At 37.1% G+C, this 72,089-nt stretch overlaps 1 protein-coding gene across 1 annotated transcript; it reads right to left on the reverse strand.

Moving 5' to 3' along the window:
- Window positions 1-9,690: 9,690 nt before the first annotated feature.
- Window positions 9,691-38,606, reverse strand: LOC129773223 (larval cuticle protein A3A-like). Its single transcript, XM_055776818.1, has 4 exons — window positions 38,483-38,606; window positions 11,336-11,419; window positions 10,866-10,982; window positions 9,691-10,327 (listed from the first exon to the last, which is right to left on the reverse strand). Exons 1-4 carry the CDS (start codon window positions 38,492-38,494, stop codon window positions 9,950-9,952), a joined length of 591 nt encoding a protein of 196 aa, XP_055632793.1. The 5' UTR covers window positions 38,495-38,606; the 3' UTR covers window positions 9,691-9,949.
- Between the last annotated feature and the right edge of the window lie 33,483 nt (window positions 38,607-72,089).

Below are 72,089 nucleotides of genomic sequence, written 5' to 3' on the forward strand. Positions count from 1 at the left end.
AATACTTTGAAAAATTCTACCCTTTTGAGAAAAGTAATGCGTGAGAATAATTTTACACGAAATTCTGCATGAAAAATTATATAGACATTATTATCCTAAGACTAACTGTTCTCGAGATAAAGGGTGTGTCACATCAAATTGCATCACGGAAAAAACGCTGTAGCAATTTAATTTTTAGGAATTATATCTTCAGCTTTCGCTTATAATCAGATAAGAGTGTATAGATCACGTTGGCCATGCTTCACTGTCAATTTTTCGTAAATTTGGAAAAATGTCGTCGAACGAAAAAGAGCGTCGTGAATTAATCCTGTGCACTCATTTCGAGAATCCGGAGTTGTCACATCGGGACATCGGTAAGATGCTGGGAATCGTCCAATCCACGGTCAGCAGAGTACTAAAACGATACTTCGAGAACCTAACCATCGACCGGAAGGTGAAGAACGGCAAAAATGGATGCTCCGTCAGTGAAAAAGATCACAAGCGCGTAGTTAAGCAGTTTAGACGTGATCCGAGAAGTTCGGTTCGGGATGTCGCCAATAAGCTGAATTTGTCAAGTTCATTCGTCCAGCGGACCAAGCAGCGAGAGGGCCTGCGTACATACAAGGTTCAGAAGGCTCCTAACCGCGACGAAAGGCAAAACATGGTGGGGAAGACGCGAGCCCGGAAGCTGTACACCGAAATGCTGACGAAGCCGCATTGCCTGGTAATGGACGACGAAACCTACGTCAAAGCGGACTTTCGTCAGCTGCCGGGCCTATTGTTCTTCTCCGCAGAGGACAAATTCAGCGTTCCGGAGGAGATTCGCAAGCAGAAACTATCCAAGTTTGCCAAAAAGTACATGGTGTGGCAAGCGATCTGCTCTTGCGGAAAGCGGAGCGCCCCCCTTCGTGATGACCGGCACGGTAAACGGGCAGGTTTACCTTAAGGAGTGCCTATAGAAGCGCTTACTACCACTATTGAAGCAGCACGAGGGCCCGACCATCTTCTGGCCGGATCTATTGAAAGAAAGAAATATTGGGCGATTATGAAGCAGGCCCTCCGGAAGAACCCAAAAGTTGTCAAATCGGAGGCGGACTTCAAGAGAAAATGGATTTCTGTTCAAAGAAAACTACAACCTCACGTTGTACAGAACCTTATGGACGGGGTAAAGAGTAAGGTGCGAGCATACGGGCTTGGGCTCGAAGTATGAATAAAAAGAAAATGTCAAAAGTTGTTTAATAGTTTTTATTTTACTGTCTAAAATTTTCAAAAGGATCGGTCTACTGGGCGAATTTCTACAGCGTTTTTTCAGTGATGCAATTTGATGTGACACACCCTTTAGAACAAAATCTATAGAAAATTATATTTGATGAAAAAATCATTTGTGTAATATAGTGAAAACTTAACCATTATGGAATCGTTTATTTTTTATAGGTTTGAGCTTTGAACGTCTATATATAGCCCGCAACCAGTCTTCCATGTTTCACAAAAAACACTGCGTCCGGAATAAACATGTCCACGCTGCTGTTCACAGTTTTGTGTTTGAGTACAAACATGATTTTTTCGTACCTATGTTAGAAAATGTGACATGTTTGTATTCGTGGTATGTTTGGACATACGATGTTTAATCCCAATGTTTCACATGATGTTCGAACATGGTGTACAGTTTCTCTTGCATTTTCACCCCAAGCACCGGCAGTGCGTAGAGTAGAAGAAGCGAATCGGACACCACACCACCACCACTCAACGCGTGGTGTGTTGGTATGTTGACATGGAAAAAATGCTTTCCTTTCAAGACAATGGGTGCTTCATCAAAAATATTGGGCAAATAAAATAAACCTCTTTTTCTGTTCTGAACAAAATAAACATCGATTGATATAAGAGTTTTTCACATTTGATATCATTATTTAGTGCACGCATAAATTTATATATTGAATTCATGTAACATTCGCTATTATTAGCTATTTGAACAAGTACTAAAATTGAATTATTCAGCAGTGACATGTTAGGCGTTACGCTAACCACTCGACCACGGGAGCAACAATTTTGGCTGGATCTTTGAATACAAATGGCCAATACTGCTTGTTCGCGACGATCGCGACTCGAGCTATAAAACGAGCGGAGAATAGGAGAAGAAAGGATGATGCAATCGCATGCACACATAGCATATGTAGTGCAGTGTAAGTGTAGCTTTTAGTTTTTTCCTTCATTCAGTTTGTGATAACATCGAGAAATTAATGGTGTGTTTCAGCCACTGAAATTTCTCTGCTGGTTCTATTGTGTGCCACTGAAGGTTGCATCTAAAACTAATTTTTGGGTATTTATTTTTTTGGTCAGAATTTGTACGACGTCGCCCGCTATGCAGTCGGCTCCCCAGACTTTAATTGCCAACATGCACGCAAAAAAAAAATAGAAAGCTTCTTTTCATTCAGAGAATGTTTTCTTTAAACGAAACTACGTATTATTTAATCAGACTTGCAAAATGTGCATGAACGATCTATAAACTTTTACTTAGTCGCGGCAATACATACACACACTCTTTACTGATACACGGGCCGAAGGTTGTGCAGTCCACTGATGATTCAACAAGAGCCAAAGGTTGTACCGCTCATGACAACTCTACACGAGCTGATGATTGCGCCGCCTAGTGATCATTCTTTCCTGGATTCCTCGAGTCGAAAAAGGCGCACCATGCTAGATATGGGGTGCAGACTAGGGGGTCGTTGCTGATTAACGGTTAGCTGCATCCCAATAGGAAGTATCCCATGTCGGGCACACGTACAGGGCACTGAAGACTGCAACATCCCAATTATGAGAACACTTGTAATACTAACCTCGAGCCAACCGCGAGTAATCGGTTACATATTACTAACATAGTTGTAAGCAAACATTGTCAAAATATTGAACTCTCGGCCCCGTTAGGCTGACGCCATATGAGCCTTAATAGAAATATATATTTTGGTGCATGAACTTATAGCCTCTTAGTTCGTGCAATTTTTGAAATGCGAACTAAATTTCAGGTTCGTTTCTGTGAAAAAGTATTCTACGAAGAAATGTTTTGGGATGAATAATTTCTTTCCGTGTATGAAAAGAAACGAAACGAAAGCAATGAATACTGCGACATCGGGTGATATGTTTGTACATGATGTTCTTGAATTATAAACATCGTGTTTGTTTTCACATGTCTATGTTTGTGTATCATTGTTCGTGTTGGGGATAGACACTCAACACTAGCGAGAATCATGTTCGAATTCAAACAAAAACATGGAATTTTCACATCGCGTGGACATGTGTAAGTGTTTTTCGGAAGACTGCCCGCAACTATGAAATTATGGGATCATACAAAATAGCTCTGTCGCTCGCAATTTACATGAGTTATTTTCAGAATATAGATTTCAATGAAGAAGTTCAATGATATTAGTAAAAATATATGAAGTGAGAGTGCTCACGGCAGCTCAATCCGTTTATTGATAAATACGGAATACTCAGGATGGGCGGAAAGTTTTGAAATCCTTGAAAATGGATCAGTTTTCATTTAATTTAGAATGTATCGGTGTTTATATTTGAAAAACAATATTTATTTTTTGTGTCCACGTGGACATAGTCTATACCCCCTCCCCCCTCTCCGTTGACAAGCGAGAACATTTTCATACCCCCTACCCCCCTAAAATTGTCTACGTGGTATGTGGACAGCCCCCAACCCAATATTTCGGTTTGTGAGTTGACAGAGAAGCGATATAAGGTATGTACGTAAAAGCGAATTCATTCGTAAGTGGTAAATTTAAATTATTGTAATAATTGCCCTTGGGGTGGGGGGTTTGGAATGGACAGTCACATCCATTATCACAACCAATGCAAGATAGAAAGTGAATGGAAGAATATTGAAGTCTTTTTATATTGCTTTCTCTTTTTGTTCTATTTCAGTTACTGGACGCACAAACACTGAGAGAGAGTGAAATTATTCCTCTCGCGAGCGTTAAACCTCTACGCTTCGTATATTATGAACCTGTCCATATTCCCCCCACTACATGTATATTATACCCGCACCGATTAAAATGTTCTACTTTTCGGCTTGTTTTATTTTCAGTATAAAACATGGAAAATCACATTTTTATAAAACATTTGGCCAGTTATTTCGAAAACCAGTATATTTAACTGTAACAAACTGCTTTTAAATTTTTGAAAACATGAGTTTCCAAAGATACAATTGAAGTTTTCCTAAACATGTCCGTCTTACCCCCATCTCCTCTATATGTTTGAAATCAGCATTAGGCATTAATGATGTCCACTCGTTGTGATGTGCTTGCTAGTTCGCTCGCAACTGTGGTTTCGAATCGCAGATGGTTTAATTATTCCAAATAAGTTGGAAAACAGGCCGAAACGAATGTACAGTCGATCGTAAAATTGAGTATACAACTCGTGCTGGTTTGTTATTGTTTTCGGGGTTAAAAAGTAAATAATTTAATGCGACTTATATTCATCGTAAAATCGATCCATTTTACTCTGATGTAGTGATAAGAAAAAAATTAAAAAGGTCACATTTCTACTTCATATTTAAAATACAAATAAAAAATCTCCAATTAAGACGTTGCAAAATTGAGTGTACAGTTCGAGTTTTTATTAAAACGAAAATTGAAATCAGTTCAGAAATGTTGATAGATAACAAAAATCAATCCCCTAGTATTTGGTATGGCCTTCCTCTGGCGTCCAGCACTTCCAGCAAGTACCAAGGCGAGATTTTTGGTCACTGTAGACGGAAGTACCTCCAAGTTCCGCACCGTTCCCTGGATTTTGATGGATGGATGGTTTTGATTACCCACCATGTATACTCAATAGTATTCAAGTTCGGTGATTTCGGAGGTGTTTTGAGTTGGGACATAATAGAGCAGGCATTCCAGTTTGCTTCGGGTTCATTATTCTGTTGAAAGTAGTAATCACGAGGGAGACCGAATTTCTGAACGGGAGACTGCAGGTTACGTTTTAGGAAGATCAATTAAGTCATCTTGTCCATCGCCGAATCGATAAACACCATGGTTCCAGTTCCAGAAGCCGCCAATGTACCATGCACCATCTGACTACCGCCGCCGTGTTTTACGGTTATAACCAAATGCTGAATCTGAAGCACCGATCCTGGTTTCCTTCACGTTATCTGTTTTCCATTCGATTCAAAGATATTGGTTTTCGACTCATCCGTATAAAAGACCTTGTTCCAGAACTCCTTAGGTCTGTTTACATATGCCTCAGCAAACTGTAGCCGTTTTTTCATATTCACCTTTGAGATGTAATAATTTCCACGGTCAACACGACCTCTCAGATTGTTCATGTATGCTGGGTCCATTTGCGTTCTCTACCGGGAGATTTTCCATGGTTCCTTCGTATTTCTACTTGTTTATGATTTTCTGTAGTGTACAGTGGGTTCTTCCGACAGCAGCTGCTATTTCCTGCAATGTCTTTCCATGACAATTCATTCTTGTTATCATTGTAGGTATAACAATATCTATTTCTTTCCTCTAACTTGCCATTTTGATAAAAAAAATCAATTATCAATACAAAAACAAAAACCAACACTGCCCAAGCAATGGTTAAGTGTTGACACCAATCACTGATGAGAAAAGTACGCTAATTCGCAAAGAAACTTACTTACGAGATTAATTTGTTCGGAGAAATTTAAGGTGTACACTCAATTTTGCGATGCCTAGAAAATGGAAATGCTTCCAGTTTTCATTAATTTAAACCCATTAGGGATTAGGGAATTGTAATGTATAGCATATCAAACAAATCTTAGAGCATTTCAGATTCGATTGGTGTGTAAATCATCAGAATTCGTTCGATATGAAAATAATTACTAACGTGATTTTTATTTCATAAAAACGTGACCTGACGTGACCTTCCTGAAATACATAGTTCTGCGTTAAAAAAATCCACCCAATTAACATTGTTGTTAATCACTGATGTCGCAAATGCTTCAGAATAACCTAATTCTAATCCTAACATAGTTCATATGGCTATGTCCACATATAGTATTCCTACACACATCTGACGGACAGTGAAAACAACCACCAAAACACCTCCAAGCTTTGTGCACAAAAAAGTTTCCGTTTTTATTTCTACTTTATTATCCTTCCATGATGATTACACAAACGAGGATATTCACAGCTCACGAGAGCCGGCGATGTTTTTTCCAAACAGTGTTCATTTTATGGTCCATACATATTTTAACAATATTTGCAGTAGTCAGCCGCCCACAGAACTTCTGCTCGTACCAGAGGACGGCAACGAACGAACGAGCGGGAGGAAGTGGGTACTCATATTCTCGAGTGGAATGAGTATCGCATGCTTCAAGCCGCACTCACATTCGCACCAACTCATTCCAATGCTCGAGTCGCTTTCGAAAGAGAACTTGATTAAATATGCATGCGAGCGAGACGCTCTTCATCTTGCGTGTGCAACGGTACAAATGCAATGGGACAAGATGAGATGCGATTTTTTGCTGCTGCGAGAAAAAAATCATGAGCTAGAAACTATTTGCCAAGACGTCGTTCTGTGATGTATGAGGTATGAAGTTTGTTTGATTTGGAAAAGTGTATCACTTTCGATGAACCGATTAAATAAGTTTTCTTCAAGCATTCAGCATTCAGCATTGTACGAGTAACGAGTAGAATTGCTAATTAGATATTCAAAATAAAGTCAACATAATAAAATTCTGTTACATTTGCGACCGCAAATCTTTCCTTATTTCTTGTGTATTACATTCTGTCAAACACATATTTGTAATTTGTAATTTTCACTCTTCCCGCTGAAAGTTTCCATGTTTTATATATTTTTTAAGTTGGTACTACTTGGTGGTGCCAAATTCACCAATCGATCAAGTGCTATAAAATTGTTTCTATCTATCACTATAATTATCACTGAACTTTCTATAAGCATACAATAAATCAGTTATAACGAATTATGGAACCACATCGCAAATGTTTTTTTATATCTTCCATGGAATCGCCTGTTCATGAGAGTCAAATGCGCAAATAATGAGCTATTTTAAAAGCTTAAAAATGGTTTGTATGTATGCGAGCAGACATCTCTTTTTGTTTTCTTTTCTCTTTTCATTTGGGATTGTGCAAAGATAAAAGCCCATACGACGTCAATGGGGATCGAACCAAGGCCGGCTGAAATGCAAAGTTACTTTACACGACGCTATTATAAAGCGTGATAATATTGCACCTCATCATAAAATGAAGTTGGAAGGTGTTTTCTAAGCCGACAAAGAAGAACATGAACGAGAATATATCTTTCTCTGTCTGGGCCGTGTATTTGGCAAACTATACGAAAAGCTTTCATATGCTTTCATTTCAATGCGTCTCCTGTTTCGCTCCCTCATATTGGCTCTAGCATATATATTATACAAATGATATACATGTATTGGGGAGTAGAACATTTTATGTTATCTTTCAGTTCATTTAATGTAATAAATCGGGATGCCAGAACATGTGCTAAAAATTAACTTTGGGTGTACTGTCAGTGATCTTAATGTCAATTTTGAGCTCGATTTGTCATTTAGTTTGTTTACAGTGTCACTGAGAACGAGTTAACCTTTTGATGTGGGAGTACGTCTTTCGAGAACATAATGGGAGTACAAAATGAAAAACGAAAGTCGATCGCATCGTGAACAATGTCCAATTTCAAACGCTTATTGGTCAGTTATTTCATGATGGATTGATAAGATTTTTGCGTCAATCGATTTCGGCACTCCATAACAATTTTTTAATTGAATAAAATAATATATGTCATGAAACTAACTATCGAACAATTGAAAAATTTCAACCCCTATCCTAACGGAAATACCCACTTCTGGTTGGTCGAAATTGACGACACATGCGGCAGGTCCCTAACAGAGACATCAATACCAAGCAGCCTGGGGGGAATCGGCATTGCAAATACATGAAAGAAGGGGGGCTTTCGCTCCCACCGAAATGTGTTCCCTAACAGAGACATCAAAACCAAGCTGCCAGGGGGAAATTGACATTGCAAATACATGAAAGTAGGGCGAACTTTTGTTCCCACCGAAAAGTGTTCCCTAACAGAGACATCAAAACCAAGCTGCCCGAGTGAACTCAGCATTGTAAATATATGCAAGTCGGGGCCTTTTTTTATTGCAAGTAAGGTGAGTGATACGATTAATTCTAGCAAATCAAATTTAAATTTGGAACGGTAACTTTGGTTACTTCGTGAAATTTCATATCAATAACCGATCGTGATTGTGAAAAGTTCAGCAAAAGTATAAGTGTAAAATTGTATATGGTAGCAGTTGTGTTGTTAGTCCAATTCAAATTCGTATTGAAGTGTTTACACTCAGAAAGAAAAAAATATATAGAGGAAGGTACCTTTTCCATTTCAAATATGTTTTCTTTATATTAAAGTAACAAGTTTTTACTGATGAGAAAAATTGATAATTATGTTATGTTATATTACATTGGTGAGTTTTTTTTTCTTTATTTCATTATACATAACACAGAAGGGACCTCGTCTAGGATTACAGAGAACGGTTTTCATCATATCTCGTTCCACTTCGGCATATTTTATCTGATACGCACCATCCAACGATTGTTACCATCCTTCTATCATCATCACTCGGTAAACACTGGTGGAGTGAACAAACAATACCGAACAACTAAACCTAACGGCCCTTTTCAGGGCCACCAAATCATTATCAAAGAATTTATCGATGTAATTTTTTCAACACTTCCAAAATCGACAGTCTAACGGAATCCTACATCAACTATGCGGTCGTGTCGGGACACAACCCTCCTGTCACTTTTTATTTAGTCAATAACTCAACTGTAAATACGATCCAATTTAAGTTTGCTATAGAATACGATAGATGAGGTTCTGGCCTATCTTCTACAATGTCAAATACAGCTGGGAATGTATTTGCAGCTAAGCTATGACCAAAAGAGAGAGTCGATGAAGAGAAATCGACCAAATCACTTACACCCCTTTCATTCTAAGCTCCTCAAATCATTTAAATAGGAATTAGAGTAGTACTGAATCTCTTAATCCCAATTTTTTTTTTAAATTTCAATATTTTTTTAGTACCTAAATTTTTGATGAATTTTTTTTTGATAATTTTTCTTGATACACCATAGTGAGATGCACATTCAGTATTTTTTTCAAATTTTTATCTCGAAGCTTTTGAGGATGGCGTGAAATAAACGAAAAAGTACGTTTTTCACTATAGATCCTATGTTAAACCACATAGGGGTTCAATAAAATCGCCAAAATTTCTTATTTAATATCCTATACAATATTTGTCATACAGCCGGTGATTTGGTTTGAGGGCACTTTTTACTCTCTTACCCGGTCAGGCCCTTTGTATGGTTACGCTTGTAGGCAAAAAAAAACTACAAAATTGCGTTTTCCCAACACTAATGGTGCTGGTGATTACGTCTCCTATGCAAACATGGGCAGTAGCGTATTGCCCTCGAAGAAATCTATGTAGAGGAATGAACACAAAAAACGATTACTTTCAGTAAAAATCCCGGGACTTTTCAGCCCATGCACTATAGCTACTATTTGGTAAGAAAACCGACCCACATGTGGTTTTCTTTAGTTAAGTTATTGGACAATATTCAGGTGCGCACCTTTGCCCCTCGCTACTCTAAGTTTTTTGAAGCACCTTCGTTTTCGGATATCGATGCAATAACAAAAATCCTTGGGTTATGTTTAACTCTAGGTTACTAATTGTACAAGAGGGAAATACTTTATTCAATAATCTCATCTCACGTTGCAACCAGTGTGTATGTGTTTGCCCGTGTGTACGTATTAACAAAACAGAACAAATTTGAGTCATTGCTTGAAACCTACGACCGTACAGTTCGTTCATAATCGCTCATAGTTCAAATCATCGCTGTCTAGTCCGAGATATATGTGGGTGTAAGTCTTGAGTAAATTTCTGACTCGGGATGCGCTGCGCCGCTTAGTGATGATACAGGGTGGCATGGGAGAGCAGTGGTTCGTGATGCACCAAGGCGGTGGCCGGGGCATGATAAGCGATAGTAGGCGCATGGTGCACGGCGACGGCCGGTGCATGGTGCACAGCGAAAGCAGGAGCATGGGCTATGGACAGGGCTGGGGCATGATGTACCGCGACTGCTGGAGCATGAGCAACCAGGGCTGGAGCATGGTGGACAGCATAGGCAGGGGCAGCATGGGCGAGTGTCAGAGCAGGAGCAGCGGCAACGGTCTTCACGATGGCAGCATCCGAAGATTTGCTCACGACGGCGTTGAATCCATTTACGGGGTCAGCTGTGTAGTCAACGGTGCGGCGGGAACCATCAGGTTCGACGAGGGAGTACTGCAAGTAATTAGAAATTTGAGAGCATATTTTACATTGGCATGATCAGTGAAATAATTTTTTTTAATTCCAGGAAAAAAAAAGAATTTTAGCCCACATGTAGAGAACGGTTTCTTCACTTGAACATATTCCAACCTCATTTTAAAGTTGATCGAGTTATTAATTTGAATGTATACATTTTCGTACAATTTGACGCTGCGTAAGAAAATGATAACTTGCACACTTGCATTTTGCCTTAGAGGAAAATTGGGCGAAAATGTACTTTTTCAGTCTCGAACTTTCTCTTTCCTAATTCCGCAAGCAGCTGCGCTGCATAGTTTGGTACATGAAAAATAACTCAACAATTTAATTCCCAACAAACTTAGGCAGTCAGCATTTTTGCATAGTTTCAGTTACGAAAGTTTATTTTTGGTGTAGCACATCAGCTTCGCAGTAAACTTGTTTGTGTGTTTATTTCGACTTATAGCAAAGTTTGGTTAACCGCTTATTCAAGCAGACGAGCAAAGTTCATTCCCGAGCCCAGCTAAAGTTTACGTACCTGTCCCTGAACGACGTCTCCATCACGGGTTTCGTGCTGCTGTTTGTTGTCACCGGTGAGCGAGTCTTTCACATCATACGAGAAGCTGTATTGCGGGTGGGCGTCGTATTCTTCAGTCTGAAACAAAAAAAAATGAGTTTCTTGTAAAATCGCTGCTGAACGAATTTCGTGCGAAAGGCAAGAATTGCTAATTATCCGATGGTCTATTTGAATTATGCTCGAAAATATCCTCTGCGAGGCGGATGATACCCGACGTTATTGAATAATTTAGCTCATCATGCAATTGTTGAATTTCTCCCAGGACCAGTGGGATGAATACGAAGGATTTCAGCACAAAAGGACCAAATTGCGGCGAAGACGCAGATGGAAATTAATTAAACTCCGTTTGCTTTCTCAGCTGAAAGACCCATTACCAAGCACTGCTTCCACCTTATTTCCACGGGGGAGGGGGGAGCGAATGTTCAACCTACCTTCAATACGGCAGCGGCTGGAGCGACAACACCGATTGCGACGGCGTTGACACCAACGGCGACGGCGGCGAGCAGGACGAAGACCTGTGTTGATTGACGTAGGTATTTTCCGATGCCACAATGGCAGCAGGTTGAACGCCAGAGGTGTGTGGAACGAGGCGCAATTCCATCATCGGCGCAATTTGTGTTGTGAAAGATCCGGATTTTTCCATGTGGTGCGAGAACCGAGAAGCGAGAAGAAATGGATTAGATTTAAGTGTTGAGAATTTTGTTTGGAAGGGCACCGCCTGCGGAGGAACACCGGTGGTATTTCATTTCGTAAATCACACTTTTTTTGGCGCATTGTGTACAATCGAGTTCTGTTTCGAAACATTGTTCCACCGGACGGTGTGCAGCTGGTTGTGGATGGAAGCTTGATGTTGGTTTATGATTATCGCCCGAGCGCAAGGAAGTGTTTGCGAATGGAATTAAGCTGGGAGCCGGGAGGTGTTTTTCAGAGTTGGATTCGTGCAGATGCAATCTGGTTAGTACATGTACTCTGGTAGCGATTTGCAGATTAACATTACTTGTGCTTTTCCAAGTTTACTGCATCATATAGCAGAATTTATTCTCTGACAGTACAAAATTAGAAAAAAAATATGCATGTACTTCTTTCTCTCACGATGTACTCTTCAAATTCTAACCAATGACAGTTCAAATTTATTTATTTGCCATTTCTATGCTTGGTATCCCTTCCCAAAGACCCATCTACAGGGAAACTTCGATATAACGTACCCTCGTTACAACGTACCCTCGATATAACATACATTTTACCTCGATATAACATACATTTTACCTCGATATAACGTACACATTTTCCATAGTACATAAGTCCAAAGGAATAATTTTTTGAATATTGTTTTTTTTTTGTGTGTACGACCGCAGAATCCAACGATATCGGGAGATGATCTTTCCAAAAAACTATTATTTTCAAGAAACAATACGTGCAGCGAATGTGAATTTTTAGTGTTCGACAGCCAAATGGAAGCCGGCCTGCGAAATTGGAACCCCGTCGTAGTACCGTTCTGCCTCAAATTCCGAACGCTTCATTGTTGAATGTAAATTTACTAGACGTTAATGTTATGAATGATTGAATAATGAAAGTTTTGACATTCTTTGTGGTATAGGCTTCATTTTAACATTTTAACAGTTATCGATACATCCTATAATTCATAACACTAAGCATTTGCGAAAAAAGTGGCTGTCAAAATCAGTGATAAGATGTTCGCGATAGAAAAATCCGTAATACACAAGCATCGTCAATTTTTCAGTTTTTTTTTGTTTCAACTATAGACCCAGTTCGATTTTGGCAACACGCCAGAATATTTTGTGTTGCCAAAAACGAACGGTTTTTTTCATATTGTTTTTTTTTAACTTTTTGGTGGTTAAAAATATTTAGGGATCAATACAAAATTAGATTACGCGAATATTTTAGATTTTGCTCTCCTCGGGTACACTATGGTATACACTGAAGAGTCTACTACTCCAAGATTAAAGATGGCAAAATAGAGAATAACATTTATGCCATGCGCAAATGCTACGGGTACTCACAAATTGCCGATGTTTATAATTGGAAAAACTAAGAGCCCATAGGGCTTTTAAAAGCGTTTAAATTCCTGTTGAATATGCCGCTTCGAAAAATGCATGAACGACATATCACGAGTCTTTCGTACCAAATAATCGGAAATTTTCCAGTAGACTGGGAATCGAACCAAAGGCCGTTCTCCTTCTTGACTATTGTACAGTCCATCATTTCCAGCATGAGCTGATTTCAGATGACGGCTTGATAGAGGTAAAGTTTCTACCGCAAAATTTGACCCCTTTACTGCAGCCCATGGACCAACAGGTCATTCAAATTACCAAAACAATCCGAGACAAATTATATCTTGAAAACGCCAATGAGTCTTACTTTAAGTAACGGATTAAGAAATCAACCTTAAAGACTATTCCTTTTTGGCTGCATGAGGCATGGGTGAATGTCTCCGAAACAGTAATTGAACGATCTTAGAAAAATATAAGCTGGATAGTTGGAACTGCTGCACGAAGACGACATTCATTTGCGTATTTTGTTCGATTCCCAGATGGACATCGACACAGTTGAAACAACGGAAAACCCCGAGGAAGAATTTTGCGTAGATGAATACCGTTCTGAATCATATTTCGGACACTTTGTTCTAATATCTTGAAATGCTTAATGTACTGATGATATAACTATCAAATTAATATCACAATTGCTTCTTTAGAGTAATCCTTTGGTTTCACTATCATTTCACATGAGAACTACATTTAAATTATAACATAATCGGTAGATATCTTACAACACTACTCATTATCGTTTGTGTTCGACGTTTCCTTAGCGTGAGCACGTAGAATTTACCCGTTCATAAATATTTAAATTTCTCCCGTGTTTCATCATTTCTCATCATTGTTAACAGTTCACTGTGATTTCTTGGTAAGTGTTTCGCAGTTGACTATAAAAAATAATCAAGTGTAATGTAATTTTCGTTCAAAAAATTACAAAATAAAGTGTGCGAAATTTGAATTCAATCTGTCCGAAATTTGATTTAGTGTCCGAAGTTTGAGTTTTATTCGTTTCATTTGAAAAGCATTTTATTCGATGATTTTTTTCATGTTTTCAATCAAATAGATACTTAATAGAAAGCTTAAAAGTATATTGAACTAATTTATTAGAAATATCAACCAAATAATATCTGTGCATAAAGTTGAGATCTGTTTTCTGCATCATATGCCTTAAACGTTCGAAATATGATTCAGAACGGTACTCAGACGCGAAAATTATCGCTCTGGTACTGAATAAAGACAACAAAGGCTGCTTAGAGGAAGAAGGAGATGACGGAAGAAGGAGACGAAGATTCGATTTCGGTGAACATCGTACTTCTCATAGCTTGCTGCAGGGAAGCATACATGGATTAACAATTTCAGGTATGAGACGTTTTGTATTTGTTGAGATGTGTACCTCGATAAATGTGGGGTGGCAGGAATTCGACTATGAGTACACCATCGATGAAGCGAAAACTTTCCTCGACAGAACAGAACAAAACTCGTTATTCTATATAGCTGGTTACATCATCAAAATAAGTCAACGGGAAAGAGCATGTCAGCAGGAACGGTATATGAAAACAGTACGGAAGCAAGTAGAGGGTGAATCATTTGCTTGAAGCGTGAGAGAGACAGGCTGATCACGAACGAGCCTGGGCACAGGCGTATTGTGTTTTGTTTACAAACAAAACACAGTAGACTTCCAAGATGGCTGCAGAGTGGTTTTAGCATATTGGCCCACCTTAGGATTACTTCTAGGCGCCTTGGTCATTATTAGTCCTAGGCAGGGATGCCAGGTGATTTTTTTAGATGTCTTCACATGGTACGGAAAAATGTCTTCGAATGTCTTCACAATCATATTGGAGGAAACTAAAATTCATAATTTAATTTTGAATAATGTGGTTTGCATCGACCTTCACCTTAAGAAAGTAACATTCCAATGATACCAAGGGGGAAAACAATGGATTGCCAAGGGGTTTGGAGCACATGCAGATGAGGCCAGAAATGTCGTATGCATCTATTATGTTCACCAATTGACTACTTTTTGAATTTCAAGTTGTTAGAGGTACAATAAGAGAATTACCTTCCGGGTGTATTCGGAACGCAACAGGAGCAGGTCCGCATTTGGCCTATGACGACCTAGACACTAGATATGACCACCAATGGGCTAGTTTTTAAATACCGAATAATTAAAGGGATCAATACAAAATTAGATTACGTCACATGACGGTGTCACATGATGGGCATAGTACGATTCAAAAGTACTACTTTGATCATGCGCATTATGTTACCGGAACATGTTCCGGCCACATTCCGGAACCAGTTGACCGTTTCCAACCATTTATATTGGCAACATAATCATATTATCTTTCTTTTGTTGAGCTTAAATTGGTTGAACCTAAATTGCCTTATTGGTTAAACCTAAATTGAGCTTAAATTGGTTTTTGGCACATCTGCCAAAATCGAACCGTGCCAAAATCGAACGGGGTTTGTATTTTGTTTACTGTTTTCATGTTGAGCGCTAAAAATGTGAGAGTCCACTATAAATGGATGAACAAATGATCTTTCATGCAAAAATCTTCATTAACATTAGTATTTTAATGGTGTTCGAAATTTGAGACACTGACAAACATAGTGTTTAGAATTTGAGATAAATGTAATTGAACATATTTTCAATTTTATTAATTTTATTTTATTATAGTCAAGGGAAAAACGGCTCTATTATATCCATAAAGCAAATTAATTTCCTGAGACAGTACCGTATTGAGTAATGAGACTCTGTTTAATGGCCAATAAAGCCTCGGTATTCGGAATTTGAGACAAAACGGAATGTTCAAAAGTACAGAATCGCATATTACGCAAAATACACCAACAAAAACAAACTTGCGCTGGAGAGCTAGAGCTATACAAGGAATTTTGACCAAATTTTGAAACATATAAAAGTTGTTGTTGGAAAAACTCTTTCCCTGTAAAAGTGTCCATTTTCCGATGTATGGACAACATGTTGGACAATTGTAAGGGCTATTCAAATCTATTTATTTCAGAATATAAAAAAAATTTTTTTTGAGAAAAATTAATTGGAATAAAAAAAAAATTTCAGTGAAATTTTTTTTTCAATATTTTATTTTTATTTTTAATGAAAACTAAAATAATATCCTACATTTCATTCTCTAAATAACATTTTGTAGGTATTATCGTTTTTGAGCAATTTTTTTCAATTTTGAGTTTTTTTTCCATCTTTTTTGAGAAAAATCCTAACTCAAAACCTATAAGACCTACGAAATGATGATTAGAGAATGAAATGTAGAAAATTATTTTAGTTTCCATTAAAAAATATCAACCTTTTGTTTTATATATAATTCCAAAGGGCACTTTTGACTGAAGGTTTGTGAAAGTTTTAAAAATATGTTATTTTTTGTATTCGAGAAAACTAAATCTGGAATCATGAGATTTCAGGAATAAAACATAAACAACAACTTTTAGTAGGATTAAGATATTGACAAGATCTGCACTGCAAAATGTTTATCTTGATAAGATCTAAAAGATTTCCGAAGAGAGTTTCGATGAAGAATTTGAAATATAAAAATTAAAAGAAATCCATTTTGGGCGGAACGAATTTTCCCGGGTCAGCTTGTTATACATAAAAAACTGTCTTCGTAAGACTAAGTACTTTATAGGATCCAAGTCCAGAAAATCAACAGGGTCTTCGTGTACTATCGAAACATCCAAGAATGTGCGAAGAAGCCGGTCCTTTTCAGGCCCTAGCAGAACATTGAAATTTTGAGCTTTTTTTTTAGTAAAAATGTCTAAATTGTATAGGAAATATAGAAAAACATATCGGTGTTAGTCACTTCTCCGATTTTCGCCCCCAGAGTGCAAATTTTTATAAATGTATAGTTTTTAACACTGTTTTTTTTTAAATTTTACTCGAGATTACTAGAAAAGAACCTTTTTTTTATCCCATTTATTTATTAGGCTCATTAGCATTTAGCTGTAACAGAGCCGGGTTTAATCGTGTACACGTACATATGTTTAAGTTTCTATAAATTGTGAATTACACAGTAGTTAGTAGTAGCCATTTAGGCGTTAAGTTTTCTGTTCCATTACATTATGGTAAATTACACAGTAGTAGCTATTTAGGCGTAAGGGTATTCTTTCTGTTCTTCCATTGTTCAGCAGACCGGAACAGCGGAGACAGTTGATATTGATCATTGTTGAGTTATTTATAGAACAGCAGCCCGATGTTTCTTGCAGAGCAGAGCAGTTGTATGGATGAATCGATCTTATTTCGACCGTGGATCGATTTCCATCGCTGATGATGGTTGCGTGGACGTAGTTATTCTATAACAACACAAAGATGGTCAATTGAGGGCCCTGAGTTTGAACTCACGATCGATCGCTTGGTAAGCGAACGCGTAACCAAGTGGCTACGAAGACCCCCAGAAGAAAAGAACCTTGGAATGAATTAAAATTGAAGTAAAAGTATCTGTCATAAACATCTACATATAATGTGATAAAAAATCGGTTCCATAAAATTGAAATCCTTTACATGGATCGGATGAAAAAATTCTCGTCGGTCGTTTCTGTTAAACTGTGACTAATGCACTAGACCGCTTGCAGAATACTCACACTTTTAAAGATTGTATTACTGAATTTCTGATGCATTTTGGTATACATTTAGCCTCAGATCAACAAAATTTCCATGGCTACATGAAGAGCTGTAAGACATTTATCTAGGGATTCTTCCCAATATCTGCGGGGAATCTATCGTAGGATAAATGTCCAATGTACATGTTACTGAATTTGAAAATTAGTTGTAGGGAGTAGAAGCAATAATTATAAGAACGGTAGGAATAGGAATGGTGGATAAATTTCAAAAATATCTGTCACAGATTGTTTGTAGGTTTGATCGAGCAGATGAGAAATAAATTAGTTTTTCATAATCTGACCCTCAAGGCCGCTACAATGTTGAATCCCAGAGACTTCCCCAATCTAACAGGCATCAATGTAGAATTTTGATCCGATTTGAATATCATAAGAAATATTTAGAGAATGACTCTAGAAAATTTGAAGTGTAGGCAACAGAAACCGCCTTTCGCTATGAGGCACTATACAATTGCTATCATATGCCAACAAGAATATACAACTTATTGATTCATATGCGATAGGAATCCTAAGTGAAGGTCGGTAAGCCTTCGCAAAATATTTAGTTGGAGAAGAGATTTTCAGTCTAAGAATGACTCGACGCTTATAGGTATTGTTTCAGAAGAAGCGCAAGGAAGCATGAACAAGGAAATTCGGAGAGCTCGTGAATGTAATGTTTAAAAATGTCAAAAATAGATTTTGTTCGAAGTGTAATATACTTAGCAAATTGAATACATCAATAAAACATAACATAAGAATATTGACATTAAAACTTGTTCTTTTTTCAAGAAAACGTTGATCTTACGATAAATGTGTATGTGAATCACTTTGTAATTGTCAGACTCTGTGTTCTCCAGCATCCGAGTTTTGGCTGCTGATAAATGTTTCTTTTTTTTTTCAAATTTCAAAAGTATTATCAATGTTTCATTCTCGTGAAATATGAACATTTACCCTCTGCTTCTCTTTGTGTATAATTTAAACCGAATTTAATGTGTCGACCTTGCTTCGATATTTTGTTAATGAAATTGTCTTGTCTCTGGAGTTGAAATAATGAGATCCAGAAAATGCGATTGGATCTGGTTTCCGATTCATTCTGCTCTTCGCCAGAAGGGACAATGTTCTGCATGAGTTATTTCAATCTTCGGCCTTCCATTGGTGCACTCCGGGGTACCAGAACAGATACCGTTTTACGAACTGGCCCCGATTTATGTGTTTCCGACCAGGTTCGTGTGCGAGAGCTCAAATTTACTGCTATCGCACCGTTTTCTCAGCTGGAATTTCCTATCAATACAACCGTGTTGGGTGTGATCAACGGGAGGATGCCCCGTTGTGGGAGGTGGGGGCGCATGACGGCACAAGTCAGCTGTGATTGGAAATTTCCGCCCAAATTCAATTTTCAGAGAAGTATTCGGAGCTCCTGTTCGGAGACTTTTTTTTCGCTTGCTTCTAAACCTTGTGAATCGTTTCTTGTTACCAGTATCAAATCGTTTGGATCATTTTGTTCGCCTGTTCGAAAATAGCGTTGCACTCTACATGCTTGTGTCATACATTTCCGAACGGATGAAAATGCTGGCACAGGCAAATATCGTGTGTTACAAGTTTGCGGATCAAATTTAAGGACGATATTGAATTTTGCCTAAACGCAGCCAAGAGAAGAAAATTTCCGCAATGTTGTAGTATTTTGAAACATGACTGAAAATTGATGATGTTCTGATCAATACGAAATTCACAACTATAGCAATTTGAGTTAAAATCATCACTTTTTCTTTGTCTCGTCGAATGAAAAAGGACGATGGTCGAACGTTTGTTTAGGAGAATATGGAAACATATTCGAGAATCCCTTCAAACGGCGTCAAAAAAAAAATACTGGCGCAATTTCGGTCGGGATGAGAAAGATTTCCGGTATCAACTAGCTAATGCTGACCGGAAGTAATAGGCCTTCCAAGATGCTGAATAATCTGTTGTATCGAAACAACAACAAGAAAAAAAGTGTTTTCACTTAATGCTCTCCTCCTTCTGGCACGTGTTCAAAATATGTTTCCTGCTGCCTTCCGTCGAGTTACGGACGGACACTTAACGAGAGCAATTTGCATAACGTCCGCTTTCATAGTCACTTTTGTCTCGTAATCATCATGCTTGGGAGCTATCCAGATGGTGTTAGGAGGTACGTGTTCCATTGGCCACAAACGTCAGTTTTAGCGCTTCAAATTCGGCCAGATTTGGAAGATAATTGTTTCAGTGTGAATTTAAATAGAAGTTTGTCGAATTCATTGATCAATAATTTCTGTCAAGGTTTTGTCAAAAACAAAGCGAATTCCCCAAGTTATGTTTTTTTACTGAAAGTACTGAAGATAACAAAACAATTATCCAGCCATCAATATTAATTTTGAGCACGTTTTTTTGAAGTGCAAATTATTTATGTTAAAAAATCGAGGGGTTGTATCCGAGACGCGACCGCTTAGGACGTAGAACTACGCAATCTTTTTTTTTATTTGTTGGTTTATCATTTTGGATATTATTTGCGAATACGTTACGTTACGTTACGAATACGTTAGTAAAAAGTTCCGGGGCCCTGAAAAGGTTTAATGGCTTGCGTAGTTTTGCAGAATCATTTCGAGAAGCAACGATTATTTCTTGCCTTTGCGAGAACAATACACTAATTGATCATATGTCGAAATTTGTTTCTTTATGTCAACCCACACATTGCACTGAGTATTTAACGAGAGGCATCTTCCGTGCATCGCCATTCAACAAGCATCAAACACGCGTCTAACAGATGCACACAGATGCAGCGATAAAAATGAAACATCGCGAGAATGACCGTTTATGAAAAATCGTTTCTTGACTCTCGGTCAAAACCGTCAACAATGCTAGGAGCTTGTTGCATCAAAACAGAGCCGATGCACACGAAATATTCGCTAGCGTTCACAACTCGAGGGGAAACATAAAACACAAAACGAGCAGAATAAGCGACATTTGTTGTTTTCTTGCACAAAAAGATTCTGAGAGTTTTCCTCAGAGGAGATGCAATACTTATACGCTAGCGACAGTTTACTTACTATGCAAGGGTGGAGTTTACTTCGCAAATATTCTCTTTTCGCTATCCCCCTTCGTTGTTTCTATTCTAGCGGCTGCATAAGTTGCCCGTTATTGACAGCTCTGTTCGGGAAAACACACAAATGTACAGAACAAATGTATGGGGAAATGGGAATGCTTCCAATTTTCATCAATTTAAACCATATACAGACTATGGGATTGTAATGTATAGCATATCAAAACATCTTAGAAAATTTCCGATTCGATTGGTATGCAAATCGTTGAAATCCACTCGCAGCACAAATAGTTATTAACATTAACTTTATTTCAAAAAAACGTGACCTGTTTTATGATTTGGCATCCTTAATGTAAGACGTAGTTCTATGTCAAAAAGTTGAAGGGTTGTGACCGAGACTTGACCGCATAGTTTACGTGAGATTAAGTTACGATATTTGTTTCATATTAAATGTCAACCTCTTTGAACCAGATATGTCTCAATCGCATACGACCACGTGCTAGAGAAACGCCTTCGGTCTACAATAAAATATGGAAAATTATATGCTCTCATTCCAACTCTATTTAAACACATAAACTATTGTTTTTTTTTGTAATTATAGATCGCAATAGAGTGTCCAAATCGGTTCGTGCAAAAAATTGTTAAACCGTCAGAAAACAACTGAGCCTTCAATGTTGGACAATTTGAGTGTTTTTTTAGCAAAATTGTCTTGGATTTGGCCCTAAAAATCGTTTCAGCTGTTTACTTAAGGTTGTGGTGATTTTTCATTTGATAGGCTACAACGTTACAAAACATTTAATTGAGAATCACATAAAAAAATGAACTTCAGAGATATGTTTCCAAAGTATTGTATACGTAGTAAAAAGTTATGAACTCTTTTCATGGCTGTGAATGATACGAAATTGATTTGGATTGTGTGTTGGAATTATATATAGTTATAGTTTGCTCCCATCTTTAAAAAAAACAACATCAAACTCAATTGTCCCACCATATTTTTTTTTGTAAATCCATATCAAATAAATCGGTTCAAGTACAAGAATTCTATGTCACGCTTTCAATAGGGCTAATATTTTTAATTTCTGGTTTGGGAAAACGAACTAATTCTTAAACAAATAAAAAAAGTATAACAAAAGACGTGTACACCTTGTTAGCGAATGCCTAATAACAACGAGATTTATATCCTGCAAAGTATTGCAGCTCACTCCTTTCTTCATAAAATGATGTTTTTATGCATATTCTAAATAAAAACACAAAACACTTATTGTTTGTTCCCAGTATTTCAAAAAAAAAAAACAACATCAAGTTCAATTGTCCCATGTTGGATTTTCTAGGCATAACAGTTCCACCATGAATTTTTAAGTCTGTAACCAAGATTGATTGGTTCAAATGAGAGGATCTTTTCACATTTCATTAAACAATACTTCTCTGCTTATAAAAAAAACCCAGTGTATTGCTAAACAGAAATGCTCAAAGCTTCTGGTAAACAAATATATATGCTAGAAAACTTTGAATGAGTTTTTCTCAGTTGCTGAACATGGGACAACTATGCGTAGAACGGCAGTATATTCATGAAAAAAAGATTTTTTTTGACTCAGGCGGTTCTTGAGCTGGTGGCTAACCTACTTTTTAGGGTCGGAGTGCTTTTGTATGCATCTCTGTATGGATCTTTGTATGGATTTCTGTATGGCGTTTTTAGTCCAACAAAAAACATCCATTAAAAGAGACAGAAACCGCCTTTATCTAACAGTTTCGACCATAGACCGACAATATTTCAGCTTCCAAATAACCGAGAATAACAGAGAAACCCAGCAAAATAGATATTGTTCTCTAGAGAGGCCGAAAATTTCTGTAGGGAGGAGCCAAGGGTGTTTGGTGGAAGCGGAGCTCAGCACTCGTAGATGGTTTACTGAATTACTGAAATGACTATTAGTACTAGATGACTACTGGAGATGACAAATGATGTTCGGACAAGGTAAATTTCAAGGATGACCCAGGATAAGGTTGCGAAAAGTAAACAAACACTGCATTTTGATAATTGTATCAATTGGTCGGATCATAATTCCATCTAGGTCGACGTTTAGAAGAGATGGTCGATTAAGAGAGGATACAATGGGAAGGTGTTCGTTAATTCAGGGACCATCTAGAACCTTCCTAAACAACTCACCATGGAAAATTAACAGTAGTAGAAGAAAATCAGGTTTCACACATAAAAAATGTGTGGAAAATCGACGAAAAACAGGATTCTATCACCATATCACCAAGTCAGCAAAAATACCGTTCGCAAGATTCGTTGATTATCAAGATCATCGTTCTTTTCATGCCAGTAAGTAATCAAACTATGGTCTAGTATAGGCAAGAGAACCAAACGACATGAACAATAACTCTGAGACTAAGAGACACCAATTTTTTTTTTATCCCAACAGTTTATTTTTATTAGGCTCTATCTGGCTCATTTGGCAATACAGCGATAACAGAGCCGAATTCATTCGTGTACATTTTTTATCTTAGGATAACTTTTGTTGTATATTACACTGTTATCATTTTTGAGGCTTATGAGTTTCGCTATCTATCGATAAACATTTGTTTCTTCTTCTTCTTTTTGGCTTTAAGAGGGTTTAAACTTTTCAGTTCATTCGCCTCTAAACATTTGTTTTTTATCTTTATCAGTAGCCGTTTAGGCGCAAGAGAATTCCTATTCTATCGATGCACAACACATGTCGCCTTTTTTCGGCGGTAGAATATTGCTATTGTTCGAATGTTCACAGTTGGGCTGTTCACAGCGGGACTGTTGATATGAGGCTTCCTTAAGGCTGATTTAGACGATGCCAGTCAGCGCTCTAGTTGAAGTATCCAGTGAACAGAGAACAGACACTCTGTTCAAGTTACTTGTACCAGTATCGAACAAGTAATTGGCCTCTAACTTGAACAGAGTGTCTGTTCTCTATTCACTGGATACTTCAACTAGAGCGCTGACTGGCATCGTCTAAATCAGCCTTTAGTTGCGTTATTAATAGTGCCAATTACCGATGCAGCAGACCGAAAATGTGAGCGGTAAGGGACTGGGATTACCGACACATGATGATTGTTGCGTGGACATAGTAGCTAGAATAACACACTAAGATGGTCAGTTGAGGGGCCCTGAGTTATGAGCTCATGATCGTTCGCTTAGTAGCGGACACGCAACCAATTAGGCTACGAAACGATAATGGACGGAAAAAAGGTTTTTTGTTATCCTTATTATTGATTGTTGTTGTTTTTCATAGTTCACATGGTTTCGGGACCAACCGCGCTATATTTTTTTATATTTTTTTCTTCAATGCTGAGATTTTCTTCCATAACATATCCAAAAATCAGAGATGTGCTTTTCCCATTTTTGAGTCATGATGAGTCAGACACCTGAATCACAACCGCGTGATGCTTATAGACATCTATTAGGTGTACCGGTAAGTTTCTTCGGTTTTACAACAGATGGCTTAACCTGATTATTATTCCAATGAATCAAATTTCCAGACATTCGTTAGAAAGCTACTGTCATTGCGCGTCTATTTCAGTATATGCCAAAAAGTTGAAGCGAAGCGTTTTTCATTACTTCAATATGAAGAAAAAATCTGCGGAAAGTCATCGCATTTTAGTGGAAGGTAATGATGACCATGCTTCAACTGAGCGAACGTGTTAGATGTGGTTTGCACGGTTCAATAGAGGTAATTTTGACTTGGAAGACGAAGAACGTTCCGGACCGCCAAAAAAGTTTGGAGATGAAGAATTGGAGACTCCGTCACAAACACAACAAGAATTTGCAGATACAGTTGGAGAAGCTCAGCAAACCATATCCGATCGTTTAAAAGCAATGGGAATGATTCGAAAGATAGGACTCAACCTCAAAAACCATAGAAATACGACATTTTGAATGGTGTGCAGTTCAATATTTTTACTAGGAAATTCATGTTATTCATTAGTCGTAAAACGAGCAGAAACGAATTCAACTTTTTTTAATATTTATTTAAAAAATATTATTTTAAAAATTCATGAGAAAACATTTTTCTGATTTTTGTTATATGATATGTAAGGAAAGGCCGGCTCATTGTTCTGGAAAATAAAACATTTGAATGTTTTTTTTTTTTTCATGGAAAGTAGACGAAGAAATACGTGCCTGCATGTCTGAAGCACTGGTGTTATCACCCCGAGCAGACACAGGGGGATAGATCAGTGCCACTGTAGGGGTAAAAGATAAAACTTTTTTGCCCTCGTGCCGTGACCGGCCGTCGATATCAAAATTGGAGTGTTCATCGAAGGCCGGGGGCGCGAGGGTGGTGGCTTTGGGACGCAACAAGCCATAAAGGTCCTCTCTAATGAACTTCTCCGGCTACACGGAAACAATCAACAATCTCCGAGAGTGTTGTCCGGACGAAGAAGAGATTATGAAAGTTTTTTCGACCATTAAGGGGTGGCTTAGAAGAAGGACCGTTCCGATGGCGAGCGAGCTCATTAGCAAGCGATAGGCCAAGAGCGAGAAATCAACACCTTTTTATCAGCTCTATTCTATCGCACTTTGAATGGGAGGCGGGATAAGGGAAGGAAGGCAGTTGATTTTAATGAGTTATAAGATTATCTTGTCGATACCGTCCCCGGCTTGTGTTAACAGAAAATCGATGGTAGTTGGCGATAAGCTTATTTCTCACAGTTCACAGGACTATCCATTTAGAGATTCAATTGCATGGCATAATTGTAAGCGCACAAATACTAGAACCTTACGGGGTGAATTCATTGCGTGCAAAGTAAAACGTATCAATGTCGATAATTTGATTTGATTTGATTATAGTCTCCACTGCAATCATCCAGTTATGGATAAATTATTCGTTTATTGTTCGCAAACAAAGACTATCATCATACGACATCGAGCATCCAAATGTTATACAACCCCACTGATTTAAAGATTAAGTGCCCCACTCCCTCCTCAAATGTGTGTTCAGTGTGTTCAGAAATCAACACACCTTCTGCTCGGTTGTCTAGAGCAGCTGAAATACACATGTCATCACCAGTGACATTCATAGAAGCATATTTGTGCATATTTGTAAAGCAGCGAGTGAACATATGCCAGGTTTCTTTCAACCGGACCCCCTCCCTCGTAATTTTCTTACTCCCAAAAATCAATTCTATGTCGCATCCAATTCAAGCTGAAACACGGATTGAATCCTACCGAATCCACTTATGGGCCACGCACCTGGATGGGCGGAAGAGGATGGTGCGCACCCACGAGAGCAAATTCAGAATCGTCGGGTGTCAATGTGCCTGGAGCAAATGGAAATTGATTAGGGATTTATCTTCATTATGAATGCCAGATTTGGGGAGAGATTCGGGTTGGCATATATATCCGATGATAGCGTGAAAAGAGAGAGACTTGATGGGGCAAAATTCATACAAGGAGTCCCGGATGATGCAATAATCAAGTCTGGTTTCATTTATATGATTATTGTGCTGACGTGCGTCTTCAATTTGATCCGTGAAGTTGAAACGGATATTCATATCTTTCATTCACATTCCACAGCGCAGTCGATTGAAGTCAACAGACGATGAAACTTTCCCATTATTGACTTTCCAAGTCCAATCGTAGATCCATTTTTTGCATTTTTTGCAAAGTGAAAAACCCACCCGGTCAGGACGGATCATGCCAGCGTCGATGTCACGTTCCGCTTGTTGATTCTCCAGCTGTTTCGCAATATAGTTGACCTGAGAAAAAGCTCAAACTACGTGTCCTGCTGGATGGGGCCTGCTGTCGAGCTTGTCTGTTTTTCAACTCCACCTCCGAAGCTATAAAACTGTTGCGCGCAAAAATGTAAACAAAAAGTTTCTTCCTTTTTGCATTGAGCCGAAGCACACTCGGTGGGTCCGCACTAGGCTAGGCTGGAAATAGAAGGGGGAGACGGAATTCTGCGGAGCTAATTCCAGATCTATTTTCAACCTCGTAAACATCGGACATCTCTGGCTGAAGAAATGCTATGCAACAGTGACATCGGTAACCAGTGTGAGTGAACAAACGGAAATCTTGGGAGTTTTTCGCGTAAAAAATAAGATTACTTCGAATCCACTTGCACCCCACTTTGTTCGCTTTCGCAGCATGCAGAAACACCCCACTGAGACACATGTTCCGATACTATAGAGGTGAGCAATTTGTTGTCGATTTTCAGCTGCCACTGCAAATTACTACGACACGGTGTCACGTAATGCTCGGAAGCGAGGACATGAATCTCTTCGCGTCGAAGCAATTTTCCACCGCTCTGATTGTTGATCTGCTGGTACTTATTCTTCGTGCTCTGGGGTATTACGCGATTGTATCGACCCTGGTGTTCTGCTGTCTTCAGGCAGTATTACATCCAACATTTGTTCGTTTGAATTATTGCTGCAGATTTATTTGTCAAACCATACGAATTTTGGTTTGACAAGAACGCTGTGGCGGAGACAATCGTGGAAATCATTCATTTCACTGCGATTGGATATATTTAGCTTTTCTAAGACCGGAAATTGAACGTTCGGCGGGAAACGCCGCGTGGGCGGCCTTGTTGCTAGGCGGCATCGGGGATGATTGATCCAAATACACAGCCCCCCTTACTGTACCAGAGATATTTACGAACTGTTCGTTCCAGGTGCGTTGGATTGGCGGAGTAAAATAATCGTTATTGATTGGAATTGCAATCGACAAAAATTACTTTTGCGGAGTTTAGGGATGCATGAAATAATGAAACGACAGCAATTAATTCCTCGTGAGTGTTAGGGGATAGCAAGATCTTTGTCCATATCTTTGTCAGAGCAAATTGGACCGAGAAAATATAATATAGATAATGCAGAAGTTTACTCTCTTTTCATCGTGTTTTTCAGAAATCATGTTGAGAAACAAATTCCACGTTTGCTCAAGTGTTTCGTTATTGAGTTATCTACTTATCATCTCGCGTTGATATTTTTGTACTGTGTTGATTTTTCATTCTATATTTGCAGCTCCTACACATTTGTATGCAGTTGAGAAGATTCGTCTAGTCGCATGGTTATTTTTGAACGGATTCGAACAAACGCTCCTGACTGGGTCTCAATAATCAGATGTGTCCACTTTTTCAATGAACGAAAAAGTTCATTTAGATTTCTGTGTGACACGTTGATTACAAGAATCGAAAACCATTTCAACCATTTTAAATCAAGATTATTTTTTAAGCTTTCGACGGTCGCAAAGCTTAATTAGAATGAGAGTTTTTCGATAATTGTTCTTTGTAATGGGTGTTTTATAGAGGTATAGAACACTTCTGCGAGCTGTCAAAGCTGACATTCGTTTTGTATGTAATTCGATTTACTATTTTCTAGGATAGATGAACAAACTCTGAAAACGTACGTTCCGATTCATTCATTACGAGAGTACGCATAGCATTTTGTATTTCTGGTACAATTTGTGATTAAGTTCTCCTCTAATTTACTCCAAACTTTGATCGACCGGCTAAAAAAAGACTAAACGTATCAATGTGGAACGTTCACAGGGGTTTAGGGGATACACTAGGCTTTGAATTAATACTTCAAACATGTGAACTTGTTACGAGAGATTTTCTAAAACACTACAAAAAACCTATTTTGGTACTTTTCTGATATCGATGCAAAATCAAAATTATTATTTTTTTAAGTTTGTACATGAACTCTGTACAAACCTGAAAAAAAAAATTTAGATTTTCAGTTTTCAGTTTTCAAAACTTTCGATTTGCGGAGCGATCATTATTTATTGAATTATTCATCATCAAATACGAAGGGGTAATTTTTCATTCAAACTGAAATAATCTGTAATGAATGGTTCTAAAGGAACAATATAGGGATCAAATTAAAGCTGGTTGATGCGGTTGATTCGATTTGCTATTGATTTAACTGGAAAAAAATGTGTTAGTCAATGAAATCTATGAAGGAAAAGAATGTTTTTTTTTTCCTTCACGATATTTTTATCCATTACTAGCTGACCCGGCAAACGTTGTTTTGCCATATAAATTATTCCTAGTGAATATTCTGGGTGTTAAATAAAACATAACTAATGTGTGTGTAAGTGTGTTCGAATGTTTTAACGATCTATTAGATTTTTAACGGTAAAAAAGAACGAATGAGCGATTTGAACAAAAGTGTGTATGATGTTTCTCGATTCAATGTATTTCATTAACTGACATGTTTGATCTTCTAAAAGTTAAATGTAATATATTAAGTAATATATATTTTGCCGTAAAGAAGCAAAGGACGGGTGGGTAAAGTCGTGAATAACCGGAGAGTCATGGGACTACACCTTCTGATTTTCTTCTGATTATTCCTCTTCCCGGTTTGTTTTATTGAGGCTTTGACTAAAAATTTTCATTCACACGAAAATATTTTGATGCGAATGATGATGAACATCATTTATAATATTCTCAAAGAAGCAGCAAAAGTATCCATTGGCACAGTCCCATATTCTATTTCAGAGGCGAATAAACTGCAAAGTTTAAAGCTTTTCTAAACTATTTATATTATTCTTTTCAATAAACGCATCTTTTATTGTACAGAATGCAAACTATCGAATTGAATGTAATGAAAGAATGCTGCTTGTTGAATTGGGAAGTATGCGCGAGTAAAATCGACCTCATTTATTCGCTACATTGTTTACTTGTTTTATTATTTTCACTATATATGTCTCGGGGATATTTTCATTCAAGTTGTGTATTTAGAACCAAAATCCATCCATTAATTGAAGAAATATTAACATGTAAAATCTATTTTTTTTGCCATTCGAAACTTAGGAGTGGGCCTTTTTCTAACCTATCAATAAGTTAGACGTAGTCCTACGTCAAAATGAAAAAAAAGAAATTTATATTCATTTCGTTCAATTGCTGTTTCGTTGGTGGAAAAACGGGTGAAACGAATATGGTACAACTCATTGATTTTCAATGTCAATGACTTCGTTGTTGATATTTGTGAATAATTGTCCGCCATTATAAGTATTTATTTATTGATATATTCGACGCCTACGCTTGAGATCGTGTACATTTCCCATCTGCCATGCAAGGCGATAAATGTTTCAAAATACCGCATGGACCATGAACCATGCTTATGGTAGCAGGATTGAACAATCATTAATATTCCGAAATCCGATTGAAATTTTTTTTTCTGTCGAGTGTATTCAAATGGATCAAAATTAACATTATACCATAAAATCATGAATTTCATCAAAAATAAGTGTAACAACACACCACAAGTCTTACCCACACAATCGGTTGGGTGAAAGCTGATAGAATACAGCCGAAAGATTACACATATAAACGCATGGGAATGTATGTTCATCACCAACTGAATGTTTATGAATGAAGATGATTTACCCATCACATCGTGTTTGTATAACCTGACGGTACTGACAAATTAGTGACATGTCTCTTCAATTTACGGATAACTAGGCAACACGTACGAAGACTACTGTAATGCTTTTGGCTTTCTAATTCGGACACTTTTACATTATATCCAGTACTAGAATTTTCCGATCTTTCTTCAAAGTTTTCCGTAAATTTTCAGATTTTTCTCTTCCCAATACTGATGTACGAGCAGAGACGAATTCAACAAAATTAGGACAGCTCAAATCGGACGATTTCTTTCTTGGGTTTTGCGCTCACCAACACATTTGGCCTTCCATTTCCATGCAGAAGATATAGGAATGTGATATTGCGCCTGAAAAATCATTACGACTTTCGAACAAATATCAATTTCGTTAGCGCAAACATTGAACGGAGTAACAGCCCTTGTCATGATATGATTGTAAAACATACGGAAATGCTATTTTTTCCTCGTTTTTATTGCTGAATATCGTTGAAATTGAAATGTATTTTTGTTTAACAGTCATTCCATGCCAAACCGATAAAGTGGTTGTCAGGTTTTCATCAAAAGTAGTAATTTTGTTCTTTATCGCAAAACATAAGACTCGTATTTTTTTTTTCATTAGGGTGCCCATTTCCACTTTAAAATGGTCCGAAAAATATTTTTTTTCCTCTTTTTCCCACAAATTACTTTTTCCAAAAACTCATAACTTCTGAACCACTGAACCGATTTAGATGATCGACATATCAAATTGAAGCCAATTATTTAAAAATATTGAACTTGCAAAGAAAATGGATTTTATTTTTGTTATTGATTGTAGTCGTCTTTTATTATTTTCATGGCTTTGGCGCTATATTTTTTAATAGTTTTTCTTGAAAGCTGTGATTTTTTTACATAACATATTTCGATATCAGAGATGCTATTTTTTTCGTTTTTGAGTTATGATTTTTCAAATTTGACCGGTGGTAGCGAAACATATTTTTCCCCCTTTATCCAAAAATGACTTTTTGCAAAAAATCATAACAAAATCGTACGCTTATAATAGTTGGAAAAAGTGCAGAAAGAATTTCATCATTGATTGGAGTTTTTTTCCATGCACCTTTTAAAACAACAAAATATTATACAGTGATAGACATTCGTTTAGCCGCACTTGAAAAAAAACTTAAAATACTTACAAAAAACTAGGAATGTTCTTTTTATCGGGATACTTATTTGCTGTAGTGATAGTATATTAAAGTCACTATAATTGAAAGGACGTGCGTCATAATCACACACGCACATACACAAGGCGGCATCGGTGGATATAAACATTCAAACGTCGTTTATTCCCGAGACATACGTTTAGCCGCAGGGCAAAAAAGCGAGTTTTCGCATAATCACCAAGCCTTTAACTGTGTTTTTTGAAAAAATGCTTGGGAATGTTCAATTTAGAAGATAAATATTAGATGTACAGCGTAAGAAGTTGGTCAGATTAGTGATTTACGTAGAATTTAAAGGAATGGCGAAAGGTATTCTATTGACGGCGGAAGAGGGGCGGAAAATAATAAATATATTCAGTGAACAAAATCGCTCTAATCGCTCGATCGTAACAAAAATTGGTCTATCTGAGAAAGTGGTACGGAATTTATTTAAATAGTGCCAGAAATATGGGATATAACGACCAACAAATGGGAACACCAAAGGTACTTTACGTCTTAAAGGTTGAATAAGACACGAAGCAACCAGGAAACGATGTCCTGCTCATACATTAAGGCAGAATCGGTTGTTCCAGTAACGAAGAGGCATATTGCGCGCATCTTGAATGAGTCACCAAACATCATGTGGAAGAAACCTCAAGGGAAGCCGAAACTGACCGCCACCCATAAGCAGAACCATCTCATTTTCGCCCGGCAATACATGGAATGGAAACTAGAATGGAGAAATGTTGTATTTTCCGGCGAAAAAATTTCAATTTGGATGGTCCGGACTGTTACAGTTGCTATTGGTACAATTTAAGTCAACGGCATGTCGTGAGATCGAAGCGAAACTTTGAGGGCGGAAGTTTGACAGTGTGGGCAGCCGTTTCCTTTCACAGCATGCTTCTCATTTGTCTCATTTTCACCCGAATGAACTCCGAAAAGTATCTTCAATTACTGGAGGACGTTTTGATTGGCCATATTGAGAATAATGCTACCGAGGATGTCGTTTTTTCAGCAGGATTATGCATAGATCCACGTTTCCGAGCAATCGAAAGCATGGTTTGCCGAGAAGGACATTCCGCTTCTTGAATGACCTGCTGGCAGTCGATTGCAATCCCATAGAGAACCTATGGAGAATTTTGGCCGAGATGGTCTATGCAAACGGATGACAATTTGACAACATTTCCAGTCTCAAGGCAGTAATTCAGGAATGTTGGGTTATAATCAATATGGCAACACTTTAAAAGCTGTCCGACTCGATGCCAAATCGAGTTTTCAAAGTGATCCGAAATGGAGGTGGGCCTACTAAATATTAGCTACCGATTGGACTCGAAATTTGCCGCACAAATTTTCTTTTATTGAAATTTTAGGATGCGGCGAAACGAATGTCCACCCTGATTTCACATGTTTGAATTACTTAGAAAACAAAAAGTGAATTTATACTTTTTTTTTTAGAATGAATTCGATGAAAATAAACAATAATCGTCTTCTATTAGCAAAACTGTACAGAGAAATGACTTATTTTTAAAAATATTAAGGAAAAATAGGGTGCGGCTAAACGAATGAAAAATCGAATGATTCCAAAATGTCAAGCTTTATCTTATTGGAAATAACACGAGCAGTCTGTGCTCCCCAAACAGAGTCGTCTAAGATGTCGCACAATTCCATTGTGGTTCTGCTGTCGGGATGCATGCTCAGCACAGTATTTGTACTATCACCAAGGATACCAGGGGGTACGAAAATATTTGCAACTTATACTCCGCTCTTGCACAAAAATTACACACGGCGAGGTTATAAAGGCACCAGCCAGCGTAACTTTTGAAAGCGTTAAGGTTAAAAAATTATTAATTCAGGTTAGTAATTCTACAAGTTGTAATCAGTGTTGTACAGATTTATCTGGAAATGTACAGATTTTTAAAAACAGATTCCACACGGTGAATATTACAGATTTTGGTCCTGAAGTGCAAAGAGGTACAGATTTTTTGAGTGTTGAACTTATAGCAAATGATAATGATATAGAGTTTCGATTTCAATTATTCGACATATAAGGCTACTGCAATATTGAAACGCAGGAAATCTAACAAGCGTCAATGTATTACTGGAAGCATTCCTTGGTATCTACGATAGGCATTTGCAAAAGATGGGAAGATGGGATGCGGGAGACCTAGCTGGAATACATACAAATGCATTCCCCGTCGCGAAACGTAGCGGTTTTTCAAAAATCAAAAAAATTGTCAAAATGGCGGCTATTTTTTTTTTCAATTTTTATAGCAAAAAAATAGCAAATTATTCAAATACTCATATAAAATTAAAAAAACGCTACGCTACGTGTCGCAATTTTTAGGAGATTTTTGAGATGCTGTAACTTCGTGAAAATTGAACGCATGAAGAATGCACATATTTTCAAAACTTAAACCTTAAAGTTTTAGAAAATTCCCAAACAAATTTTGATCTTGGTGTGTATAGAAAAAGTGTACAAAAATATCGGGAAAAAATAATAAATCTATTTCTATCTGTTTTTTTTTTAAATTTCGTGTACCAGAACAACTCTATGCCAACTAATTCAATAGCAAACAAAACTAACCTTTTCACTCAGCTTTCTATTGATCCCTACAACTTTGTTGTTGGATGATTCAATACAGGGATTTTTTTTTGTTTACATGAAAAAATGCCCTTTCGTCATTGATAATGAAAAATGCAATAAATAATGACGCGCTACAAAACGAAAAACTAGACGCGATTCTCTCCGTTTTTAAATTTTTGTTTTATATAAGGAGGTAGCCTGAAATAACAATTTTCATTATCAAATGACAAATTATATTTACAAGGGCACGATAAAGTAAAAAAAAGAATAGAACTTTATATATAATACGTCCTTATAAAAAATTATTTTTGATTTACATTGGTCATCTGACCATGAAAATGTGCGTTTAGGTACCTGCCACCATATTTACAAGGTGTTAACAAAATCAAATAATTATGGATTTTACATCAATGAGTTCTCGAAGTTACAGTCTTTCGAAAATCGATTAAAAATCCTTACTCTTACAATTTTTACTGTCGAGTGTAGTTGAAGTTATTTTTATGCTACACCCATAATTGAGTACCTTTGTTCACAGCAAATCATTATTTGAAAACTACTTGTCTGTTCGGAATGTGACCTACGATAAAGTTGTTTGTAAATTCATTGAACTATACATCAAAAATAAAAAAGGTGGTTCTGTACTGAATTTACTCAAATCCCATGTTCCAAAAATATTTTTCTCTTTATTTTAAGTTATTCTATTGCATAAAATATATTCAATATATAAATATGTTTCCACAATGGTTTCATTTCTCTGCTGGAATATTCAGTGGCCAATTCTGAAGCCAGAACTTATAAATGTTTATTCGGTAGAAATATTTAAGGTTGTTTTTCGATTCATGTTGTTAAAAAACATTGATTTCAAAACAAAACAAGGTTCCTAAATTTAGTCACAATATTTTTTTTTCTAATTGATGCGCCACAATTCATTTAATTAGATCAGTTACATAAAGTTAAAAAAAGAGATAATGTTAAAAGAATTAAATTGATTTTTATTTACAATTTTGTCTATGGCTTAGTTTTGATTAGACAAGTAGTTTTCAAGCTACCGTTCTGAATCATATTTCGGACGCTGAAGACATATGACGCAGAAAACAAATCGAAACTTTATGCACAGGTATTATTTGGTTGATATTTTTAAAAAAGTAGTTCAATATGCTTTTAAGCTTTCCGCTTTGGTACCTATTTGATTGAAAACATAAAAAAATCATCGAATAAAATGCTTTTCAAATCAAGCGAATAAGATTTGAACTTCGAACACTCTTTATAAAAAAAATCAAATTTCGGACAGATTGAATTCAATTTTCGGACACTTTATTTTGTAATTTTTCGAACGAAAATTACATTACACTTCATTATATTTTATAGTCAACTGCGAAACACTTACAGGTATTACTCTAAAGAAGCAATTATGATAATAATTTTATAGTTATATCATCAGTGCATTAAGCATTTCGAGATATTAGAACAAAGTGTCCGAAATATGATTCAGAACGGTATATAATTGTTTTGTTTTGTTTTTTTAAACAGGTCCCAGATTGGATAGGTCATAATAAGAAACTGATTATAATTGGTTCTATGAAAATGAAAATGCCATTATTGTAGATAATTTCACATGCATTAATTAAAAAAAAAACGAAGAGAATAGGAACAGAAGTGACTGTTTTTGTCCATTCTGTGTAGAATCTCCTTTCTATGAAACATATCCACCATTTGTTTTGATTGTACTTATATTACCGTTCTGAATCATATTTCGGACAGCATCATATTTCGGACACTTTGTAATAATATCTTGAAATGCTTAATGCCCTGATGATATAACTGTGAAATTAATATCACAATTGATTCTTTAGATTATCCCCTTGGTTTCACCAACATTTTATATTAGATTTACTTCTAAATTATAACATAGTAGGCAAAAATCTAACAACAATACTCATTATTGTTTGTTTTTGACGTTCGCTTACCGTGAGCAGGTAGAATATAACCGTTTATTAATAGTTAACTTTCTCTCATGTTTCATCCCTGATCATCATCGTTATCAGTTAACTGTTATTACTTGGTAAGTGTTTCACAGTTGGTTATAAAACATAATGAAGTATATTGTAATTTTTCTTCAAAAAATTATAAAATCAAATGTCCGAAATTTGATTCGAATTTTGTGTGTTACAATGTGTGTTTTCAGGTTTATTATAAATGCGAAGCGTAAGTACAACAAGGACAAAGTTGAAGACGCTTTGGATGACATTAGAGCAGGATCGTCTATCCGTACTGCTGCGACTCAAAATCCAAAATCCTCAGGAAATCCTCAGAATCAGTGTTGGCCAACATACAAAGCGGATGGATGAGAGCGCATTTGAGATATATAAATATATACAAGTAATATTGTAACTAATATCAATAAACATAATAGTGATAGAATATATTTTTTGAGGGACGAACGAAACAGATGAAAATCAAAACAGCTTCTACTGCGGTTAAGAGGGGACCGGGGTCAGGAAGGTTGAAAAAATCGAATTTGCTTTTTTTGCATTTTTGAGAAGCTTATGCCCTCGGAAATTTTGTCCTAAAACGATTTTTTGGTATTCGATTTCGTTGGAATGTTGGAATGACTCATTTTGAGGGATTTAACCATTTTGTTTTTTTTTATATTTTTCAAAAACCCATATGTAACGCTTTAGGTGTTGTCCTGAAGTTTCAAAATATTCTTAGGAATTAGTTCTGCGACACGCCATTGCTTCAGAACCGATAACACCATCAAGATACCGATTATTCGTTCACTCAAAAAATGAAAAAAAATCTTCAAATATACCTTAAACAATAACTAAAACACCCGAACACTTCATTTTTCTCATGTTTGATCATTTTATTGCATTAGTAATTGTACTGAAATACAAGTTGAGCTTAAACCACAAGAAACTGTTATGCAAACAGAGTGTCCGAAATTTGAATTCACTCTGTCCGAAATATGATTTTTTTTTCATAAATAGTGTCCGAAATTTGATTCCTATTCGCTTCAATTGAAAAACATTTTTATTCAATAATTGTTGATGTTTTTAATCAAATAGGCATCAAAGTAGAAAGCTTAAAAGCTTTTTAAACTAATTTAGTGAAAATATCAACCAAATAGTACTTGTGCATAAAGTTTAGATCTGTTTTCTGCATCAAATGCCTCAAGCGTCCGAAATATGATTCAGAACGGTATTAGAAAATTTAAAAATCAGAATTTTTCATTGATTTTTCAGTTAATTTATTATTGCAGACCCGAGTCGCGAGATTCTCATAATTGCGTGAGAATTCTCAATGCTCAGGAAAAAATCTCGCAGGTTCCAATGTGACGCAAAATGAATGAAAAATTTCGATTTGTACATTTTCTATTGAAAATAAACACAATCTATTTTTAGTATCTTTCAGTATATCTGATCGGGGGAATTTTTCGTAAAATAATATTTTCCTCGTCGTGCACTGTGGTCACGCGCATTCTAGAGCTTGCCACTCAGAATGCAATCAAGGAGTGTTATTTGGCATAGAAATCTCAAATAACTAACTAATGAAAATGACGCAAGTATTACTACGTTGAAGTTCCCCTAGGAACGTTGATGCTATTAAAGAAGAATTTTATAAAAAAAAGAAATTCTACACAGAATCGACAAAAAACTATCACCTCTGTCCCGATAAAGTTCCAAAACCAAAACTATATATTGGCATACGGATGTGCCAACTAAGCGAATTATACTACCTGGTCAAGTTGTTACTGGACCAAAACTCTGTTATTTCAGAGTTATGAAGCATTTGATCACCCGAATTCACCAATTTCTACCCGTATATTACAATAAAGAAAATTGGCTCTCATAGTCACAAGTCACTGATCGTGGAAAATCCATTGTGTTCTTAACCATCTACCATGTTCAATTAATTTCGCACTCCTTTCTAAATAATTTAGCAAGATTAAAAGATAAAATTCAAATCGTTATAAATTCGATATCAAAAGTGTACTGAAGTTGGAGGTAACTCCTTTAAATAATGAAGTCAACAATAATTGATATGGCTTGTTTAAATGCAGTAGGAGTACCAGTCCCGAAATTTAATTGTCTCACTGCGTATTGAGGGCAATTAAGTTGTACTCTCACAAAGGTGTACATCAACTGGAATTTTAAATCGTGTGTGTATTGTTTTTGAACTGGTATTCTGTCGGTGACACTTTAAAAGGAGTCATATGTATTTTGCGTAGACTTACATCGCAAATTAAATTTGGTAACAATCGTAAATATAATAAAAACTGCACGTGAATCCATCAAATATTCAAAATAATCAAACCTTCAAAATAATTTGCAATTTATAATAGAAGAATTGTTCATTTCCAAAATGTCAGCTTCTAGTAATTCGGGCCAATATTTGTTTTTCGGAAAATCAACACTTTGTTCGCGCGAATTTACAGACGACAGTAAAATCTTCCAACCCCAAAACTTATTCAATATTGAGATAATTTCAATCAAATTCAAGCTAAACTTCGCCTGCGAGCTGAACAATTTAACCTTGGGAACTATTCTGAATAATTGAGTTCGTCTCGAAGTATCGCGTTGATCCTTTTGCTTGCACAAGTAGTTTGCTTCCTGCAGGAACTATTCTCACTTGCACTGCGAACTTTCTCGGCGGTTATTCTACGAATTATCACTGCACTGCTGTTAACCGTCCGGTGGCTGCGATCCGAGCTGCTTGAGAATATTCCTTTGGTACTTTACCTTGGACAACATTTTGTAGAATTTGTTCTCAAAAGCACTGTACAGAAAAAAAACACTAGACTGGATTATGTTGAAACATCGAGAGTCTACTAAACTTTGATATCATTCCGATGCAGTAGACGCACTTTATATAGCTCAGAATGCGTTGCCGTGTGTTGGATGCGTGTGCAAGAAGTAAAAAAAAAGAGTGAAACAGTGAAAAATACTACCAAAGAGAATTTAACCCCCCATCGGAGCATAACAAACAAAACCACATATAGAATCGATCTCGGCGACGAACTTCGCAGCGAACGGAGGTTTTAATTCTCCCACCTTTGTTGCCTTCTTGTCACTCATCTCACCTGGCTCACGTGGTGCGAGTTCGAGTAACACCGACCTCTTGTCGACCTCCACCGAATCCACCCACTTAGTCTCTCCCCACGTGCGAGAAGCAATGACGCACACGTTGCACACCCCTTTTACGGTTGCCGGAACGTTTCAGCTTCACGTGATCAAATCTCCAGCAGCACACTATTTACACGCATTAGTAGTGTCACATAGTAGATCATACCGCGCCGAGAAAAACGGTTTGGGCTGTCGGCCGCGATGAGAGCTGTATGCTGGTTTTGGCTTCGTTTTACCACATACGATTATGCTCTCTTTCTCTGCTCTGGACCGTGTTGCGTTTCGCGTTCAGCATTGCTGGCGCTGAAGAGAATTTAATTTTACTTTTTCAATTTGTCATAGTCTGGAAGTGCGAGCAGACTGTGCAGTCGCGTAGCTCGCGACTAACGGATCTGGATTATCGTCGTGGTTGGTATGCATTGATGGGATTACCTTCGAATTGCTAGAAATTTAATCGTGTCTAGAGATTCACAGATGCATCGGAGTAGGATGAATTGAAAAGTTTCAAACATAAATGAAAATGTAATCTAGTTGATATGAATTTTCAGTACGACGATAGAATGAATATGTCCCTTGGAAAGTTCCAACACTTTGTCGGCACTTCTGATCGACCGCATTTATCATCGTCACCGTCGGTGGCGCTAATTCTCTCCACCATGCACTCTGATGGTTCGGTGCAGATGCAGTGTTTGCCCATAAATGTTCGCATAGTGTAGGATTCATACCCGTCCGAAGGAAAATAAGCGGTAGGTGCAACGAATCACAGTTGTTGGTATGAATGAATTTGTCGCACCGAGTCACCACACAGAGCAATCAAAAGCGTGAGTGCTTCGTCTTCCCAGGCAAGAGGTTTTCGATGTGATGTAATCAACATTAAACTGTCTATTCGAGTGTCTCATACGGCAATCATTCCGTAGCCAGACACTAGGAATCCAGTTGGTGCTCGTGCCTGGTTAATCTCTTTATCAACGGTTTTCAAAAGGATGTCTCTTAGCTCTTAGCTCAACGTCAGCATACAAACACTCAAGCTGAGGTAGGTGTCGTTTAGAGTACAGTACACGTCCCTCTTTGAACTTTACCTCGAAGAAGACGAAGGCGACGTGTTTTGCCCACTGTCGTGATAAGCTTCAAAGTAGTTCTTCAACTCAATGTACCCGTAGTGCATGAATTTGATTCACTCAGAATTATGTTCAAAAGTCTTAGAGGTTGGATTTTATAGACAAAATAGTCAAATCTCTATCGATTCCTCGAGGAATTAATTAAGGCTAACATTTTACAGTCTGTTTTCTTGAATTGCTGCTTTAGTGCTACACTGCGTTTTACAACTATAGAACCACACATTTTTTCTGAGTTCCCAGAGATATGTAAGAAGTCGGTTGAATTGGACTATATAGTGTAGTATATAATAACTATATTTATTTATAAGACTGGCCATTTGAACTTTTTGTCGGGTACAGGCACGAATTATTCAAAAAACTAAAATTCCAGTGTTTCATAACTATAGAACCAGATGGAAAAACTCTCACTCCTTTACGAAATTAACGTCAATTTCACATGAATTACAATAAGTTTCTAAATTCGTAGGTCATCTTTAGTTCTCAATCAGTTCAAATAACACAATCGATGTGGTTTCGCTGCGCCATGTTGTAGTGTGTATCTCGTTCTACGCAGAGGATACTGCTCGTTTAAGTTCTTCAAATCTCTCATACTGCTTGTAAGCTATCTCTACTATTCATATGATCACTCCTCATAAGTTCTTAACAGGGTTTTGATTTGGTAAACAAGCTGACCAGTCCAGAATTTGAAGCATCTATTCATTAAACCATGTCATAACCTTCCGGATTTTATGAATTGATGCAAAATTACCCAGTTATCACATTGTTTTTGATGCATAAACAGCAGTAAATGAATTCGAAGTACTTCATTGCACTTCTAACTGTTCATCCGTGTTGTTGGTAAGCTATCTACACCAGGCCTCTCTGAGAAAATCCATGTCAAAACCATGAAAATCTCATCTCCATAGCTGTCGGTCCAAAAACTAATGTGGAAGCTGATCCCATGGGTTTCACTATTTCAGGAGAAATTCTCTGATAAAAAAGAAATAAAACTTGAATAGAATTTCTTCATACTGGAGGTACTTACGGAATGTGTCATGTAGTTTTTCAACTTGTAACTTTGCAAGCGGCAGTTTTATGTTTTGAGGAATATATTATCAAAAAGGAATGGTTCAGATAGCTTTTCATCAACACGAATGCACAGTCAGAAGTGCTATGAAGTACTTCAGAATCATCTACTACTGTTTTTGCATCAAAAACACCGTAATAATGGGGTAATTTGGCATCAATTCATAAAATCCGGAAGGTCATGGCATGATTTAATGAATAGGGGCTTCAGATTCTGGACTGGTCAGCTTGTTTTTCAGATCAAAACCCTATCAAGAGCTCATGAGGAGTGATCGTACGAATAGTAGATGTAGCTTACAAGCAGTATGAGAGATCTGAAAGACCTCAACGAGCAGTATCCTCTGCGTAAAACAAAATACACTCTACAACAGGGGTTCTCAAACTGTTCTGGGCAAGAGACCTCTTTTCCAGAATTGTATCATAACTTAGACCCCCATAGCGAAATTTCTTTGAAAATCCTATCTTTAGTTTTTTTTACTGAAAAATCATTAATTTGAAAACATTGCAGTTGGTTAAATGAATAAACTTGACATTATTTTCTCACAGAGGCGATCTGGCATAGTGGTAACATCCGCACCTCTCACGTAAAAGGTCACGGGTTCAATTCACACTCCCGACATTCTTCCAAAAATTGAAAGTAATGTGACAAACCAGCCAAAAGTGTGTTATAGTGACAATACAGGAAAAAAAAATTTTTTCTCATCATATCCAACAAAATACATAGAGATAAAATTTAGTAAATATCAAATGTAATAAATAATTATAAATACAAATTACTCATAAACTACAAACACATTCAAATCGCAAACCAATGTATCCACAGCTACCAAAACATCAAAATACGGTTCAATATTAGTTAGTTAAAGCCTTAAATCTCCGCGTTCGTCGATTTTCAGATGGTTCCTTCGGTTTCGAGTTGTTTGTAACCATAATGAAACCTTTTTCGACAAAGTATGATGATGGAAAAACGAGAACATATTTTTCAGCAGGATACTATTTTTCAGTGTTTCGTTATAACTAGAACCTGACAACGTTGGTTGAACTCCTGCCTCATCTGTGCTAATGATAATTTACTTTTCTTGCATTATCACCTTGGCTCATTCCACGGATGTGATATAGTACTGATTTATTATCCACTGAGGAATTTGGAAATTTTGAAGATCTAAAAAAAATTCAGTAAAATCCTTGTGTAATGCGTCCAAGTGAGTGACATATGATAATATAATCATTATATATATTAATATAGTGACATATGATAATATATATAATGGTCTTGAAGCTTCTGTGATAGTTTTGACAAATGCGGAAACTGTAAAAAATATATAAAAAATATTCTCTTCTGCTTAAATTTTGTTTTGAAAATTCTGTCAGAAGGGCCGATATTATTGATATTGTTTCAATCAAGTTGAAATCGTCACCCTGCAGCTGAAAGTAAAGACTGATACGATCTAGGGCTCAATTTTTTTTGCTACTAAATGCTGACTATGTAACACGCAGTGAATGGCCAGTACTATACGCAGTTGTAACTTTGAGTGAGCTGTGAAACCACGATGACGACCAATTGATGGTGTACCATCAGATTCAATGTTCTTCCACTTAATAGCTTTTTCGGTAAAAAAAACAATCGATTCTCCTCTGGTATCATATATGTAGCAAAAATTATTTCTTCGCACATATTTTCATCTTTAATATATCTAACATACCCTAACAACAGAGCTTTATTGCTGGGTAATGTAGACTTGTCCAGCTGGAGAAAAAATCTGTCTATAATAAATTGAATTATATTTTTCCCTCTTCGCGACCCATCTCAAGTTCACTGAAATAAATAAAAAAAAAATATTGCGCCATGCACATAGATGATTAAGCATTTTGTAAATTCTTATTCAATCACTTTATTCTAGTTCACTTCATTTAGGTATGTAAATACCTTGTAATCTCATTATCATTCAAGCTCCAACGTATTTCAGAACGCATATGAACTTGCAACCTAAGGGCAAACTTGTTACACAGTAATATATAAGAAGCATGGTTGGATATGAATTTGATGATGACTTCCTTTGGGCCTGATTCTCGAATACACTTCACGGTGGAATCAAAATAAACGGCTCGCCATTGAACTACGTTTTATGAGTTAGTGAAGTGTCTAAGATAATAATGAGTTTTCAGGCAGAATGAGCACTTTTCAAATAAAAAATCATTAATGAAAATTTACTTCTTCGTATCAAACTGGTACTCAATGTGAGTGGAAAACTTTGTTTTCTTCATGTGATATGATAATCTCATACAAAAATTTCATCTGAAGATAATTTGATATTATAATGATAAATTTAGTGGGAAGCTAATCTCGCATCCAGATGTCGACACCGGACCGTTGTCATCGCGGATACGTTTCATTCCGTTTCCTCCGTGAAGTGTATTCGTAGTGTATTCGAGAATCAGGCCCTTTGAATTTTTAAAATTAACAGCAATAATATTTTATACTAAGATATTACTCATTCTCAGGGTTGCCACATATACAGAATCTGTATATATAGAATTTCAGATTTTCTGCAAAGATACAGAATTTAAATATATTTTTTCAAATTCAAATTTAAATGATAAATTAATTACATGAAATGTCATCTCACTTCTCCATTCCTGCTAAGGATGTTTTTGGGACACTTTTTGATAATTCCACATTCATCAGTGTGTGTTGAGTGAATAGTCTCGCTTCACAATGCCAACAAAACAAAGTTCTGAAAGCGGTTGACTTCGGCAATGATTGACTTTATTTTGAAAGCAAAGAACTATGTATCGGCTCATGGAGAAGCGTCAGGGATGAAATTGATGGAAAATTTAAGAAAAGCAAAGTTCAACAAAACCATGTATAAACATGATGCAATATATTATGAGAAAACTTTTTTATGATTTATTTTGTTGTATTGATACGACTTAAGCAAATAAGAACAATAATTTCAAAATGAAAATAAACCATTTTATCCGTTAGTTTTCGGATACAGATTTTTTGTTAAAAATACAGATATACAGATTTTTTCAGAAAAAAATTACAGGATCGTTCTTATAACAGATTGGTTCACGTAACACAACTTATGGAGCATCTTAGATATTTCAAATAAGAACTTGTTTTATTTTATAGGCGTCGATATTCAGACCCCCTTATTCGAACTGATTGAGAACTAAAGATGACATACGAATTAGAAACTTATTGTAATTCATGTGAACGTTCATGTTTCGTGAAGGAGTGAGAGTTGTATGAAACACTATAGTTATGAAACATTGGAATTTTAGTTTTTTGAATGTTTCGTGCCTTGACACAACAAAAAAGTTGAAATGGCCAGTCTTATAAATGAAGATAGTTATTATATCCTACACTATTTACTCCAATTCGACCGACTGCTTACATATCTCTGGAAACTCAGAAAAAATGAGTGGTTCTATAGTTGTGAAACGCAGTGTATGGTCTGCCCACTTGCTGCCCTCAGTTCCGTTGTACATTCTGTCACTAAAGCACCGGGACGGTTATTAAAGTACGAAACATTTATTATATATGTTAATAAAAGAGTGTTGGGTTATGTTGGAGGACATAACCGAAGAAGCGTACAACAACACCAAGGGCTGTCAATTTAAATATTTTGTTTTATTTTCGTTTGTTCGAATAATGTGATTTTTGCGTGAAGTGATCTACCCGGAAAATGTGTTTTTGACTATAATATTTTTTTTTCGGTTTTTTAATGAATTTTTACCTAGCCAAAGGAAATAGCTCTCATTACTGGAAAATACCTTTTTCATATTTGATTTGGATTTTGCATTGATGTGGCAATCCTATCCCGGAAACAATGCACGGATTTGTGAGAATTGAATGAGTTACCAATAAACCCACAACACTCCTAGATTCAACAAGAACTCCCCCGTCAAAAATACACATAAAAAATCAATTTGCTTTTTATTTTTTAATTAATGCTTCAGAATGTATCGAGCTTCATAGAATAACTGAACGGAAGATGCTTGAATCATTCTTGTTCTTGGCGGTTATATTTTATTCCACTATTACCATTATTCCACATTGTAATGCGATGTCACAACCGAACAATATTGCAGCACTGATATGTGTTCGGATCAATAGCGGAGGCTCACGGCTCTCGTCTGAACAAAAACAAAATTTAAATTTGTTGTTAACACTGATTTTTGCATTGGGAAAGACTCATCTCTGCTCGCTAGTTTGTGTGAGACTGGGGCCGACAAGAGTGACGCCAAAGTGTGTGTTCCCTTGGATAGAATCATATGCATGGTCGATAGTTACGGTTGTTTGCGAAGTGGTATTTATGTATTTAAAATATCCATCCTGGCGAACTTCGTTTCATTCACAACTGACGGAGATCTAAAGAGATTTTCAAAACTATGTTTTTTTTATTTGAGTAAATCAAAATTGAAATCATGGGTGAAAACCATCAATAAATCTTAGTAGGATTCAGATATTGACAGGTTCTGCTTCGCAAAATGTTGGTCTTGATAAGCTCTAAAGTCGTACAAAGACATTTTTGATGTAGAATTTTAAACATTAAAGTTAGAGCGAAAAAAAAAACGTTTTTTCATGGAATCTTAATGCAACTTAGAAAAAAGCGCTAAATCGATCATATTAAAAGATAGAAAAAAGCTTTGTTCTACAAAGTTGATTAAAATAACTAGGGCTACAACATTGTCGAACTATGTTTTTCTCTATCTATAAAGATAAGAAAGTTAGATTTTTTATTTCACCTAAATTTTTGGTCACCCTATTTTGAAACCATTGAAATAAGCGCTTCACCATATGTAATAACATTTTCGAAGACAGTTTTTGTCTAGAGAATAACTGTCGAGCTCTAAATGCTAAGTTCCACTTAAATGCAACTTCTGGATCATTGTGCAATGGAACACAAATGCCAATTCCGTCAACACGAACATCAATTGAACTAACAACACTTATTACGATATCACAGTTGGGAATAATGAAATGTGGGAATTCAGTTTTTCCGAATTTTCCAAATTTCCTTCAAAAAATTTCCAAATTTTTCCCGCCGCCACATTCATTTACAGGCAGAGACGAACACAACAAAATACAGCCAAACAGTTCGATTCAAACGATACGTTCTCGAGTTTTGGCTTAGAAATACATTTGGTGATCCATTTTCATTTATATAGATAAATAGATAGAAGATATAGTGCTGCTCTAGTTGCTCCTTTTGGTCGTTACAATTTAAGAAGCAGAACTTTGGACAATTAAATCGTGGGATTTACTAAATGCGTAAATTGTTTGTCTAATCGAAAATATAATTTCAATGATATTGATAGTTTCAATCAATTGATGAAAATACAGAAGTATGTTCAACAGGGAAAGATAGGGTTTAAAATGAAAATCTCAAAATTAAACATGTATCGAAAAAATGGAAGAAATTGAACGCTCCTAACTCGGATCGCAGAAATGTTTATTGCAATCGGTTGGAATCATTTCCAAGCATCTATCACAGTAAAATAAGGATTTTGTTTGAACAAACAACTTAACAATTGAGAAATGTCAAGCATTATCCAATCGAAAGTTTCACGTTCTGGTTGTTTCAATCTGTGCTCCTCAAATTGTGCCAACCAAAACAAGCAACTGGTTACCAGCGAGGTAAATTTTGAAAATATCCACACCATTGCGAAAACAATCGTTGCTAATCAATGTGTACCGATTTATCCAAGAAGAAACTTATAGGAGGTTATGATCTAGACTCGACCGCATTTTTGATGCCGGACTACAACAGAAATCTACTCAATTCGATTGTTCAGCGCTTTGGATATTATTTTGAAATGTATTCAAATTTTGACAATAACTCTAACTTTGGTGAAAAGCTTTGCTAACCCTTCGACGGTTCGATGGTTTGCGTGGTTCTGTAAAATCGGTCAAGATAGTTGATTGATTATTCATTGTTGTCACGTGAATACAATATAAGAGCTGACCATATGTCGCAATCTATTTTCATATGTCAATGCACGCCTTGCGAACGCTATCGCGTTCGTAGTTGAGGGACACTCGGTCACAGGCGACTATATATTTGTTCCACCAGCCCCATAATACCACATTTCTTAGCCGCTTAAATCATCTTAGCAACATATAACAACAACAACAATGTGCGCAAGTGATGCGAACATACAGAATCACTTTGTTCGGTGGAGGTATCGCTCCAATTTTCATGCCGTCTGGTGAAGAGCAATTAAAAATTGAGAAAAATTGAGAATAAGCGCAAAACCCGAGGAAGGAATGGTTCGGTTTGAGCCTTTATTTTGTTGTATTCGACTCTGTCCGTGGATCAATGTTATGGTGAGAAAAAGTTTCGGAATTTTTGAAAAGAAATTGGATTTCTCGTTTGCGGAATTATGCTTCGTGTTCCTTTAATGTGAAGCCAAAAGAGTCTAGAGCGAAAATTATATCTGAAAATAATATTATATTATAGTGGTGAGTTTTGGTACAAGTGATAGGAAATTTATATTAGGTGTACCGGTAAATTTCTTCGGTTTTACAACAGATGGCTTAACCTGATTATTATTCCAGTGAATCAAATTTCCAGACATTCGCGGGAAAGCTACTGTCATTGCGCGTCTTTTTCAGTGTATGTCAAAATCGTAAACAACAGTATATGTTGAAGCGTAAACAACATAGTTTTTTACCACTTCGAATATTTCGAATTTCGTACCAAGAGAGTGTTTTTACGGGGAGTGTTACTTCATTACTTCAATATGAAGAAAAAGGCTGCGGAAAGTCATCGCATTTTGGTGGAAGTTTATGGTGACCATGCTCAAACTGAGCAAACGTGTCAGACGTGGTTTGCACGGTTTAAACGTGGTAATTTTGACTTGGAAGACGAAGAACGTTCCGGACCGCCAAAAAAGTTTGAAGATGAAGAATTGGAGGCTTTCCTCGACCAATATCCGTCTCAAATACAACAAGAACTTGCAGATACACTTGTAGTAGCTCAGCAAACCATATCCGATCGTATAAAAGCAATGGGAATGATTCGAAAGATAGGACATTGGGCGCCGTATGAATTGAAGCCACGAGACGTCGAACGCCGTTTTTTCACGTGCGAACAACTGCTCCAACGGCATGAAAGAAAGGGTTTTTTGCATCAAATCGTTATTGGCGATGAAAAGTGGGTCCATTACGACAATCCTAAACGTCGGGTAATGTATGGATACGCCGGCCATGCATCAACATCGATGGCCGCGCGGAATATTCACGACCACAAGGTTGTGCTGTCTATTTGGTGGTCTATTGTCTGGGTGTGGTTTACTATGAGCTGCTAAAACCGGATGAAACCATTACGGGGAACCTCTACCGATGACGATTGATGTGTTTGAGCCGTGCCTTGAAGGAAAAACGACCACAATACGAACAAAGACACGATAAAGTTATTTTGCAGCACGACAATGCTCGGCCGCATGTCGCGAAACCGGTCAAAACATACTTGGAAACGCTTAATAGGGAGGTCCTATCTCACCCGTCGTTTCTCCAGACATTGCTCCGTCCGATCACTACCTTTTTCGATCGATGTAACATGGCCTGGTTGACTAGCACTTCTTCAATTTTGATGAAGTCCAAGATTAGATCGATTCGAGGTAAGCCGACAAACCGGCCAATTATTTCCACAAAGGAATCCGTGAATTTCCAGAAAGATGGGAAAAAGATGTGGCTAGCGATGGGGAATACTTTGAATATTAAATTTTTAACCATTTTTGCAGAATAAAGCATTAATTTTTGAAAAAACAACGAAGAAACTTATCGGTACTCCTCTTATTAAATAGAAATTGTAAAGATCATTTAAATGGCATCCTGGCATCTGCGATTGAACCCACGAACGTTCGCTCGGTAAGAAAACGTGAATGTTTGAAAGAATTCACATTAAAAACATTATTTTGGGCGGGATGAAGTTCACCGGGTCACCTAGTACATAATAAAATTATTCATTCCAGAAACATAATTTGAAATTTGGTTTGATGGTGCATGACTTCTTGAAATGGAATATTGCTGTCCGTTTTAAACAGGTTTTCTAGTCTAGAAATTAGATATTAATTTGTTGTAATATGCAAAAAAAAGTATGTCGGAGACATTTTAAACATTTTTAAATAAACTTAAATCAATTCATTTTGTACTAATCGACTTCGTCAATATATCTTTTCCGATTATCAAAAACTGTAATCGTGAAGAACATTTTTCATTAACTTCGTTACAAAGTATCTTTCCTCGAAATCGCCTCAGATAGCAGTGTTGGCGAGAGCTCCGCTAATCCTCTTAAGATCGCCACGAGCAATTCAATATTGAAATCACTTCAATGAATCCTCCAAAAGTTAATATTTAATCCGGCTTTGTGAATAAAGAGGAACATTATTTCGTTATCAGCTAGCAGATGGGTCCACGATAATTCAAATCAGTTCTAGTGTCAAGTGCGGGACAATGTAAGAACATTTTAATCGCTTTCTCGTAAGTCCTTCAATCACCTATGAACATTGCTCAATGCTTTTTTTTTTCAATTTTGCGACATTCAATATTCGATTGCTCTTGCACGTCTTGCATCAATATCGCTTAGGTACAATCAGTGAGGGCTATTTTTCAGTGTTTGTCTCCCCATCCATTACACCTGGCATCCTGGTCCAGCATCCAGCAGAACGAGCGAATCATTGGGTGGCCCAAAGAACAACCGAGCGGTGGTGTCACTGAGCAAGAACGTATATGGCGGTCGGGTTGGGTCTGACAGACGAGATAGATGGTCGACACGAGATCTCACACATCTCACAGTTGGTGGTGTGAGATCTGGCGCTGGTGATGCCTTTGGTTGTTTTCTTTTCATTCGTTGCCGTCAATTCGTCCGAGCTGGATGTTTTATGTGTAGTTTGATACAAACATGGTTTAGACAGGCACACTCCCGGGAAAAAGTTGCTTCATCCGTTTTGTTTCACGAGTGGTTCCTCTTGTTGTTTCTGTGTGTTTCGTTGGTGAAGAGATTCTAGAGCTTGCTAAAGGTGTTTTGAGCTATGTGGTACATCATAGCCATGTTGACTAGTCATAAATACGACGCAAAAAAACTCTAACACGATTTCTACAAAATATATGTTTCACTACATGCGAAAGTTTATCTCACATACCCGTCTTTTCCAGCTATTGGAATCGGGCTACGAACAAGGAGCGGATTCGTACTTGCATCCTTCCAATCATTTTATTGCTTTTATTTGTTCCACTCTTGATCCGACATTGTTCGATTGAATTGCTCACTTAAAATTATTTCGTTGTTGGCGAGACCAGCAAACGATATGTTTATCAATATCAGTTCGTGGAGGTGAGTATCGCAGCAGCATATGTTGTGGGTGTAATACCATGTTGCTTGGAAGGTACGGATGTGCGTTTTGCGATTGGTGTACAGTTAGAAGAGTATGAACTTTCGAGAATTAGGATGCTTATCACGGAGGTGTATGAGGTATATACCCGTTTTGTGTACAGTAAGTAAATAATATTAAGAAAATGAGTTTTCCGGAAAAAAAAGTTACATTACATTTAAACAGCACTTGACTGGAATGGGGAGAATCTCAGAAAAGATCAAAGGGCAACGAATGTTTATCCTGATGCAACATAGCAGAACGATTCAATGTTATGATCCTATAAAAACCCCTACATACTGTAGAAGAAATGCGTCGGAATCCATTACTTCTCACGATTTTTGGATGTTTAGTATTTTTACGATACTGAGCACTCGAGTATGTACCATCACATGAATTTGATGTTGTATTTTTCAACACTCACTGAGGAACATTTGAATAGATTTTCTGAGAGGGTTCAGGACGCTTGACGGACGATAGCAAACATCGTACATACAACTGAGCATCACACATACAGTCAATCGCACAATTAAGTATACACCCCGTGTTCGTTTGTTATTTTAGAGTCTTCCGGGTTGAATAGTAAATAATTAAAAGCGACTCATATTCATCGTTAAATTTATCCTTTTCACTCTCATGTAGTGATAAGAAAAATTTCAAATGATCACATTTATATTTCATATTTAAAAAACAAACAAAAAATCTTCAATTCAGACGTTGCAAAATTGAGTGTACAGTTCAAGTTTTTCTTGGTAAGAAAATTGAAATCAGTTCAGAAATGTTAACAGATAACAACAATCAATCTCCTAGTATTTGGTATGTCCCCCTTTGGCGTCCAGCACTGTCTGCAAGCGCCGAGGCGAGATTTTTGGCCACTGTAAACGGAATGCTCTCCCAGATCTCCTTAATCGTTGTTTTGAGTTCTGCTTCGTTCCCTGGATTTCTATTCTTCAGACATTCCTTGACTCACAACCATAGATTTTTATTTTATTTATTTTATTTATAAGCATCTTCTCAAAAGGGAAAAAGCCACAGAGGAAATACATTATTCATATTACATCTTAGGCATAAAAACCCCTGCATATAATCGGTACAATATTCTTCTTAAACTATTTTTACAATATACTTGTATATCTTCAGTTCCCTGTCGGACTGGATTATATATAATCGTAATTTCACTTGCAACGTTAATCTTCGAATCCAATTCATAATCGAATCACAAAAAAGTTATTTTTCTATTAATGTTTGACATTCATACATTAATGAAAAAATTGTTTTCTTACGATTCGATTATGTAAAGGATTTGAAAATAATTGTTGAAAAAAATGGTCGACTATATATAATCGAGTCCGACCTGTATATGCAATATAAGCATTCAAAATAATAGACCTTCGGCAGTCAAAATGACTGATATTGAGGTCCTTCTTTTATATTCATTTTTGACGTGGGACTACGTCTAACCGGAATATATGGGGGGTAAAATGATAACATAAACACTGAACATGCAGGAAAAAATGCAAGATTTCGAATGCTTATAACTCGAACAATTTCTACTGAATCGGAAAGATGTTTGCATCAATTGATGAGGAATATTTCTACGCATCTATCGCAATTCATAAATTGTTATTTTCCATTAGGTAAATAATTGAATAACTGTAAAATGTTAAGCGTTATCTGAACGCCCTTACTGCCTCGTTTTGATTGGCCCGCTTTACGGTTTCCCCAACACAGATTTCAAAACCAAGCAGCCTTGGGGAAATCAGAATTGCAAATGCATGAAAGTAGGGGGAATTTTGTTCTCTCCGAAATGTGTTCCCTAACACAGACTTCAAAACCAAGCAGCATTGTCGAAACCGACATTGCAAGAACATGAAAGTAGGGGGAGCTTTTGTTCCCACCGAAATGTGTTTCCCTAACACAGACTTAAAATCCAAGGAGCGTGGGGTAGTTGGCATTGCAAGTACATGCAAGTCGGGGGTATTTTTGTTCCAACTGAAAGGTGTTTCCTTAACACAGACTTCAAATCCAAGGAGCTTGGGAAAAATTGCATTGCGAATTCATGCAATCGGGGGCATTTTTGCTCCGACTGAAATGTGTTTCCCTAACACAGACTTCAAATCCATGGAGCGAGGGGAAATTGGCATTGCAAATACATGCAAGTCGAGAGCATTTTTGTTCCGACTAAAATATGTTTCCTCAACACAGGCTTCAAAACCAAGGTGTCTAGGAAAATCGGGATTGCAAATTCATGCAGGTCGGGAGTATTTTTGTTCCGACTGAAATCTGATTACCTAAAGGGTGTGTCAAATCAAATTGCATCACGGAAAAAACGCTGTAGAAATTGAATTTTTAGGAATTATATCTTCAGCTTTCGCTTATAATCAGATAAGAGTGTATAGATCACGTTGGCCATGCTTCACTGTAAATTTTTCGTAAATTTGGAAAAATGTCGTCGAACGAAAAAGAGCGTCGTGAATTAATCCTGCGCACTCATTTCGAGAATCCGGAGTTGTCACATCGGGACATCGGTAAGATGCTTAGAATCGTCCGATCCACGGTCAGCAGAGTACTAAAACGATACTTCGAGAACCTAACCATCGACCGGAAGGTGAAGAACGGCAAAAATGGATGCTCCGTCAGTGAAAAAGATCACAAGCGCGTAGTTAAGCAGTTTAAACGTGATCCGAGAAGTTCGGTCCGGGATGTCACCAATAATTTGTCAAGTTCATTCGTCCAGCGGACCAAGCAGCGGGAGGGCCTGCGTACATACAAGGTTCAGAAGGCTCCTAACCGCGACGAAAGGCAAAACATGGTGGGGAAGACGCGAGCCCGGAAGCTGTACACCGAAATGCTGACGAAACCGCATTGCCTGGTAATGGACAACGAAACCTACGTCAAAGCGGACTTTCGTCAGCTGCCGGGCCTGTTGTTCTTCTCCGCAGAGGACAAATTCAGCGTTCCGGAGGAGATTCGCAAGCAGAAACTATCCAAGTTTGCCAAAAAGTACATGGTGTGGCAAGCGATCTGCTCTTGCGGAAAGCGGAGCGCCCCCTTCGTGATGACCGGCACGGTAAACGGGCAGGTTTACCTTAAGGAGTGTCTACAGAAGCGCTTACTACCACTATTGAAGCAGCACGAGGGCCCGACCATCTTCTGGCCGGATCTCGCTTCGTGCCACTATTCAAAGGACGTGTTGGAGTGGTACGAAGCCAACGGGGTCACCTTCGTGCCAAAGGAAATGAACCCGTCCAACGCGCCGGAGCTTCGCCCATAGAGAAATATTGGGTGATTATGAAGCAGGCCCTACGGAAGAACCCAAAAGTTGTCAAATCGGAGGCGGACTTCAAGAAAAAATGGATTTCTGTTCAAAAAAAAACTGCAACCTGACGTTGTACAGAACCTTATGGACGGGGTAAAGAGGAAGGTGCGAGCATACGGGCTTGGGCTCGAAGTATGAATAAAAAGAAAATGCCAAAAGTTGTTTAATAGTTTTTATTTTACTGTCTAAAATTTTCAAAAGGATCGGTCTACTGGGCGAATTTCTATAGCGTTTTTTCCGTGATGCAATTTGATGTGACACACCCTTTATAAAGACTTCTAAACCAAGGTGTCTGGGGAAATCGGCATTGAAAATACATGCAAACTGCGAGTACTGTTGTACTCGCTTACCTTTGTGCAGACTAGAATGCATTTCCCTTACACGGTCTTCTAAACTTAGGTACCTGGTAAGATCGTGCAGACACTAGAGACATTGCATTTGTTCAAATTTTTTCTCACAACGCAAATATATTGAATTCAATTGAATTCGGAAATTGTTTCATTCAATCAAAAATTTAATCAATACAAACAAATGATTACTAAGCTAAGGTAGTCCCACGCCAACCTTGCGGTAATATCATAGATATAACCCACCCATTTTTTGCACTCAAGGATCCAATCGAATTAGAATTTAGAATAATTTTAATTACATAATTATGGAAAACAAATTTTTGCAATATTATGAATAACGAATGTCATGGAATGTTATGAGAAGCGAACAACTTCAAAGCATTTTTAAATCTTGGAAGTGGATGGATGTTTTTTATATTTACTGGCAGATTATTGTAATTTGTTATTACAATGTAGATACAGCCCAGTCTGAGATAATTTGTTCTCGGGACTGACACTCGAAGATGGTCAATTGATCGTGTCTCATATCTGTGAATTTCGCCTCTGCTTTGCACACTTACATTGCTTTTAAGTATATTATTTTTTATCTTATAAACAAACAGAACTGTTTCAAAAATTTTTATCTGATTAAAATTCAACATGTAATTATTTCTATACAAATCTATTGTGCTCGAATCTGGGTTACTGTATTGTTCAAAAAAAAAAAAATGTTCGCATGAATTTATTGATTGTTATAGCTATTTTGTTAATGACATAAGTAGGTGCATTCTGCCAAATGATATTCAGACACGTGATCTGCGAATGAACTAGAACATAGTAAAGGTTCTTCCTTTGCTTAAATGGCAGCATAAAACTACATCTTCTAAGCATTCCAAGAAATTTAGTTATTTTCCCGTGGATCTTATTAACGTGAATATTCCACTTTAGATTCTGCTGTGATGTTAAACCCAAATAAGTGATAATATTAACTCTTTCTATTTAATCATTTCCTAATTTCAATTCACATCTTATGTTGCTGAAACGATCAGTACTCGAAAGAATCATGAATTTTGTTTTGAAGGCATTAACCGTTAATCCGTTATGGAAGAACCAACTATTGATTAGGTTCAAATCGTATTGCATATCGATAAACATTTGGTCTGTATCATCAGTACTGTGAACCAGAACTACATCATCCGCATATAATTGTAGTATTCCTCGCAATGGTAAATTAAAGATATCGTTTATGTAAACATTGAACAATAGAGGTCCGGAGCCCTGAGGCACACCATATTGAACACTACTTTCTATACTTCTGTGACCGTTAATTCCAACAATTTGCTTTCTATTACACAGATATGACTGTATTAGATTTTACGCATTCCCTCGTACTCCGTATCTGTTGAGTTTCAATAGCAGAATACCGTGTTTTTTTTTATTAATTCGTTTATTTTTACAGGCTCAATTACATAAGTTTAATCCGTCCGTTACAATGTAATAGTGTTCAACAGGTCGTGAGGCGACGCTGTCCAGCGCCGAGTGAATCGCTGCCAATTCAGCAATATACACTGAGCAAGGATATTGAAGACTGTGGGAGGTTCCAAAAAAGTTCGTTAAACACTCCAAATCCTGTGGACTTATTCATAGAGGACCCATCAGTAAAGTACATATTGTCACAATTGATATCCCCATAAGAATACCGTGTTGAACACAGTCAAATGCCTTGGATATATCAACAAAAATAACTGAACAAGTTTTTCTTTGATCAATACTTAATTGGATATTGTTTATTAGGCTAACCACAGCACTAGAAGTATTTGATCGAGGTTGGAAACCAAATTGATTCTTATTTATAAGATTATTAGTTGTAAAGAAGCTTGCTAGTCTGTTGTGTATAACCTTTTCAAAAGGCTTCGAGAAGGCAGGGAGAATTGAAATTGGTCTGTAATTTTCAGCTAGATTTTTGGGCCCTTTCTTGTAAATTGGTATTATTTTGGCCTTTTTTAAGTTATCGAGAAATCCTCAATCAATTTAATCAATCCATGGAAACTTAGAACAATTCTTTGATTTGATCTTTATTCGCTGTTGTTTCTCAGAAGATCAGTTACTAGACTGCCAAACTCTTCCAAATTGGTAACTTGGTCTATTGATTCTCTTGAATCGACCGATACGCTATCAAAGTCATACTTTAGATACTCAATATCCGTATTAGAATACGTGATATTTTCGATGCCTCTCAAACTAACTAAAACTGCTCTATGATCGGAAAAACTTACATCATGCAGGGCTAACGAGTATTCATAGTTACATACATCCGTTATTGCATGATCTAGGATGGATCTACATATTCTATTACTATAAGTGAAATTATTTTCATCGACTTTATTAAGAAATGAAAAACCGTTAGACATTACCATTGATTTGTACTGTTGCGATAATTCATTCACCAAATTTATATTAAAATCACCTACACACACCAGCCCATTGTAGGATTCTAATAATCTGTCAAGGAAATTGATGCTTTCAGCTAAATCTGCAAGCGGTGGCCTATAAATTACTCCTATTTTCATTTTTGGACTTCGAAAAGCTATCACAATTGCACTACCTTCTAAAAACTCTTCATTTACCAATACATCAAAAGTGATCGATTGTTGTACAAACAAGCAGGCACCGCCATCAGCTCGTGTAGACAGCAGACTTCCACATAATCATTAAGTAGACACAGGTATAACTCATCTTGTGTCAATCGTATTTCAGTTACACAAATAACATGAATTATGCTTTTGAATTGGGAGATATATAGACTCAAATCAATCAATAGCGTTCAAATCCGGTGATTGCGTAGGGGTTTTGGGTTGATTGGGGTATTTTAGAGCAGGCACTCACGCACGATGAGATCAGTTTGCTTCGGGTCATTATCCTGTTGAAAGTAGTAATCACGAAAGAGACCCAATTTCTGCACGGGACACTGAAGGTTACGTTTCAAGATGTTCAATGCAGCCATCTTGTTCACCGCCGAATCGATAAACTCCATGGTTCTAGTTCCAGAAGCCGCCATCGTACCATACATCATCTGACTGCCACCGCCGTGATTCCTGTGGGAATCAAATGCTGAATCTGGCAACCGACCCTGGTTTCCTTCATACCATCTGTCCATCTGTCTGTTCAAAGATTCATCTCATCCGTATAAAGGACCTTGTTCCAGAACTCCTTAGGTTTGTTTACATATGCCTTAGCAAACTACAGTCGTTTTTTCATATTCACCTTTGAGATGAAAGAGTTTTCACGGTCAACTCGACCTCTCAGATTGTTCCTGTATACTGCTCTCCGGACAGTGTCTGTGCTGATGCCGGTTACAATTTAGGAATGTTTGTTTAAGAGTTCTTCCGAAATGTTCGCACAATTACTAGTTTATCATCAGAAGACATGATACGTTTGTGCCTTCTACTAGGGAGATTTTCCATGGTCCCTTCGTATTTCCACTTGCTTATGATTTTCTTTGCGGTATAGTGGGTTCTTCCGAGTATAGCTGCTATTTCCTGCAATGTCTTTCCACGACAATTCATACTTTTTATGATTGTACGCGTAACAATATATATGTCTTTCCTCTAACTTGCCATTTTGATAAAAACTTTTTCAAACATCAATAAAAAACAAAAACCAACATTGTCCAAGTGTTAAATGTTGACACCAATCACTGACGAAAAAAAGAACGCGAATTCGCAAAGATCTTACTTACAAGGCTAATTTGTTGGGAGAAATTTAAGGTGTACACTCAATTTTGCGATGCCTAGAAAAGAGATTGTTTTCAATTTTTATGGATGAACAATTAGCAGATAATTTTTCGCGGAATTTTATTGCACGTACAGCTAGTTAAATGTGTGAGTAATTAATATGCCTCAAAAGAATCAATATATTCAAAATATGATATACAAAATAAATGGAAAGTATCGTCAAGTAGCATTTGTACACTCAATTTTGCGATTGACTGTGCGTACAATACATGTTATTATGTTATGCTAAATCATGCCTCTATATTCATATTGCGTTAGGTTATTGCTCATTCACTTTTATGAATGAATAACATAAATGCGGTGGTTAAAGATAATGGAGTCCGATGATCTCGATTATCTCGCGCATTAGTCTTTATGAGATAATGAACGATTTTCATAGCTTTTCATCAAGATCATCAATAAAACGCAGTTGCAATGTATGACTGATTGCAAAATAATTGCGGCGCTGCTCAACGCGATAAATCATGTTAACACAAACATGGTACTGGGGAGCATGGCCCAGTGAATCTACCACGTCCCCCCCTCCAACAAACAGGTCAATCATAATGTCACGTCACTTGTTCCATATCAGGGTGGCAATGTGGCGAGACAATCCGTAGCGCGTAATTGATGGCATCCGATACCTTCGCACCTTCTGAAATACCGCTACAATTCAATCGAAAATTGCTCTTTCATGTTGTTCAATCAATTAGTTCCAATTGGCACTCCGAAAATTCCTCCCGATTCAGCTTGAGTCACCATAGCGAACTAATTTGATCAATTCCAAGAAGTGGCAGCACTGGCTGAAGCAGAAAATAAGCAAGATTTATTACAGCGGCTAAATGCCCACACCGAGCCGATGGAATGATTTTGTTGTTTTTTCTTTCGGTTGTTCCTTGTAAGCGACACTTCTTGTTCCGATCGTTGGCGCGGTTAGCTGTGGCGTTACTGAAGCCTTGTTAAGCGATTGATTTACTAGGAAAAATCTGAAAAACTTGTCAATCCTTTTCCGGCTGAGTCGTCATTTGCGACATTCCGTCGAATGGGTACGACAGATTCAAACATAACTTTGAAGTGTACGATATAAGGCTAACTTTTGAAAACATAAGTATGCCAGCGATTTATCTGACCGCTATATGCTAAATACCATGTCGTGGAATGGTTCACTCTTCTCTTGGAAGAAATGAAAAAAAAACAGTAAGTGGGTTATATCTGTGGTATAACCGCAAGGTTGACGTAGAACTATCGTTGGTTTAGTGATTATTTGTTTGAGATGCATCTGAATCAATACTGGAGGATTTGGAGGAAGGAGCGGGGTTTCGAAAACGAAATCGTTACGTTCGAGGCACAGGGTTTTGAGCCTCAATACCTCTTTGTCGACTGAACAAAGTGACAAGATTATTACTTCATTCGAAAGATAATATGTCTACGAGTTATATGCCTTGTAAGCGAACTATCGATAGAGTCGAATGTGCTGAAGAAGTTTTAAGTCTCTATAATTCAACACAACAACAAAATATGGAATACGAAAATATTCTACTGTTGGGGAAGAATAATCTTCAGAAGCTTTCCTGCCTGTTGATTGCACTTGATAGAAAAATTACAAAACAAAATGTATTTGGTCGCAGTATTATATCATGAATAGAAAACAAGATAAACTCTTTTGATTCAACATAATCCATAGTTCCAAGCAGAACTGGAAGATTATTTGTCAGCAACGATGACATTTTTTCGGTTTCTTCTTCACGAAGTCGGCCAGTAATCAATGCTGATTCGATGACCACCAAATGAAAACAGTTGCGCGTGTGTGTGTGTGCGTGTGACGACTGTCTACGATGCCTCAAGCGGAAACCTTTTTCGATGTTCGTGCTTTCTTAGTCGCCTTCTTAGTGGTACCATTAGTCCTACGTCAAAAAAAAAATGGTTGGTTTATGTTAGTTATGGTTGGAAGACCTCTAGTTTGATAGGCAAGCATGATGAAATGGTGCGATGAAATATGTTCCTTTAGGAATATCCCATCTACAAATTATTCATATCTAAAATTGGGTTCCCGGAATAAATCGCCACAGAAAACGACTGCAACAGAAACCACCGCTTATAAAATGTGTAGTAGGCTATAAATATTGTGGCGCGGTATTGTATTTCAAAACAAGAATTAACCGGGCAAACGTATCGCCCCAGGCAAACGTAACGCCCCGGGCAGACGTATACCGTCCGACGCTCGCTAGAGCTCGGTCGGACATTGCTAAAGGATCGTATCCTATGTTTCAAACTAACCGGGCAATCAGTGGATCCCAGGTTTGCGTGCGAGACACCGCCGCTTCCGACGGCGGGTCGGCGGTGGACTCGGATTGCGTCATCTTGGCGGCATGGGCCGCCTCGATTCCTTATCCTCGCCAAATGGGGACTTCGTCCCCATTACATTGTCCTCAGAATAAATTTCGAAAAACGAGAACAAGAGAATAAATTTATAATAGAAATGTGAGGCACATGATGTTTTTCCCGCGCCAAATATTTCTAGCCTACTACACTTTTTCTAAGCGGTTGTTTCTGTTGCAGTTGTTTACTGTGGCGATTTATTCCGGTCACCCTAAAATTGCAGGGCAAAAAAGGGTAACTTGTTATTGATGACGCTGCGAGCAACCTAAATGACAGAACGCGCTCAACATTGACATTAAGATCACTGACAGTAGTACCAAATTGAACCAAATTTAAAAATGTTCAGTGGGAAGATTTGAAGTAACAAACTTTCGGTATATATTTGATAGAATGTATAGTAGGGTGCCAATGAAAATGGTCATCTCAAATTTCAAAAAGATGAAATTCTTTCAAAATATAAATAAAAATTATAAAAATGTTCATCACCTCGAAAAAACACCCTAAGCAATATATCAGCTCAATCGGACTTAAGGGAGAGTGGCGCCAAGCGGTGAGTTTGAGTTTCTTGAAAATCGTAAAATCACCCAAGGAGGAGTAAAGGAACTCGAGGTTTTCGGAAAAAAAATTGTTGATGCCAAATGTCTTAAAATTGCATGAAACGTCGAGATCTACTGTCATCTCGAAAATATTTTTTTTCAAAAATCGACACTCTGAGACTTGTTTTTTTTCGGAATACGAGGCAAAACGTATGGTTTAGAATACCAATGAAAATAGTTATCTGGATTTTTCATTCGGAACTTACAGCGAAATGTTGATTTGTACGATAATATACCCTATGCAAAATATTAGCTCATTCATTTACTAGTGTTGCAGACGCTAAAATTTGAGTTTTTTGAAAACCGAAAAATCATCGAAAATCGAGGTTTTCAATTTTTTTGTGCCAAATGTCTTACAACTGCACGAAACGTCGAGATTTTTTGCCATCTCAAAAAAAATTCATCCTGGTTTCCCGTTTAAAAAAACAAACATTTTTTTTAATCATGTCACTCGTTCAGTTAAATTGAGGCTCAAAATGTTGTGCCTCCAACGTAACGCTTTCGTTTTACAAAACCCAACTCCCCCTACAAATATTCATTCATCCTTTTATTGAGAATTGATTCAGGTACACTTCAAACAAATGAAATGATTACTAAACCAACGGTAGTCCTACGTCAACCTTGCGGTTATACCACAGATACCCACTTAGGCCACAAACACGTGTTAGTCATGGTGCCACGGGCCACAAAGAAAAAAAAAGATAAATGCGGAAGGATGATGTTCAAGACACGAGAGCACTGTTAACATAGAACTATGAATTTATTATTATTGGAATTTTTGGCGAGCACAAACGTTGAAGAAATCTATATAAATAAAAATGTAAGGCAAAATCTGTTGGTAAGCGGAAAACCCGAAGAAGGAATGGTCCGATTTTAAGCTCCTGTATTTTGTTGTATTTGTCACTTCCCGTAGATCAATATAGTGGAGAGAAAAATCGGAAAATTTTCGAAAAACTCTGAAGGAAGGTCGGAAAATTCGGAAAATTGAATTCCCACATGCTCGAAAATTACGTCATAATAAGCGTTGTTAGTCCATTCGATGTTTGCGCTATAGAAATTGATCTTTGTTCGTAAGTGGAAATGGATTTTCAAGCGAAATAACGCATTTCCATATCTTATATCTATCTATATAAATAAAAATGTAAGGCAAAATCTGTTGGTAAGCGGAAAACCCGAAGAAGGGATGGCCCGACTTTAGCCTCCTGTATTTTGTTGTATTCATCTCTTCCCGTAGATCAATATAGTGATAACTCTGAAGGAAGGTCGGAAAATTCGGAAAATTGAATTCCCACATGTTCGAAAATTACATTATAATAAGCGTTGTTAGTCCATTCGATATTTGCGCTGTCGAAATTGATCTTTGTTCGTAAGTGGAAATGGATTTTAAGGCGAAATAACGCATTTCCATATCTTATATCTATAAATAGAAATTGAAGGCCAAATGTGTTGGTAAGCGCAAAACCCGAGGAAGGAATGGTTCAATTTGAGTCATCTATATTTCGTTGTATTCGCCTCTTCCCGTAGATCAATATAGCGGAGAGATAAATCGGAAAATTCGGAAAATTGAATTCCCATATGTTCTACAATTAGCTAAGCGTTGTTAGTCCATTTGATGTTGGCACTAACGAAATTGATTTTTGTTCGAAAGTGGAAAAGGATTTTCAGACGGAATAACGCATACCTATATCTTCTATCTATATAAACAAAAATGGAAGGCCAAATGTGTTGGTTTGCCCTAAAACCGAGGAAGGAATGGTCCGATTTGAGCTATCTTTATTTTGTATCTGTATCAAACATGTGTTCTATGCAACGGAGAAACATGTTATTTCCAAATGCTTGAAGAATCTTGAACGAGAATTTTGTCTGAAAATAATTTTATGTTATAAGCACGAATTTTTGTAGAAGTACTAGACAATTTATAGTAAAAGGAAATTGTAAAGGGTCAAAGGGTAATCAATCAATGAAGAGTTCAGTGATTGGACTCACTAACGTTCACTTAGTAAGAAAACGTGAATATTTGAAAGTATTCAAATTAAAAAATCTATTTTGGGCGGGACGAAGTTCGTCGGGTCAGCTAGTTTAATAATAAAATTCTTTGATACAAATATTTGATAGCAATGACAACAGCCGACAAATGAATTCTTTCACTGAGTGAGAAGTCGGCTGCAGTTTGAGTATATCAGGATTACACGAAGGTCCCATAAAGTTCTGGCCCGACTTATCCACCTGCTATTATAAAATTTATAATTAAGCATGGACCTGGACTACTTTGGGGAAATTTTCCAATCTCCGTTGTCCTTTTTGAAAGCCCGTTATTCAGAAATCAACAAAGACTATAAACAATTGAACAGAGCGCTATTTGGAGCTCATCTGGACCGTGTTCAGAGTAACCTGAAAAAGAACCCACAAGAATTTTGAAGATTTGTTGATATTCAGAGGAAGGAGTCAGGACTACCAACCATAATGACACGCAACAATGTGGATGCTTCAAACAAAATGAGCATATGTGAGCTATTCCGAGAACAATTCAGTAGCGTTTTCGTTAGCGAAAGACTTCATAATGAGCAAATTTATGAAGCCGACAGTAGTGTACCTTGCCTATCGGCTATCTGTATTATTCCTGCTATAAGTTCCAGCAAAGTACAGCTTGCGTGTTTGGATCTTAAGAGATCTTCGAATCCTGGACCAGATGGCATCCCTTCTATCGTATTGAAAAAGTGTTCAAGCATAATCTCGTCACCGCTAAGTTTATTGTTCAGTCGCTCACTACGCTGTGGAGTTTTCCCGAATGCATGGAAAAATTCATTCGTTTATTTCGTTTTTAAAAAAGGCAGTAAAAAGGACGTCAAAAATTATAGAGGTATCGCTTGCCTTTGTTCTATCTCCAAACTATTTGAGATAATAGTTTTGGATTTCATCCAGCACTCCAGCGTCTAGGTTTCCATAGTTTTCTTTTGAACTGGTTACACCCATATCTGACTGATCGTGTGATGTCAGTGAAAATCGGCGATACCGTTTCATCTCCTTTTCGGGTGACATCGGGCGTACCTCAAGGAAGTCATCTCGGTCCTTATATATTCCTGCTTTACCTCAATGATATTAATCTTTGTCTAAAGTGTCCCAAACTTGCATATGCGGACGATTTTAAATTGTTCTACACTGTGAATAGTGTCGATGATGCGATATTTCTACAGCAACAACTCGATATTTTCTCTGATTGGTGCGAAACCAATAGAATGGTTTTAAATCCTCGATTTGTTGAGCTTACGTAGAGATGTAGCGAAGGCAACTTTTATATCCGATCTAATTTCCTCGAAAATCGATTGTGCTGATCTTCTTCAGTCGATCGACTTTAATATACGTCCTCGTAATCTGCGTTCACATACATTTCTCTGCCTTCCTCACTCTCGCACAAACTCCGGTTACAACAAACCCGTATCGAGTATGTATCGTGTATTTAACCGCTGCTACTTATCTTATGACCTTCACTTATCTCGCGCCAGTTTAAGAAAGGCATTCTTGACCGCTCTTTCCTGTTAGGCATAGTTTTAAGTAGATTAAGTATTATAAGTTATTAATTTATTAGGTATCATTAGGGCACTCATGTTCAGGCCTGTTGATAGTAATGAATAAACAAATGTTAAACAAATATTCGCAACATAGATAACTTCAATGCTTATGAAGCATAAAAAAATAATGAACTTCATCAATGTTATAAAATTAATTTTGTAAACGCTTGTGTTGTAATTGGCAATACAACATTTGTTGGATAAAATTATCTTGCCCAGCCGTGGTTACCATTTACTAAACACATTAAAAAAGTTAATTGGTCGTTCAATCACGATAGTGTCAAGGCCAATTCCCTTAGACCAAAACACATGGTGTCTTTCCAATGCCATAGCTTTATCCCTAAAGTGGTTCACCGTACGGTTGAAAGGGCTCTATCGAAAAACACTCGGTCTCACATGTCATCATGCCAGTGAGCGTGCCAGACAGGTATTTTCGATGAATTTTTCAACAACAATGAAATGTGATACAGAACGGCTCGAGGCCTGAGTTTCGCGCGAATGCAGGGCTTAAAAAATATGTGCCCTGCAGCTCGCGCTATTGGCATCGCCCGTCACATCAATTCCCAAGGCTGCTGTCAACGTATGTTTGCCCTAGGAAAGGCTGGGCGGAGAATTTAAAACACGTCCCACTTTGGCTCACTGCAATTAGCGTCTCCCATTTGTTGGTTCACGAAAGGGCTTGAATATTTGGACGAACTGACATTCGATTTTATTGCTGATAATTAATTATCGACAATGACTAACAGCTTAATTGTGATTGAGTGAATGAAATCGGCAATCGGTGGAGTGCTCAATTCCAATATTGGAATAAATTAACACATTTTCAGAAATTTAAAGCATGCTCAACTGATAAAATGTTCGATGATTTATTGCAGAGAAATGTGAGAAAATAAATAAATTGTCTTAGTCAGATTTGACTACTATCAAAAACTGGTCACATATCTTACATCTTCTGCCTACTTGATACTTTGCTCCGTGGGAATATCAAATTTTATTCCAGTTTGGAAGTAATGGCGTTAACCCGTTCATTTATCAAAAAAAACACGAATATATGTCATTCAAATGTCACAAATGTGTTCTGTGTCTCCTACGCAGTTCCGCGGGGCTGATCAAGGCTTGATGATTGGAAACGAGATATAACACATGATGAAAAAAACAAATGAGCGAAAAATTCTGTCACCAGGTCACCATAACATACTCCATCAAGCTAACGCCTCGTCAAAATTAATCTCCTCAGGCGGTATCCGATGGCAGTCGGAACGAATCAAAAGTAAACAGAAGTGAAGCAACAAATAATAAGTCTGGCTGAACCGATTTGTAGCTAAGCGTGCTCTTGATCGTGTCCACGCAATCCGGTGTCAGATTCATTATGCTATAACCACTCCGGCATAAGATCGGTAGTAGGACCAACTACCGGGTCGTACCATTTGGCTTGCAGTTTTCTCTTTGATACAAGCGCCAATCTCTGCTGCCTCAGGTGCACACCCAGCTCGGGTGTGATGCGACAGTAAGAGCGCCTTACGGAGTAATAGCAGCTGCTAGGTTAACTGAGCTGTGGCCACAAGAAGATTATGGAAACCCATTACCAGGAGCTCCGAGATAAATCAGTTTCAAGAGATTCGTTTATGAGGCAACGACAGGAGATTAAAGTGTATCGTTGCTATCAGAAATATTTTGAAATGATAATTATGTTACTAGACCAGAAGCTGACAGCGATTGACAGTACAAGGTCGTTCGTAAGCAAATCGAAAACTTGGCTGTAATTGAAATATTTGGATTGACTGGGTAATTCGAAGTATGCTTTTATAGCTGCATTTATTTTGAGATATATTGTTCATCTGAAATACTTATTTACCATGCGTTTACGGAACAAAACAAAACAAACCAAACTATTTTGTTATATAATATCATCGTCACACTAGTTTGCTTTTTCCAGTTTTTGTCGCTGACACATCCACTTCACAATTGAGTTCTGCTTGTTTTTTCATTAAATGGATCTTGCAGGCTGTAAAACGTAAAGGTTAATTAAAAAAGAATCGATAATATTGTTGATCGTGCTAAATTTGACAAAAAGATTCCATTTATTGGGTCAAAACTCTATTATAAGTCCCTAAATTTTTAAATACTTCCCAGTGATAATTGAGAATAACTAAAACTAATGTTTTTGAAAGTAAGATCATGTATTCTGGAACGTTAATGAATATATTCATTAATGTGCTAACCAATTCAAATTTCAGTTATGCCGATTTTTCTGGTCCATGTTAGTTTTTTCTGTATCATTATATCGTTATATAGTTTGTAAACTAGTGTATAGTGTTAAGATAGAATAAGCCGTTTCTTTGTTAGGATTAGGATCGGGTCGTTTGGAATATTTTATTCTGTTGACTGTATCATTTGTTGTCGGCAGTGTTTAACCTCGTTTGATAGCTCATGGTACACCATACCCTCTTGCCCCCTCCACACACATAGCATCTTCTCTTTTTTCTTCAAATGGAATTACAAATAACGGAATAACAGCGAAATTAAGAAAGATAGAAGTTGGGTGTCATAGAACAAACTGTAGAGCGGCTAGAGAGATTTACTTTAATTGAAAGAAATTATCAAGTTTGTTATGAATTTTTACGATTAAATTAATAATAACATATTAAAAATTACTAACTTTTAAGTTTTCACTTCCAAAATGTTATTTAAATCCACTAATCTAGAAGTGGCACTACTACAGTGGTAGACATTCGTTTAGCCGTACCCTAGCTTTCCTCAATATTTTTAAAAATAAGTCGATTCTTTGTACAGTTTTGCTCATAAAAGACGATTATTGTTTATTTTCATCGAATTCATTCTAAAAAAAAGTATAATTCACTTTTTGTTTTCTAAGTAATTCAAATATGTGGAATCAGGGTGGACATTCCTTTAGCCGCATCCTAAAATTTCAATAAAAGAAAATTTGTGCGGCAAATTTTGAGTCCAATCGGTAGCTAATATTTAGTATGTCCACCTCCATTTCGGATCACTTTGAAAACTCGATTTGGCATCGAGTCAGACAGCTTTTATACTGTTACAATAATGATTATAGTCCAACATTCCTGAATTACTGCCTTGAGACTGGAAATGTTGTCAAATTGTCATCCGTTTGCATAGACCATCTCGGCCAAGATTCTCCATAGGTTCTCTATGGGATTGCAATCGACTGCAAGCAGGTCATTCAAGAAGCGGAATGTCCTTCTCAGCAAACCATGCCTTTGATTGCTTGGAAACGTGGATAATCCTGCTGAAAAATCGACATCCTCGGTAGCGTTATTCTCAATATGGCCAATCAAAACGCCCTCCAGTCATTGAAGATACTTTTCGGAGTTCATTTGGGTGAAAATGAAACAAATGAGAAGCTTGCTGTGATAGGAAACGGCTCCCCACACTGTCAAACTTCCGCCCTCAAAGTTTCGCTTCGATCTCACGACATGCCGTTGACTTAAATTGTACCAATAGCAACTGTAACAGTCCGGACCATCCAAATTGAACTTTTTTTCGCCGGAAAATACAACATTTCTCCATTCTAGTTTCCATTCCATTGCCGGGCGAAAATGAGATGGTTCTGCTTATGGGTGGCGGTCAGTTTCAGCTTCCCTTGAGGTTTCTTCCACATGATGTCACTCAAGATGCGCGCAATATGCCTCTTCAGTACTGGAACAACCGATTCTGCCTTAATGTATGAGCAGGACATCGTTTCCTGGTTGCTTCGTGTCTTATTCGACCTTTAAGACGCAAAGTTACTTTGGTGTTCCCATTTGTTGGTCGTTATATCCCATATTTCTGGCACTACTTAAAGAAATTCCGTACCACTTTCTCAGATAGACCAATTTTTGTTGCGATCCAGCGATTAGAAAACTTTTGTTCACTGAATATCTTTATTATTTTCCGTCAATAGAATACCTTTCGCCATTCCTTTAAATTCTACGTTAATCACTAATCTGACCAACTTCTTACGTTGCACATCTAATATTTATCTTGTAAATTTAACATTCCCAAGTATTTTTTAAAAAAACACAGAAATGCTTGGTGATTATGCGAAAACTCGATTTTTATGCCCTGCAGCTAAACGTATGTCTCGGGAAAAAACGACGTTTGAATGTTTACATCCACCGATGCCGCCTTGTGTGTGTGTGATTGTGACACACGTCCTTTCAATAAAAGTGACTTAAATATACTATCACTACAGCAAATAAGTATCCCGATAAAAAGAACATTCCTAGTTGTTTTGTAAGTGTTTCCAGTTTTTTTTTTCAAGTGCGGCTAAACGAATGTCTATCACTGTATATCATGTACTAAATTTTCTTATATTTCAAATGAAAGCAACAGAATCGTCTTCCGTACCGTACTTTTAAAGCCAGTTTAAGAGCCAGTTTGAGGCAAAAAACCCCGAAACAAAAAAAGTTCTATAATTTTGTCATTGTTGAAATTTGAACACATGTATAGAAGATTTGTTTTCATCAAATATGTTTATTTATAGCCTCTTGAGAGATTCTGAATAATATTTTTTGTCGTGTAAGAAAGGTGTTTCTGATTTAAAAGGAATGTATCAAAAGGCGTTATATTTTGTTTTTGAGTTTTGATTTTTCAAAATTAATCCATGGTCCGAAAATCATTTTTTCTCTTTTTTCCAAAAATTAATTTAAAAAAAAATCTTAACCTTTGAATGAGAACATGTTAAATCATAACTCAAAAATGTAAAAAGATATATCTCTGATATTCGGATATGTTATGTGAAAAAATCTCATCTTACAAAAAAATATATAAAAAATATGGCACCTTTCGTTCCGAAACCATGTAAACTATGAAAAACAATTACAATCAATAATTACGAAAATAAAATCCGATATTTTTTGCAAATGTTATAATTTTTCAAACAAAACTTTCTCATTGGCTTTAATTTTATAGGTCAACTAGCTGACCCGGCGAACTTCGTCCCGCCCAAAATTAATTTTTTTGTTATCAGCTCCACGTTTTCCTACTAAGCGCACGTAATGGGTCCAATCGCAGAACTGTTCATTGATTGATCTTCTAATCTACCCTTTAAAATTATTTTTTACTATGTAAGTTCAGTATTTCTACCAAAACTCGACATTATAATATCAGATTATTTTCAGACACCATTCTCGTGCAAGATTTTTCATCCACTTGCAAATAAGGACCGTATCGTTAATTATGGGTACGCTCAAAACACAGCTTTATTTCAAATATTGCATTTATTTTTCAGTTCTGATATCAAAATATTGTATCTTATGAATGAAAGAAAGGAGTAACAGTAAAAAATAATCAAGATTCTGATTTTCGCGCCAATGATCGCACCTGCTTCTTGATGTCCCTCATTAGGTTCTGGACAACCGTCTCATCGACTTGTTTGCTCACATTTATCCAATCCTTTTTGAACTGCTCAAGGTCATCGGCTGCCTTGTCCTTCTTCCGCAGTCGTCCCTTCATCAAAGCCCAAAATTTTTCAATAGGTCTTATTTGCGGACAATTTGGAGGATTCATCTCCTTTTCCACAAAATCGACATTATTCTCGCGATACCAATCCAAGGTCAAACGTGCATAGTGGCATGATGCCAAATCAGGCCAAAATAGTGTCGGACCAGTGTGCTTTCGGATGAGCGGTAACACACGCTTTTGGAGACATTCTTTCCGGTAAATTTCACCATTCATATTCCCGAGAGTGAAGAAAGGAGATGATTTCATGCCACATTGACAAACAGCTTGCCAAACCAGCACTTTCTTACCGAATTTTTCGCAAAAAATTGACTTCTCCGCGTTCGGGACATCTGTTCCTTGCTTTACAGTGTAAAACTGTGCCCCAGGAAGAGTTTTGTAGTCCAGTTTGACGTAGGTTTCATCATCCATGACGATGCACAGTTCGCGTTTGCTTAAAATCCCATCGTAAAGCTTACGGGCACGGGTTTTCACGGAACTTGCCTGAATTTGGCTGCGTTTGGGACATTTTTGCTTTCTATATGCCTTCAGTGAGTTACGTTCTTTGGCACGTTGAACCATACCGATTGATGTTCCACACTTTTTTGCGCAATCCCGTATCGATAATTCCTTTTTTCTTTAAAATTGCCTGCAAATCTTTTTATCCAAGTTTGGCTTGGATGGCCCAGGTTTTCTGCCGCGACCGGGTAGATCCTTCAATGTATTATACATACCAAATCGCTTGATAGCGTTTTGGACCGCATGGACGCTTACTCCTTCCGCCTTCGCCAATTTTCTCATTGATATTCCTGTTTCGGAGCAGTATCTGGTCACAATGGATTTTCGTTTTTCTTCTGTTAGCCCTCTCATGATTGCACTTTTAGGAAAAAACGATCTTTTAACAATGCTAACTGAACGCTAACTGTGTCAACAACAGGAGAAAAATAAACAGCTGTCAAAACAAGCTATAGTCTTTTTCAGACGGAGACTCTAAGGCGTACCCATAAATAACGATACGGTCCTTAACATATTATACTTCTCCGTTACATAAAATAAATGTTTGATAAAGAAAATATGATAGAATAAAGACAGCTAAATCGGACAATTCCTTTCTCCAGTTTTGATCTTATCAACACATTCGGCGATCCATTTCTATTTATATTGATAGATAGATAGAAGACGATAAAGGAGTGCTTTTAATCACATTAAAATCCATTTCCACTTTCGAACGAAGGTCAATTATGCTACCGCAAACATCAAATGGACTAAAAACGCTTGTCAATATGTAATTGTAGAACACATGCGAATTAAATTTTTCGAATTTTCATGTTTGGTTGAAATATGTGCATTATTTTTATGGAACCCCCTCTCCTTTCCAGAGGAGGAAAGGGTGTCATACCACCATAGAAACATTTCTCGTACCCAAAAACCCTCACATCCCAAGTCTGGCTCCATTTGCTTGATTAATTCTCGAGTTATGCAGAAATTTGTGTTTCATTTGTATCATGAGAATTCGTTCACAATGAAAATAGTTATTAACGTTAACTTTATTTCACAAAAACGTGACCTGTTTTCTGATTTGGCACCCTTCCTGAAAGACGTAGTTCTATGTCAAAAACTAAAATTCCAGTGTTTCACAACTACAGAACCAGATGGAAAAACCCTCACTCCTTTACAAACATAACGTCAATTTCACATGGATTACAATAGGTTTCTAATTCGTAAGTCATCTTTAGTTCTCAATCAGTCCAAATAAATCATTTTTGGTGGTTTTTACCAAGATGCGCCATGTTGTAGTATATATCTCGTTCTACGCAGAGGATACTGCTCGTTTTAGCTCTTCAAATCACTGATACTGCTTGTAAGCTGCATCTACTATTCGTACGATCACTCCTCATAAGTTCTTGATAGGATTTTGATCTGGTAAAAAAGTTGACCAGTCCAGAATCTGAAGCACTTATTGATTAAACCATATCATGACCTTCCGGATTTTATGAATTGATGCCAAATTACCCAATTAATACGGTGTTTTCGATGGGAAAACTTTGAAAGGCTTTGGAGATGTGTTTTTATGGTTTGGATAGTATTTTCTCAAAAAGGCCTGGTTTAGGTAGCTTACCATCAACACGAATGAACAGTCAGAAGTGAATGAAGTGCACAAAGTACTTCAGAATCATTTACTGCTGTTTTTACATAAAAACAATGGGATAAATGGGTAATGTGGCATCAAT

This window comes from Toxorhynchites rutilus, chromosome 3, assembly GCF_029784135.1.
Source record: "Toxorhynchites rutilus septentrionalis strain SRP chromosome 3, ASM2978413v1, whole genome shotgun sequence".
Lineage (NCBI taxonomy): Eukaryota > Metazoa > Arthropoda > Insecta > Diptera > Culicidae > Toxorhynchites > Toxorhynchites rutilus.

Bases quoted from the DNA above. Each gene is read 5' to 3' on its own strand.
- LOC129773223 (XM_055776818.1), bottom strand. The intron at 10,983-11,335 runs GTAGGTTGAACA...TTTTTGTTTCAG, and splicing joins CAGCCGCTGCCGTATTGAAG to ACTGAAGAATACGACGCCCA. The intron at 10,328-10,865 runs GTACGTAAACTT...AATTACTTGCAG, and splicing joins GAGACGTCGTTCAGGGACAG to TACTCCCTCGTCGAACCTGA.